This window comes from Mercenaria mercenaria, chromosome 9 (assembly GCF_021730395.1).
Source record: "Mercenaria mercenaria strain notata chromosome 9, MADL_Memer_1, whole genome shotgun sequence".
NCBI lineage: Eukaryota > Metazoa > Mollusca > Bivalvia > Venerida > Veneridae > Mercenaria > Mercenaria mercenaria.
The window spans coordinates 64,357,782-64,429,870 of NC_069369.1; the positions used below are offsets into that span (position 1 = coordinate 64,357,782).

Genomic DNA, 72,089 nt, shown 5'->3' on the forward strand with positions numbered 1-72,089 from the left:
TGTCATGATCTCCGTTTAGATATACATAGAAAGTTGTCATATATAATGCGACACATTTTGTTGTTGTTGCTATTGTTTTTTTTTCGTTGTTTTTGAGGCCGGGAGGGTTAGTTCAAATCTATATTTCATGAATGAAAGTGGCCTTTCGTATATACATATTGAGGTTAAGTATGTACCCCTATATTTTCAATGCATAAAACACCGTTTCAAGCCTTGAAGTGAAGAACAAATTTGCTTTAAATAACATAGTTTTCACATCATAGAATATTCAAGCGTTTTCGTTTTAATTTAAATAGTTTGGATCACGTGTGACTGAAAAGTATATTTGATATGAAAATTGCATGTTCCTTTCAAGACCGTATTCAAAACATCCTATACGTTTGATTGTGTGACAAGGGATGAATGAGTGAATTTAGATCGTTTTTTACCATTTAATTGAAAGGTAAATTTTACAGTTTTAATTTTTAATTAATGTTAACTTGTTTTATAAAGATGAAGTTATTGACTGTTTTCGTTTGTAATCTGTAGTTTGTTGAAAACTTTGCGTTTATTAAATACATATATACACACATGTCCACTTTCTTCACCAAAGATCTGGAAAGTTCCGACAAACTGGTTCATAGCACCGCACGCATTATGTAGCCTAGTTTTACATTCTAGCAATCTCTCTCGTGCATTCGCTTAATTTGTGAAACAGTTCGAAACTCACACTTTTTGAGACTCTGCAAATGTTATTGGGCATACTCCAAAGAAAAAATATTTGATTAAAAGATAATTTTGGACCTACTGCGTACATTTTTGAAATCACTGCGTGTATATGAAATAGATGACCAAGTGAGTAAATACTGTTTTCCAATATGTGATAATTTGACTAAACAGTATAGAATTAGTATACTAGTAGTATTGATATAGAATTAGTTGTTTGTGAAATTATTTTTTGTTGCATGGTAAGTTCTATGCGAAAATGTGAGGCGAAAATGAGGAAAACATCTTAAGGAAAACACTTTTCATTTAACAGGTAAAGATCTTTTGAATGGTACATTCTTTTTTCACGGGATATATAATTTCGTTAATTTCGTATGTAACAAGAATGTTATTTACTTTGATGATTGAAAACATCAAACAATTTGATCATTAAAGTTGTATTTTTTATGTTTTTGCGTATAAATTTGCTATAAAATAATGTGCAGCATATCACATTAATTTGAAATCATGTCATGCATGTTATGCAATATATTCGAATAGTTTCAACGTGCATATATAACGTGCAGAACGGTCCGGTATCACTTCTCTTTCTTTGCTGTATAGTAACACAAGCATTTTTGGACACGAACTGTGAATTTCACAACAAAATTACAGCAATGGCAGCTCTGTATTTCTAAAGTTTAACACAATTCAAGTCATTTATCACTAATTAAGAAGCAACCGGTGGCATCAACAATAAACCTTTTTTTGCTACATTTCAATGTTTACAATCCATAAGCATCTGTCAAGGTCGTCTGGTCCGGATTACTTTAATGTTTTAATCCTTCCGCGCAGAAATGTGGTCCTGCTTCGGAAAACAGACAAAACAACTGTCAAAGACATCAGAAATGACACAAAATTTACACAATGTCAGTTAATACATTTGAAACGTAACCAGTCAAAATAGGGATGGCTTCAAAATGGAGACTATAACTACTTTTTAGGATACAACGATACGGAAGTACTTCAATAACGGGGTGACACCCTTTATACAAAAATCCTATCGAAATACCGTCCCGTCGAGACAGGCCGGAAAATACACTATATATGCAATACAGCTAATATAGAAAATTCTTCCAAAACTAAATAGTTAATTAAATAAATGAATAAATAAAAACGCTAATTTCGCTTCTGTATCTCAAATCATACGTTACTGGCACGATTTCTAAAAGTAACATTGCTGTTCTGATTTTATTTTGCGCATAATAATATATAAATGCCATTCATACCAACCTATCGAACTGAATTCCACCGTGCACTCGATTGGAATTCAATTCGTTCTACCTGCTGGAGTTCTCAGATGAGCAACCCGTTACTAGTTTCCACATAAAAATTGTTTTGAAAGATCCGCTTTCCGCTGAGACATGATGGATATGAATGCCCATCTTTCAGTTCATCTTTCAATTTTTCTTTCAGTACGTCGATTTGACAAAATTATAAAGAATGAAGAGATTGACAGTACCACAATAACCTCGTTTTATCACAAGGAGCTGTTTTAAGATTTTTATTTTCTTCATTAAATATTTTAAAGTACGCTGTCCTACCCTATGGATGTTGTTCTCTATAAACAGGCTAGACTAAACATAAATTGTAATTTAAGAAGTGGAGATTAATTAAAGATAAACCGACTCGTCTGCAGATCTACCCGGATTATACACCTCAAAATGTTGAACCAAACCACTGGCACCAGATCAGAAAGAAAATGCCTCCGTACGTGTTATACCCTACCCCTAGGTATTCTATAAGAACCATGGTCGTGAACGGGAAATTATACTAACCCGTTTCAATCGTACATTTCTCAACTTAAACGCGCAGTTCGGTGAATGGGTATGTAGCATATTGAACAAGCGATAATTTATCTTCCATCGTGCACCAGTCACATTGTCTCAATATTCCATATTGCTGAGATTATCAACATATTTTATGCTTTCGTCAACGTTACAGAAAAAACTTGCTTGACCTTCCCTAATGAACATCCGGTCTAGAGGTCACGACAGTGTGCACATGTTTGGCGAAACGTAAACAAACAAAAACAGAATTTAAAAAATCACAATTTTACACTAAAACTCGAAATGATGAATGAAATTCATCTTGTATACGATATTTAATTTGAAATCGTACATTGGTCTGCATCTGTTCTGTTTATTTTATTCATTTTGCACATTAATGCTGCATTTTCACATTTTAGCGAACACGTGTAGTAAAGTGACGATTGACATACATTTTCACAACAGCCAATCAGAATGGTTTTTTAATCTAGAACGGAACTTCACCAGGGAAGTTCAAGCAAGTTTTTTGTGTTACGTTGAAATTACTATAAACTACGCGTTGTTTTTCTAAGATAAGATGTATTAAAGAAATGCGACCGGTACTCAATGGAAGATAAATTACCACTTGTTTGATATCCATAGTACACATTTACCGCACTGCGTGTTTTAGGTATGAAATGCGCGATTGAAACGGGTTAGTATATTTTCCCGTTCATGACCATGGTTCTTATAGAATACCTAGGGGTAGGGTATAACACGTACGGAGGCATTTTCTTTCTGATCTGGTGCCAGTGCAACATATAGTTAATACGTTGTACACCGTTTTTCATCACAATTTTACAGCGTAACTAGCAAGATAAATAATTTGATGGATAAATGCGCTATACATCTAACAACTTTTCTCTTTGTGTCAAGCTCATCGGCATCCACTAAATGATATCTTATATTTTGTTTGGTTCACAGATCAGAAAGAAAATGCCTCCGTACGTGTTATACCCTACCCCTAGGTATTCTATAAGAACCATGGTCATGAACGGGAAAATATACTAACCCGTTTCAATCGCGCATTTCATACCTAAAACACGCAGTGCGGTAAATGTGTACTATGGATATCAAACAAGTGGTAATTTATCTTCCATTGAGTACCGGTCGCATTTCTTTAATACATCTTATCTTAGAAAAACAACGCGTAGTTTATAGTAATTTCAACGTAACACAAAAAACTTGCTTGAACTTCCCTGGTGAAGTTCCGTTCTAGATTAAAAAACCATTCTGATTGGCTGTTGTGAAAATGTATGTCAATCGTCACTTTACTACACGTGTTCGCTAAATGTGAAAATGCAGCATTAATGTGCAAAATGAATAAAATAAACAGAACAGATGCAGACCAATGTACGATTTCAAATTAAATATCGTATACAAGATGAATTTCATTCATCATTTCGAGTTTTAGTGTAAAATTGTGATTTTTTAAATTCTGTTTTTGTTTGTTTACGTTTCGCCAAACATGTGCACACTGTCGTGACCTCTAGACCGGATGTTCATTAGGGAAGGTCAAGCAAGTTTTTTCTGTAACGTTGACGAAAGCATAAAATATGTTGATAATCTCAGCAATATGGAATATTGAGACAATGTGACTGGTGCACGATGGAAGATAAATTATCGCTTGTTCAATATGCTACATACCCATTCACCGAACTGCGCGTTTAAGTTGAGAAATGTACGATTGAAACGGGTTAGTATAATTTCCCGTTCACGACCATGGTTCTTATAGAATACCTAGGGGTAGGGTATAACACGTACGGAGGCATTTTCTTTCTGATCTGTGAACCAAACAAAATATAAGATATCATTTAGTGGATGCCGATGAGCTTGACACAAAGAGAAAAGTTGTTAGATGTATAGCGCATTTATCCATCAAATTATTTATCTTGCTAGTTACGCTGTAAAATTGTGATGAAAAACGGTGTACAACGTATTAACTATATGTTGCACTGGCACCAGATCAGAAAGAAAATGCCTCCGTACGTGTTATACCCTACCCCTAGGTATTCTATAAGAACCATGGTCATGAACGGGAAAATATACTAACCCGTTTCAATCGCGCATTTCATACCTAAAACACGCAGTGCGGTAAATGTGTACTATGGATATCAAACAAGTGGTAATTTATCTTCCATTGAGTACCGGTCGCATTTCTTTAATACATCTTATCTTAGAAAAACAACGCGTAGTTTATAGTAATTTCAACGTAACACAAAAAACTTGCTTGAACTTCCCTGGTGAAGTTCCGTTCTAGATTAAAAAACCATTCTGATTGGCTGTTGTGAAAATGTATGTCAATCGTCACTTTACTACACGTGTTCGCTAAAATGTGAAAATGCAGCATTAATGTGCAAAATGAATAAATAAACAGAACAGATGCAGACCAATGTACGATTTCAAATTAAATATCGTATACAAGATGAATTTCATTCATCATTTCGAGTTTTAGTGTAAAATTGTGATTTTTTAAATTCTGTTTTTGTTTGTTTACGTTTCGCCAAACATGTGCACACTGTCGTGACCTCTAGACCGGATGTTCATTAGGGAAGGTCAAGCAAGTTTTTTCTGTAACGTTGACGAAAGCATAAAATATGTTGATAATCTCAGCAATATGGAATATTGAGACAATGTGACTGGTGCACGATGGAAGATAAATTATCGCTTGTTCAATATGCTACATACCCATTCACCGAACTGCGCGTTTAAGTTGAGAAATGTACGATTGAAACGGGTTAGTATAATTTCCCGTTCACGACCATGGTTCTTATAGAATACCTAGGGGTAGGGTATAACACGTACGGAGGCATTTTCTTTCTGATCTGGTGCCAGTGATATGTTGTAGCGTATGTAGATTTCATCTTCAATCTTATTCATTTGAAGGTTTTTCGGCGACGCCGTCTAAATTCGTTTTCGTTACCTATGCCACGTGACTTCAGTATGCAAATCAAACTACTTGATCACGCATTATAGATAATTTATCAAAATGGAAGATTTATGCAACACTCTGCCTGATTGGACGAGAGTGTCAATTTCTTTCACTCTGTTGATTGTGCTACGCTGAGTGAAATGTAGACAAAGCGTTTAACCTAAACGACGTTGTTCACAGTTTTAAAGCTAACTTTGGCTCAGCATATTTAGCAAGAATATTGATATATCTCAAAATGATAAGTAAGTTTAATAAATATGATAAAAACCTGTTCAAATACCAACATATATCAAATTAAAGAAAGAGCTGAATACGGTCTGCGTATCACATGAATAAGGGTGTGATAAGAGTCTTTTATGTAGAGAAGTGCTTTTTAAAAGATTTCCCTTGTTACGTCTATGTCTATGTCTAACAATATCGTACGGTCTCCTGCTATTTTGTTACAAATGGGGATAGGGACCAATTTAGCTAAAAATATAAACACGTTTAATGACCACTTCTCATGAACCGCTTCATGAATATTCATCAAACTACTGCTGTAATTATTCGTCTAAGGATAAACGAAACAAAATTGCAACCCTACGAAACCTTTGCGAAAAATTAAAAGAGAACCATTTAAATTGTTAAAGTGCGGTGTTTAGTTTTGCAATTTGAAAAATGTTAGATGAAAGATGAATGTTAGATGAAAAATTCATAAACTTCTTTCCTTATTACAATTCGCCGACCATCATTTTTAAAGATATTTCTTGTTGTATATTTATTTTTATTTGGATGTATTCAAAGATGAAGAGGATTTTATAAATTTATATTTTACAGGCTTAAACATGGACTCTGCGATATCAAAGGACAATTTGAATGGAAATGGCCACACGAACGTCGCATTTGAGACTGCCGGTGTAGTGGACCTGCACAGCACACATGAAGGCGGAAAAGGCGTAAATATGTACCTGTCGGTGAGTGTATTACCTTTAAGAGCTTGATGTTGCCCTTGTAGCATTTAATAATAAAAATGCCTCCCTTATACAGTGCGCACAGGGATATAATTTTCATTTCAGTAAGCGTGTTAAGTTGCACATTTGTCAAATACTGTAGTCTTCACGTTCAATTAGTACACAAACAACTGTATATATATAGTTTATTCAATTACAGCCTGTCACGTTGTCTCGGGTAAGAATATACGATTCAGGAGGACGCAAACTCGGCCCGCCGCGGTCCGTGTAAGGCGGATTTTCTCCGCGATGACGCAACAGCGGACAGTACTGCAATATGGTACTAACGCATCTTGGTACTCGGAACCAAAAATGCGGCCAAAGTTTGGTTTGACAATGTACCAAAAAGCGTTGAAAAAATGCAGTCTATTATTAGACAATTTCTTTTTAACAAATTTACATATGTTTTAGCACATCTAGGCTCATAATGTTTACTAGATGCTGTTGCAGTCATTTGCTGTCCGTTGTCTGTCTTATTTCTTCACATAATCATTATAGAACGTGTACGCTGAGAGTCCATCTTGGTCGTGCCGGACATGAGTTTAACATGAAGAGCCACGTTTTACCATGTACAGTGTATACATATTATGGCGACAAAAGATGATTATTATATCGACGACGACGATGATGATGATGATGATGCTGATGAAGATATTATGTGTGGAAGAAACTGTGATGCTTTGTTTGTTGAACAATCGAACTGCTGGTTTACTGCGATGTTGTTTTGCCGGCACAAGTAGAGGGCACCGTCACGACTTTGCGCTCGAGATAAGATGTCGTTTGATCGAAATAAGATGTCTTGCGCTAAAGATAAAATGTCGTGCTCTCGATATAAGATGTCAAGCGCGCGGGAGAATTTCATATTTTCAAGAGGATTATGATAGTCCTAGATCGATCACGAGTTAAACAGCTTAAAGTTTATTCCAAGAGCGGCAATGGTTTTTGTACAAATCAAAACGTGTGGACGTTCATAGTTTTAATGTTCCCATGACATATTTTTTGCCTAGACAGACTGTAAGAAAGTAAGGCGATACATGGCGACCATGCTTTTTAACATATCAACATGGCATCAACACATTTCAACTAATTAACGATTGCGATTAATAATTTATTCTGAAATCGAACAAACTATTAAGTCAAGAATATTCTAAAAGGTCCACTGTAAACATTTAGTAAAATTAAGCCCGTGCGTGGCTAGACGATTTAAACAATTTTGGTATGAACGTACGAACAGCAGCAATGCTACATGACCCATACATAAATGTGGGGACATGAAAAGCTGAGTTTAGTAACATAACATTACTGATGCTCGCTGGTACGGAATTTTATCTCGAGCGTAAGCCATCTTATCTCGAGGGCACGACATCTTGAGTGCACGACATCTTATCTTGAATCTCGAATATCTTATCTCAAACACACGATATATTATATCAAACCGCTTCGATAGCCTATTGGTAGAGCGTCCGCTTCGAGTGCCGGAGGTCGTGGGTTCAATCCCCGGCCGCATCATACCAAAAATGTGAAAAATGGTACCAGTAGCTCCCTTGCTTGGCGCTCAGCATTGAATCGACCTAAAATAAGTTAGTATTAACGCTTTACAGAATATGATCTAATAGAAAAAGTGCATGTCCTAATCAAATGAAAAGCTGTAAGGTACGGGAGATAACTGTGTGTTAATCAACATATTTGAATGTAGGCATAGAGTCCCTTTATATGCAACATACAGAAGATTATTTTACTGGCCATTCCATGATTTCCATATTTGCCATTTGCATTAAATCAGTGTGTTTAAACACTACATCTTCATGTTTCTATACGCAAATGCTTAACGACACGGAAGTAACTTTATCATTATTTAAAGTATTTGCAATAATGCCGAAAACATTTTCATTTTTTTTTTGGTCGATTTTGTCATTGTGTATTCCCAAAAAGACGAAATAGTGTTCCCGTTTGAAATTTAAACATGTTTTACAAATCCTTTGAAACCTTCTTTTTTAATTAGCATACGACCAATGCAAAACAAAACAAAAAAAAACATTTAAAAACTGTGTTAAGTCTGGACTAACCCCATTCACAGAACACTTTCTTATACATGTAGTTGAACACGATTATTTTCTGGGTTTGACACGGAGTACAAAATTATCAATATTAAATCAATTAAAACATGATCATAATATGAAATCGATCATAGTAAGTAGTCTGTAGAAAGAATAAATTATATAAGTTTAATTATATTTCCTACCATGTTTTTGTAGACCCACAGTAATATTTGCGGGCAACAATTTTGCACATACTTTAAACCAGTGGTTTTCTTCTCAAAAAAAAAAGCTGTGAAAAACACTCTATCTGTCAATGAGATTGAAATTATAGCTAACACATATAGAAGGTCAAGATAAGTCATGACACAATATTTGATAACACTACACATTTTGATAGCAGTTATTTATAGCATGTCAAAGACATTTCGAACCTCTATCTACAGGTCAGAATAGATAATAATAAGAGATACTGTTTTCTGCTGGACTGTTAGGCGTAAAAAAAAATTTTTGTTTCCGGTATCCCGACCTACCCTAAATTTCTGGCCCGACCCTAAATGTTGGAGAATATTTTTTTTCAACTTTTTGACAAAAGTTGCAAAACTGCACTTGTTAAGCTTTAAACATGGCCAGTGATGTTAGAAATCAACTTACAGATGCTCTAAAGGCATAACCTCCTTATTTGTAGTCATTTCTTTGACACAAAAACAATTTCCGAAAAGTCTCCCTTATTAAAAAAAAAAAAAAAAAATCCGACCTACCTATCCTAATTTTTTTAGCATGTTACCGGAAACAAAGAATTTTTTTTAGGCCTTATCACATTACCAGTTAAAATTAAATTTTAAGGAGATAACCTTATGTGCTCTATATACACTGGATCAAACGTGATTTATTAAAGATATGCTTTAACATTAAGATGCGTTATCATGCATTAGAATAGATATACTTTTCTTATTCAAACAATATTTGCACAATAACATTATGGTATCACGTGACAGCACTATGCCATTGGTTTACGATACGAACGGACAAAATGGTGCCAAGGTTAGTGCCTTTTCCTTTTCATGTGGCTCAATTTTACATTTTCGGCATATTTAGTAAAAATTTCAGGTTTCATTTAAATCATGCAGTTTATGCCATGTGTCGATTCCCTCAATTAAGGTAGTATAAACCATCTATACTCTCCAAACATACTCTTATCAACCTGTGTTCATTTCACTTAAAACAGCATACAAAACACAACATTTAGGAGGGCATCTCGTTAATCTGTCCCATTTATCAGGTTTAACATTTACAAAACACTTTCTCAAAATGTCAAGTTCCAACAAGAAAGGCAACTCTTCTGCAACCGTATAGTTCCAGTTGAGACATATCTTATGTCACAGAATCATTCCATTCTTAAGTCACGGTTATTTTTTGTCATGTAAACTAAAGTATGCTATGGCATATCAAACGCTTCTGTAATGTACAACCCGTATTCTTGTTCAAAGATAACATTATACATATACAGGTTATTCGCATTAAGGAACACAGATGGACAATTTAAGGCTCTTCTTGAATAAATGTGTTTTCTCAACTTTATCTGTTAGCGCTTTTCAGCTTTTTTATTTAGTCAGTCTCTTTTCAGTAATCATGTTGTAGCTAAATAACTATTTTACACTGCGGAAACAAAGTGTGGTCTAACCTTAATATCAAGCACTGTGCATACTGCTACATGTACATCAATTCAACAGAATTGTTAGACATTAAACACATTGTCTTTGCCTCCTGTATAGCACCGTCAGTAACTGCAGAACAGGCACGTGTCCAGGTGGGGGGCCAGGGGGCCCGCCCCCCCCCTCCCAGCTGGCTGGCTAGTTACGATTTTTATTACTATGGGCCCCTCAATTAACAAATTTATACACCAGCGCAACTGGCTTGATTTGACAGCAATACACTGGCTAAAGAGCCATAAAACCATGTCCAGTAGTGGAAATTAGCCCCAGGCATGTCACAGGTAAAAGTTTATCTGTGCATGCTTTATTTATCGCTTGATCGGTACTTGACTGGGTATTGGAGAAACTATTATGTTTTTTACTCTTTGGAAGTGTTATAAAATGATCATTACATTGTTGGTTTTGTTAAGTAAATCATAAAATGAATTTGAAAATTGAAACATTATGATGGTTGTATTTTGTTTTTACATTAAGGCACATTCCCCAAATTTATTAAATTGATACATATTTATCCTATCTTTTTATTTTACAACAATTATGAATTTGAAACTACTGTATCAATTTTACTCTTTTGGGTCCAATAACCTTACTTAAAAACTCTCATAGTTTTAAAAATAGTTTCTCAGTAAATCTTACAAAACATATCTAAAACTCGTTACTTATGAGAGGTTTTATACATACAGATATTTAATATGTGCTGTGATGTTATAGTTTGTACAGTCAAAGAAGTATAAAATACACATCTATTTATTTTTATAGATCTTTGGTACAGTTAAGAGTTCATTGTCATTTGAAATCTATGATGTAAATAGTAATTGTCATAATACTTCGTTTGTTTTGTTGGAAATCTAAAAACATTTGGCCATTTTGCAAATAGGATACCCTTAATAATTAGACTAGCCACCAGACTGATCATTACGATATTTCTATGATTTTTTTTCTTTTTTATGTTCATAGAGACAAAAGCCAGTCTATTCTAGAGATTTTCTAAGAGGACTGATGTTAAAATTGTAATATTGGACATAGTATATAGACTGGCTCAGTTCACTACATGAAATCATAAAAATGTGAAAAAAATCATCATAGTCTAGGAGCTAGTCTACTTAATAATCATCTTAAAACTTCAACATTTTTTTTCAACTGGGTATCATACAGAAAAATAAGTCCATACACTGTGACTGTACAATCATACATACATTGAAAAGGCTTGATGAAATGATTAAAAAGTAGACTTTTCCTTAAATATATAATACATTCATGCATCCTTAAAGGTGTTTCAGGTAGCAGGAAAATGCATCTATTCATGTGCCATATTAAAAAAATTTCACAATCGGAGGGGGTACCCCTCCTGAACCCACCCCAGGTCGGGCCCCCAGCAATCAAATCCTGCACACGGGCCTGGCAGAAACAAAGTAGATATTTGTATTTCTCAGGACCCAACACAAATTAACTGTATTCTATTGCATTTCCACGATGTTAATCACACGTGAAAAAAAAACACACTGTGACAAAAACTCAAAAAGGGCCTTAAATCATCCACCTGTCGTATTGTAGTATAACTGTATTATAACTGTTCTGTCAGAATTTTTCATGAACTTCATGTGTGTATATGTTGGGTGGGGGGGGGGGGGGGGGGGGGGGGGGTAGGGAGAGACACTAGGTTGTGGTGGGTCTTTAAAATATCCAAAATTGACAAGACGCTTTTTCAAACGGCATGTGAATATTTTTAGTCAACCCACATGATATTTAACAAATTGCTTACAAAAGAGTCAAACAAGGTCTTATAAAAAATAAGATTTGTTGCAAGCCCCTATTTTGATATCCTTCAAAGGGTTGTATGAAGAATATGATTTGTGAAAACTATGGTATCACATAACTCACATTATATTATCCACAACGTATGTACGTACTTTTTGTTAAGGGGTCATTCCTCAAACAATATTTATAATGATATAGTTCACATTCATGTTATCTCCCTTCCTCATGACAGATCAGTAAAAGTAATCTAGACAATTCTTTCATTATCACAGGACGTCGTGTTTGATGGAAGGCCAAGCGGAGACAAAGTAGATGATGGAATTACCACAGAGGGCAAGGGAGAAGATGTAATGATCTACAATGTATCCGAATCGCCTCCTATATACCTCACCGTATTCTTTGGTCTGCAGGTACAACATTTTTTTTTTGCTTGTGTCTACCATTATATATCGTGCTATGCCATACGCAGAAGAAAATACAACCACGATAATAATTTATGAACAACAAAATTCATTTAAAATTTGCCTCGCAAAATTGATCGTAACACAACAACATGTGTACGTATCGAACATCAAAGTGCACTAGGCACTTTCTTCGTAAGTATTCAAACAAGATTGTTTTTATCTGTACCAGAGTGTCTCTATGCAAGAATATTACTTACAATTGTTTTAATCGCAAAAATAGCTTTAAATTTTGTTTAATGGAGGTAATGTCTTAACTCAAAAATGTGATAAAAAATCTCGATACAAGTTTCTTTAATATGTGTTGAATGAATCAGCTTTGAGATGGTGTATTTCTGCCATAACGTGTCATTTCAAATACAGATATAGACAGTCACTAACCCTCAATTCTGAAAACAGTATATGAGCCGCGCCGTGAGAAAACCAACATAGCGGCTTTGCATCCGCGCAGTCTAGTCAGGATCCATGTTGTTCGCTAAGGGTTTTTCTCATTGCAATAGGCTTTGAAAGCGAACAGTATGGATCCTGACCAGACTGCACGGATGCTCAGGCTGGTCTGGATCCATGCTGCTCACAAAGCCATTATCTTGGTTTTCTCATGGCGCGGCTCATATATTTACTTCCTTATGTGTCCGTTTCTGGGAGACTGTGTTCCCCGATCTCGATTGTTCTTGTTAACTATTCGTCCTTTTCAGGACCTGCCTGTATCAGTATGCTTAAATTGTGTTTAATGTCTGTTCCAGCAAGCTCTCCTGTCCCTGTCCGGAAACCTATCGGTGTCATTGCTGGTTGCAGAAACAGTTTGCGCTGAAAATGACGAAGAATTCAAAGCCAAATTGCTCGGGACTACTTTATTTGTTAGCGGTATTACTACACTGTTGATGACGTTTGTGGGAATGAGGCTTCCGCTCTTTCAGGGTGCAGCCCCGGATTATGTCATACCACTACTTGCCATGGCGGCCATTAATAAAGAAAGATGTGAACTGGACCCTGCTGAAAGTAAGCAGCTTTCTAATTATTAAACCCTTACCCTGCTATTTTTTTAAATGAACTTGCCCATCTTCCAATTTGGACAGTACCATTAACTGTTAAAATGAGTGCTTACCAAAAAGATACCGACTGAATAGCCAACAGTGCAGATCATAATCAGACTGCGCATCTTCAGAAAATGATGAGATTTTAGTTTTAGCAAGGTCTAAACTTTATTTCATATATCAAACTAGTCTCGACACCGGTAATCGAATGTTTGATTTGCGCTTAAGTTTGTTGAAAGTTCAAAATATATAAAAGCTAACCAAATGGTTGTGAGACTTACTGACCAGGGTCCAAGATTAATAATTTGAATATGGAGACCAGCGTGTGATTGGTTGTTTTTAAACCACAAATTTTGAAATGGGCCAATAGCGAGCTCGAATTTTGAAATGGGCCAATAGCGAGCACAAATTTTGAAATGGGCCAATAGCGAGCTCAAATTAAATATCTCAAGTTTTATAAGATTGAAGCCAGAAGTTATCAGTGATCTTCATATGAACCTAGCTGAATGATTAGAAGGGGCAATATTGGGGTCAAGTAGGATTAAAGGTATAACATCGTTCTCGTTTCCGGGGTCATGAATGAGATTATTATATTATTACAGTTTATTATATGATTACAATGCTCATATTCCCGTTGGACTAGTTTGCAATTGATATTTCGGAACTTTTATCAACAAGGTCTTCGTCATGTACACTTATTTTATACTGCGTTTCAAACTCCAGGATTTTTCGACCACTGACACAAACACTTAAGAGTACATTATGTATAGAACAGTCTTACGTATATATAAACATGTGGGACAATGTGTGCTTTTGCGTTAATATTTGCCCAGCCAAGATTATCCAAACTGCATGGTTATAATCCTCATTAATTATGCATCCTTTCAATTCCGCTATTAAATGGACAGATCTGTTACATATCAGATTGTGTAAATATTTAGTTTCAGCTGTTGTTAATTTCAGAAATCTCGAGTAAATGTAACATTTTTTCAGCCTATACGTTGACAAGAGAAACTTTCATTCAATCAGAATAGCATGTGGACTTATCTTTTGTTTTCAGTTGCACTAGCAAGGAATGAATCTCTTCTTCAAAACACAACTCTGAATCTGATAGCTCTAAACAGACCAACCGTGTTACATAATACTCAGCTGGTATAAAGAATTATTTTGTTATATTTTTAACTGCCTTATTGTAGATTGTCATCAACCAGTAGTTACACTATAGTTCCTCCATTGACCTTAGACCGACTCCCGTCCCTGTTTTTCTCCTGCCATATTTCTCATATGTAAGTTTTCTTCATTACAGTGGAAGAAACTCCAGCAGGTTCTTTTTATATTGACATTGCCCGTGGCTCCGAACATAGCCAGCCATCATATAAAAATGTGTGCTATTTTAGAGGCTTAAATTCTATCATAAAATGTTTGCAGTATTTATAAAAAAACAACCATGCAGTCAGGGAGCCAGGCTGCATTGACATGTAAAGTAACATCTTAAAGTTCCATCACACTAATAAAAGGAGCATTTATAATATGTGAAATCATAGATTAAAAGTTGCTCAATAATTCACTGTACTTCTACTCCTTTGATTTTCAGCTTCAAGGGAGTCTCATATTAGCGGGAGGTATCCACTGTCTAATTGGGGTGACAGGTTTGGTTGGCTTTCTATTGAAGTTCGTTGGCCCTGTCACCATCGTTCCCGCTATTTTTCTGATTGGAATCTACCTCATGAAAGCAACGGCAAAGTTTGCGAAGGCCCATTGGGGAATCTCCTTCATGTAAGTACATGTGTACCGTACTGCACGCTCGAATGCTTATGCGGAACTTAAGATAACATTTCAAGTACAGTTGTACTTAATTTAATGCGCCCATAATTTTCACTCCCGAAATGTTTACTAGATATAGATACATGTCGTCTCTTAGTGTTTGTCTTATGCTAGCACTAAAGCGATTCGGAAGATGGTTAACCTATCGGCGGTGTATGTGCAATTACACGGTATTCGTTGGTACTCGGACTTTTTCTTTGCCAGAATGTTTGAACGCAAAAAAATAAATGTGCCTCAAGAAACGATATATTAAAAGAGATTGATGCATTGAATGAGAAAATGTTCTACTCTGGCATTTAAGGTAGTGGACCTGTAATGACAATCGGAAAATTAAGTTTTCTCCGTATACTATTTCGGCATTCTCCGCTTTTTACGGAAGCTAGCTATGTGCGCTTGGAGCATGTATGAGCCGCGCCATGAGAAAACCAACATAGTGGCTTTGCGACCAGCATGGATCCAGACCAGCCTGCGCATCTGCGCAGTCTGGTCAGGATCCATGCTCTTCGCTAACAGTTTCTCTAATTGCAATAGGCTTTGAAAGCGAACAGCATGGATCCTGACCAGACTGCGCAGATGCGCAGGCTGGTTTGGATCCATGCTGGTCGCAAAGCCACTATATTGGATTTCTCATGGCGCGGCTCATATATGTATCACGTCCGGAGAATGCCGAAGAGCCCTAAGAGAACACGTAATACCACGGAAATTGCCGAGTGTCACTACGCGTCTACTACCTGCCAAATCTCGCTCTACATTAGACTCTATGGTGTGTATTGGTCCCTTTACATTTTCTGCTCCAGGACCTGCGCTATATCACTGATTCTAGCTTTGTATATGTCGAAGATCAAACTACCCGTGCCAGTATGGACAAGGAAGAGGAAATGTCACATGACACGTTACCCGTACCATCAAGTGTTTGCAGTAAGTTTTCTAAACATGAACATGACAAGTATCCTATTCAAATTTTGAAACATTACATATTAAATGTAGATTTTGATATTGCAACATAACTACCGCCTTAAGCTAGGTTCAAGTCTGTCGTTTTTTTCATGTACTTCAAGGTGGCAAATCGGCCGGATGCTTTAAGAAACTAAATATAACTAGGTATTTATAGGAAAAGTATTGCTAACGACGTGTTCTTATTATATACGAATATAAGTTATTTTATGTTTACAAGTGAGAAAAAATATCAACGTCTGGATCATACTTTGCTACTGCCAATATCTGGAAACGTCTTTGTATCCGAGCATTTTTAACCTTTGCTGTACTGAAAAGGAGACGAATGAAATACAACGGGTGTGATTTTTTTTTACTTTGATCAACGTTCACTCAGTGATGAAAACACACTATTTTTTCAATTTTTATTTTCATTTACAGATTCTAATAGCAATACTGATAGGCTGGGCAGTGTGTGGTATTATGACAGCGACGGATGTGATTCCGAACAATAAAAATGATACAAGATTCTACACGCGTACCGACGCACGTAGTTATATAATTGAAACTTCAAGTTGGTTCTACTTTCCTTATCCAGGTAATATAAATTTCTGTCAACAATTACATTTTGCTAGCTATACGCATGCGCATCCTTCTAAGTCATACCAGTAACTTCCTACAGGTGTTTTAGTTACGTGATCAGATATGCTAAGATAAAGTACATCTAAGATAAAGTAGATCTACCACAGATACGTGCAATCTGCAGCAAATATAGTTATGAAATCCAAAGCATGCATTCGAACTCTTCATAATCGAGTGTGTCTACACAACGTTTTAAACAAATATAATCGACCTCCTGTTTCTACATGCGCAAACAAAGTTAACGATAGAAGACATCATGGTCATTTTTTGTGTCCAGGTATACACGCATGTGACTTTGTTGTGAGTTTATGCGTAGGTGAAAATATGGTAGCGTTATGGCCAACATGCTGTCAAACAAACGATACCAAGATATGATTCCAGCCTTTCAGTTATTCTTGCTGTCGAGTTAGATAGCGGCCTTAGGCGGAAATTCGACATTTTGTAAATAAATGGACCTATACGAATCATTACACTATTGTACTTTGTTATGTCACCAGGTCAATTCGGTCCAATAGACTTCAGCGTTAGTGTCTTCATAGGCTTCATGATAGCGACCTTCACCTCTATCCTCGATTCCATTGGAGATTACTACGCATGCGCAGCGATGTGTCGAACACCGCCCCCGCCAGCACATGCAGTAAACAGAGGTATAGCCCTTGAGGGCTTCTGTAGTACACTGGCTGGGCTACTAGGGTGTGGTCATGCTACCACTACATACGGCGGAAATATTGGAGCAATAGGTGTGACAAGAGTAAGGTCTATATTCCTTTTTGTTCACATGTTTTATATACATGTTCACGTCGTGGATATATTTTCTGACGTTTTGTCTCTAAAATACATCAACCTGAAGCATAAACAAATTGGCGTTGTTCGAACTAATCATACAGAAGCGGCAACAAACAGCAAAACTGATTGACAATGCGAAGTGACGTCGCGATAATTCGAAACGACGCACGTCATCGCGAAGTGACATTGCGATATATCGTGATAGTGACACGCGGCAATACAATATGATATCGCGACATTATCCCGTCACATTGTTGTCCGTCGTATCGCATTGCCGACTGTGCCGAGTGTCGTTTCTTATTGTCGTGTGTCGTATCGCATTGTCGCGTTGTCGTATCACATTGTCGTGTGTCGTCGCCCTCCAAGCGCAACGGATGACATTACAGATTCTAACGGGACGACTTAAATATTGTTAATATCTTTTGTCGTACCATTTGACATTTTGCTTTCCGCGTATATTTTGTTTTGTATGATTGATTTAAATTCTATTTAGTTTATTTTTTGATTCAGTATATACAGTTTACGAAACAAATACCTTTGACTGGTTTACCCCTTGCACATATTGAAAACTATGACTGAAATAATAACCATTCTGTTTTCAGGTGTCCAGCAGAAGTGTGTTCTTTGTATGCGGTGTTATATATATTATTTTTGGAATCATTGGAAAATTTTCCGCCGTCTTTATCTGTATTCCTTACCCAGTTCTAGGTAAGTTTGGACAAATTTTCAGTAATAAAAAGGCTTTAGGACATAATAAAATATAGTAAAATGGCAATAACCAGACACGACTTTAGTGTGTGTTAAAACAAGGACATGTAAAAATGTCCCAAAACATGATAAAACGAAAACAACAACAACAATTGCACAATTGATCGTTAGAACAAATGAAAAGGAGAAAGTTTTACGTAAATATTGAAATTTAGGCAAAAATTAGTCAGACAAGTAAAACATATATCGCGATGAGTCACTGTTGGATGTCTCAGTTTGCAGTAGAATTATACAAATAAATATACTCTTCAGTGTTACATTTTCCAAAGTCATCTCTGTTCAGTCTAATCTTTACCAGTTTCTTTAAATCTTCTGTTGAATTTACTTGTATTTCGTTAGGTGGTGCCCTTATTACAATGTACGGCATGTTTACTGGTGTCGTCCTGTCCAACCTGCATGCAGTCGACCTGAGTTCGAGCCGCAACTTAGCCATCATCGGCACATCAATCTTTACAGGTCTTATGGTTCCCTACTGGATTGAACAGTACCCTGATGAACTAGCTACAGGTTCAGTTTATTTTGCTACCATCGATGATTTACGCGAAAAGCAAACAACTTCCGTTCAGAGTCTCTTTGAGTTTATATATAATATGGCAGTAGCCAGTTCTTAGATTGCCGGTGCATTTACAACAGCTTACACAGAAGGCAAAGCAAGAAAAACCTCGATGATTGACATTTGCACGAAAATCCACAAGTTAAACAATTAGAAAATAAGGAAAAAGCAATGAAATAATGGAACAACGTAGGGTACCGTCTTGGACGGTCCGTCACAAAAACACCACTGGTCAACCCTAATCATGCTGGACACAATTGATTCTGCCTTTGTGACCAGTGTAGATCATGATCAGCCTGCACATACGTGCAGTCTGATCATGATCTGCACTGTTCGCCATTCAGTTAGTATCTTTTTTGTATGCACCCCTTTTAACAGTTAATGGTACTGTCCAAATTGAAAGATCGACAAGTTCTTTAAAGAAATTTAGCAGGGTAAAGGTTGACTCTTATCATGTTCCAAAGTAGCAGGAAAACATACACACTAATTTTCTTAAAATACGCACTGACTTAATTTTAAGTGTGTACGTCAGTCAAAACAAAATGAAACGCTGTATCTGATTTGTTATTATCAGGAAAAAAAATCTTGGCAACAAATGTTACCAAGTTAGGTCAATATCTTGACTCCTCTTTCTGGGATCTGACCCGTTGCTGGGACATACTTTTAACTATAAAGAACTTCTTATAAAATAATTTCTTGTAGGCAGCGACAGCGCTGATGAAATACTGAAAATCTTACTGGGAAATCCAAATATGTTTGGCGGAGTTCTTGCGTGTATCCTGGACAACACAGTTCCGGGTAAGTGCATCATTGTTGCGTAACATAGTTACAAGTTACATAAGGTACAGACTTCACATACTCGTATACGTGTTTCTGTACTTCTTATCAATTTAAAATGTTCTATACAGTTGATGAGAAATTCCTGAAATAAAACAGATCCTAGAAATAAATGCCTTAAGGTATCCGATCCACAAATAAGCAAGTTCTATATAACAGTGCTATATAAATATATCAAATATTGATGCCTGGTAACCTCATATACTTTTGGTATCATTTTAAAGTATATCATCTACTGAAAAAGAAAATATAAATTACATGATAAAAATATGTTATAGAATTTTTATTTTTTTACTTTATAGTCTTCAATGACACTTCAATAGAAATCCAGTTGTTACAGTGTAAGATTTATCATTTTGCGGTTATAAAAAAGGACTGTAATTATTCTTGCATATTATTTATGGTCATCTTATTTATTAAATCTTGTTCATCAGACACAACTCTTTCAAATGATACCAAAAAATCATGGGGTCACCAGGCATCGAAATTTACCTATTTGTGGATCGGATACCTTAAAGGCACTGACCTCCAGATTTGGCTAAAAATAATCTTTATTTCAAAGAAGTTTGAAGTTGAAGTTGAGTCATATTATGAACATTATAATATGAGTTTTTGTTTCTAAAATATTTTTGAAATTCCAAATCAAGATAAAAAGATGACCGCGTCGGGAATCGAACCCCGGACCGCCGCGGTAATAAAGACATTTCCCATCGTCGTAACCAATAGCGATATAGCGGAAGTAGTGAATTATGACTTCAAAATATAGATTTTTATAATCGAGACAGTTTACCTGGAGTAAAAGCCTTACAAAAGCTTTTCGATTTTCATCGTAAAAAGTAGTAAAACAACAAATTCTCATGTGTGTGTGTGTGTGTGTGTTCGGGTTTAACGTCTTTTTATTCTCATGTGTTTCCGTAACATATAGTGTGTCAGTAATTAAGTTTTAAAGCCTTTAGCATTTATTTCCAGATATCTAAAACAAATAGGTTTGTTTGTTGTCGAACGATCCAGAGGCCAGTCCCTTTAAAAGCAGTTGGCATTAACCTCGTTCGGACTACGACGACCATATTGACAACGTTGATTTTTAAGGAGATACGCGTCACGTGGTGTTTTATTTAAAGTCCTTTTTATAGACATGGAATACTGAGTTAAGGAAAGTAGAGACGAAGTCGGTATTTGGTATAACTGTAAATTGATTGTCTTCCTTGTTCAAAAACATTGTCCAAAAAGCTGTTACCTGTTTTTTGTTGACTTGCAGGTACGATTAAAGAACGGGGTATTGCAACTTGGCAGAACGTGGAAGACCCTAACTCTAAACAGAAAGTATATGTAGAGGGATACGACATTTATAATCCTTGGTTACCAAAGAAAATAAGAGATTCGAGATTTATTAAGTATATACCATTTCTACCAAATCCTGGAGAAGGCAAACTTCCTCACACACTCACAGATGAAATCTTCAAAGAAAATTCAGAGTCATGTAATTATGTCTTCCTTCTCTCTTATTATTTTATTGTACCAAAATATTACATACATTTTATAGTGCTAAGTTGTTTCTTATTCACAAGTGCATATTACAATCATTTGGGTGGTTCTGTTGTTTTAGTTTAGTGTAGTGACACACCCACACAATACAGGTTATATGTAGACTTTTCCAGCTTGTGGAGGAAGAACCAATGGCTTCCTCACACGACGAATTCTACATCCAAGCTGAGGTTTCGAACCTATATTTGTGGGGGGCAAGTGATTAGAAGTCAATGGCCTGAACCAATCGGCTACGGAGGCCCTTTCGTTTAGTCAGATTTATATTATATTCACCATTTCTGATAACTAACGAGTATGCTATAAGACCTTATCTTTTGGCAAACTGAAGTAAAAGGTGGTTTGTTTAACATGTAAGCACTCTATGTTTCGTTGCATATTCGTGTGTTTGTTATTTTACGGAAACAAGTTAACATCATAATCCATACCATCTTTTTACATCCATATTTAGATTCAAGTTCAACACGTATGTAGCTGGGGAAACGGCGACGATGCTTCGAATGATATCTTCATAAAAGACCCATTGACAGCACATAATATGGTCCGGGGGTCAGAGTGCACTATTTCCAGAAATACAGAAAACATTTGCATTCAAAACGCATCTACGCTGCACATGGCATAGATCTTATGCAGTTGTTTAAGCGGGATTGTAACGCTTTTTAAAATTTGATTCGCTAAAAGAAGATATAGGTCATTAAAGAGAACAAAATGTCTGTAACCATCAGCACGTTCTTTACTAAGGCTTTCAGCTAAGGGTAACCCCCTATACCCAAACGTTTTGATGCTTTTTGTACAGAACTTCCTGTTTGGGGTAAAACCATGCCACTGAATTTTAACATAAGTCACGGCATCATCATCAGCATCATCATCATCATCATCATCATCATCAGTATCCTGAGAGGCAGACGTATAATCATTACTGTTTTGACTACAACCATTCTTTATTCACTGATTATGGATTTTGACACTGCAACAGGTAGCTTGGTCCCTGTTGGTAAATATACGTTTATAGGACAAACTATTTAACTATTTCCTTTGTTTTCGACAAGTTTCATCATGGATGTGTTCAAGGTAGGGTTGGATTCAAACCTTTGACCCTCCGATGGCAAATTCGATGCCCTAACCAAACCGCATTTAACCTTGGGAAAACATGACTCTGCAGGAATTACCCCTTGTTGTAAGCCTTCATCAAAAAATATGTTAAATTCCATTTATTGAAATATCTGTTTGCGGTCATAAACTCTTAGCTCAGTTTTGTATTATCCTTTTATAGATTTAAAAGGCCTTTCCAAAATGTATACGTTTATATTTCTATATAGTGAATATGTTTTTTAAACATTTTAGAGATTTACAATTACATAGATGTTATACACCAGCTGAAAGCAACCTGCAATTTTAAGTTACTGTATCCAATACTGTTATGCGTTTTTATTATATTGTATACAAGTGTTTCTCGCACAAGTCTTTACCATCAAATAAAATGGTCGGAAACCATTCCAAAAGTACATTTGAATGTCTTTATATCTTATTCTATATTGATAAATTGCATTCTATAGATTTATCCCACATTTGCTCAATGTTTCAAAATCTATGTTGTAAAATACTTTCAGATGCGTTTAAAGTAAGTAAAATAAATATATGAGCCGCGCCATGAGAAAACCAACATTGTGGCTTTGCGACCAGCATGGATCCAGACCAGCCTGCGCATCCGTGCAGTCTGGTCAGGATCCATGCTGTTCGCTAAACGTTTCTCTAATTCCAAAAGGCTTTGAAAGTGAACAGCATGGAACCTGACCAGACTGCGCGGATGCGCAGGCTGGTCTTGATCCATGCTGGTCGAAAACGCACTATGTTGGTTTTCTCATGGCACGGCTCATATATGTGAAAAGACTGTCTTCGATACAGTGTTTCTTTATGTAGTTTAACTGTTATCATGCTGGACACGATTGATTCTGCCTTTGCGACCAGTGTAGGTCATGATCAGCCTGCACACCCGTGCAGTCTGATCACGATCTGCATTATTTGCTATTCAGCTAGTATCTTTTTGGTAAGCAACTCTTTTAACAGTTAATAGAGCTGTACAAATCTGAAGATGAACAAGTCCTTTATAAAATTTAGCAGGGTGAAAGTTAAAATGGCTTGTATTCTAAGGAAGTTGTCTAATTTTGGTATAGCCAGCTTGATATAACCCGTTGTTATCCAGTCTTTTGTTTTGTCAGTTCATATGGCAGACACAAAGTGATTTATTCATGACTTTCTTTGCTGATGTAAGCTGTGCAATTATATAAACAAAAATACAGATTTCATAAAAACATTTATTGCAGTTATTTATTTTGTCAATGTAATAGGTCAAGTCCAATCATAGTGTTTACATTTGTTTATATATTATACCAAAACCCTCTCACATGTAAGCGAGTATGATCAGCAGCTACATGCGCTATACTATAAAATATTATCGAATCATACTAGATTAAAAGAAATACAAATAAGGTAACGACACATACAAGGGTAACACAAAAACGTAGAATGATGATTAAGCAATTAAACTAGATACACATTGACCTTTTGAAAGGCCGTCCTTGTACACTGTTACATAGCTGAAAGTAAAAGATTCCTGTAAATATTTCTGAACCTCAACGAGACTATTTTACCCCCTTGTTATATTTCGTGTTCTCTAATTCTTGAAAATTTAATGAACTACTTCTAACTTCTCTGCTCTCATTAGCGCTCATATTGTTGTTCCAGAAACATGATTTTTTGATATACTAGACTACATTCCCATAGATATTATATTTAAAGCTTCACTGTACTTTTGCGAAACAATTATTTACCTGTCCATATTAGTAGAAGAACTCTATAAGAATTGTCTTTCGTTCTAATCCTTCTCATCTACTGTACATGTTATGTTTGTATTTCAATATAATTTTAAATATTTTTTGAAATAAAATATGTTTAAACCAAAGACCGTCCTCCTTGTGTCCAACAGTCTATGAACAAGACTAGACTGCATATGAAAGCTACGGCCCTTGGCAACTATTCATCCCTCAAATGCGGGCCTTTTGGACGAAACGCCGTCTCACTGAAGCAAACATTTCTGCCAATTTGAATTAAAACTGATACCTTCATGCATGGCAATATCACTGCATGGACATTCTCTAACCTTAGCCTTTGCAGGGTATGAGCAGCAAAAATTTCTGCAAACAAATTGCACAACAGCCTGATACAACCTTTGATTCCCAAATCATGACTATGGGACAAAGCGGACTCTTTTAAATTGAATAAATACAACATTACATGTCTGTTTGACTTTTAAACAATGGAATGTATAGTAAAAATACATAAAAATAATAAAATTATATCGTTGCGCGTTTCGCAAATTAGTCTGGAGGTCAATTCGTCCTCCTTGCTAAATAGTGCAAGAAGAACGAACAGACGCGCACTCGCACGCAATAACGTACATTGGACTGCCATTTTGAAGTTCATTTCGAGTTCGCCACAAAAACTGATAAATGAGCCGCGCCATGAGAAAACCAACATGGTGGCTTTGCGACCAGCATGGATCCAGACCGGCCTGCGCATCCGCGCAGTCTGATCAGGATCCATGCTGTTCGCTAATGGTTTCTCTAATTGCAATAGGCTTTGAAAGCGAACAGAATGGATCCTGCTCAGACTGCGCGGATGCGCATGCTGATTTGGATCCATGCTGGTCGCAAAGCCACTATGTTGGTTTTCTCATGGTGCGGCTCAAATATGGACATAACGTAGTAACAGAGAGATCCACGGGTGATGTCTAACCTGCATCTGTTCCTAAACGCATAAAACAAATACACAGTCAAGTGAACTAATTGCATACATTGTTTGAAAGGTAAATGGGCCGTACAAAACCCCTGTTCCCGTCTGAAGCGGATCTCTGTTATATTTAATTTCTTGCATACCAGACGGGGATTTCCGGTATCTTTACCGGTGCTGGAAAAATCCATCTTACACCCCGGGGTGTAAGATGACTCTCGTGCTGTAAATGACGTATAAGAACTACATATATGTAGAAGATTTGTGTAGTAATTTATATTCTATTTAAAAAACGGAATAAAAATTCAATACCTTGACAGTTCCTATTGGTTCCTGATAGTATATTTCTCGATTCAAATCACGTTATTTTATCAAAAATTGATAACGTTTCGCTGCAACTGATAAAACAAAACCGGAACTAAACATTGTTGTTTGTTTTGAAACGTCATGACGTTATTCCTGTTTACGGAAGTTGGTTTCCGGTGCTTTGTTTAAATACACTGCCATAAGAAATAGTCCTAAAAAGAAAGCCGTTCAATTGATTTTATTATATTTCTATTTCTTGAAATCGGTATGCAAGAAAAAGATTCTGCCACTGGTTATAGGTGCAGATGGAAATATCCGACTCCCGGGTAACTGTTTAGGCGGTAACTCGGCAAGGAGCCTCGTTACCGCCTAAACAGTTACCCTCGAGTCATCTTACACACCAGGGTGTAAGATGGATTTTTCCAGCACCGTAAAGATACTGGAAATCCCCGTCTGGGCCCAGGATGACAAGTTGTTAAATGTTCATTATCTAACTTCTTAGTGTTTCTTTAAGGACACGTAGATTTACTTAAAATTACTTGCTCCTCACAACTTACGATTCGCGTCCAGTTTGGGATGTATAGATATTTTACATAAAGACGTTACTTATGCCTTCTCTTCATCTCCCCACCCAAACGTGCCTAAAATAATGTCTGATTGCACCTGAAGTCTTTCAAGACACTGCTAGAATGTCACCATATGATATAAAATGTCAGTGTGGCATAAAACCCTTTACCAACAGTTGATCAAAATGTATCTTGTTTTGTAGTTACACAGACCCCATTTAGGCATACTATAATTGTGTTACATACATGCTATTTCATCAGACTTTAAAATGAACGACACTAGTGTACACTGGAATGAACAGGTTACAACTAAATTTGTCTGCCAGAAAAAGCAAATGCGCAGTGGTACATAAACTCCGCGTTTCATTACTTACAAAGATATTGTTGACCATTGTTTAAACGCAGTCCTTTCGTGTGTCAAAAATGTACAATGTTTTGTCCGATATTGACCAATTTTAGAGATAAACGGGAGTACATTAACAGATAATGCAGAACATATTTGAGAAAATAGGGTCAAAAAGTGATAATTTCAAGTTCTTCACTGAGTTCAAGTACATTATCAGTTTAGCTCAAAATAACAAAAACTTTTATCTCTATTTATCAGACATTGTCCTCTCTGAGGAATACACATACCTCCAAAAAATGAGCTACACACAAAAAGAGATTTATTTTGTTTATCTATTTTTATCTTTAAGAAAACATTCAATTAAGTTTGACGGCAGCAAAATCCGAACAGTGTTCAATCACTTTTTTTTTTACTCGCAGCTGTAAAACCCTTTTTCCTGCTACATCGTTTATAGCAGAATCATTAAGCCAAAATCTGTTGCACAGAAATTTTCCGAAAATAGATTTAAACAAATTTTATCTTGTTTAAACTTTCAATTTGTTATTTCGAAACTATTGCTACAGTGAAGGAGGAAATGTTGCTCGTATTTCATAATGAAAATGTCTCTGCAAACAGAATTCTCCATTCCAAAAGAAAGGGAACCAATTTGTTCGTGGTAGTTATAGAACTACGATGAACGATCCTCTACAACGAAACTGAACCGGCACAGATTTCCTCCTTGATTTCGTAACATTATAACAGAAAAGGGAACTATTGCTTGCGGTACATTCACGATTAACGATTCTCTGGAACGAAATTAAACTTAAACGGACTTTTACTTTGATTTCGAAAATTCCAACAGAAAGGGGAACAAGTGCTCCTAGTATTTTCATAATGGACTATTCTCGTCATCGAAATAAAAACATAGACATCCTCCAACAAACCGTGTCACTATTCAACTTCGCTACGGCTTCATGGGTTTTTTTTTTTAGCGTACGAAGTAAAGTAGAAATCTGGCCAACACCAGCAGGTCTCTACATGATCCTGCTCCTTCCAAAATTTAGGACATGACAGAAGTTTTTAGACCGTTTTAGAATATAAGACCAAAAGAAACTGTATTATTGGTTACACAAACAATAGTGATGCAATGGTAACCGGAGCATACACTGTTTCCCAAACTCCACATAAATATTAGAGAGAATATACCTGTTAAACGTCAGTTAAAAACGATGACCCAGTTGTTCGAAATTTTTACAGATGATTAAAGAAACGATCGATCGGCTTTTAGAGTTATGTTTCGATTAAAACAAATGCATGAGTTATGGATTATAAAAAGTCTTTGCAGTAAAATCATATTCCCACCAAGAACGATTGTTAAGGCATTTAACAATTATCAAATTTTAACCATTATTAGCCAAAGACGCGTGTCTCCCATTTATAAACGAATAATAATAATAATAATAATAATAATAATGATAATGATAATAATGATAATAATCATTATTATTATTATTTTTACCATTCAAATTGTTGCCTTTTAAATAGGGAGGTCGATGTAAGGATTTATCGACTCGGAAAAGTGTTATTATCAATAATTTGAATATAACATTGTTTCCAATTTCACTTGCTACAGTGGTCAACGCTATTTTTGGATGGAAGTGTATTCCAGTGTAAACTGAAAAAGATTTTTACGTTTGAGCACTAACGTTTATTATATAAAGTCAGTCAGAAAGTGTCAGTCAATTTTTTTGTCTAGCTTTTTAATCTAAGTATCGAAATGAGTGCGGATGCTTCTAAAATATCAATGGACGACCCCTCAGAGTTTCGTCCGGAATTCAAGAATAAAACGGAATTTAGAGATTTCAACATACACACAGTGCCTGGATAGAGTTAAGAAGGTAAACATATTCCGCTTTTTATCTTTGTCAAATTCTTATATCCTATTTCTTTAATAACTGTGCACCTTTTATATCTTGTACATGATATAAATTTAAAGCTACTTACATAGGAAATAGCTGGGGAAATGTTTGTAAAATATCAATTTGTGATAATTCTATTTTCAATTCACAAAAATGCCCATTCTTAACAATATGAAAAATCTCTCGGCCTGAGCCCTCGTGATATAATTCCTTCGCATCTGAGCTGCAAACAATGACTGTTTCTGAAATAAATTCGGGTCATCTTATCAGGCTATTAGTGTTTTTATTTGTTTGCTCGGTTTGTTAGACTACATAATGTTTATCTTCGATTTATAATGTTATTATCTGTTTAAAAGGTTTGTGTTTCTATTTATTTAATATCGTTTAAAAGGTTTATCAGGCTATGCACAAGAATCAGACGCTGCAGTTTGTAAAAGATAAGATGGAAAAGTGGTGTAAATTCGACCACGCAGAGATGTCGGTTTTGGAGGCCTTAGAAACACTTAGCACTTTTCTCGATGAATGTGACCCAGATGTGGATATTCCGAACGCGATGCACGGGTTTCAAACAGCTGAAGGTTGGTACTTAAATCAGACATTCCCGCCACTCCATGCGTTGGATAAATGGACAACCAAATTAAGCCTCTCACATTCAGATGTGATATGAAATGGTTCTATAAAGAACCTGTGTGATTCAGATTCTCTGAAACTATTTAGTTCGTTTAGATAACGTTTCAGAATTTTTCCTATTTCCTAAGCTGACAGACAACGTTAATCTAAACCTTTTGACAATAGCAGCATCGATGTAAAAGGGCACATTGAAATATAGACCACTTTGCTACTGCATATTATTATATGTTCTGAAAATAGCCTAAATTTCATTGGCCGAGACCGCTCAAAATCTTTCAAAATATATTTCATGTTTAATGTTTAGTGGGTTTTCCCCATTAAACATGACTTTCTTAAAACAGAATGGAAGTTTCACACAGTTATTTTTACTTTCAAACGTTAAATATGTTACAAAAATATTTGTTGCTTATTCATAAGCCTGAACCCATATAATAAAACAGTTATTGACTCTTCAGCCATTGGATATCTAGATGTGATACTAGTATTCACCGGAAGAAGGCAATATTGACCACGTCTGGTGAATATCACATCAAATTCAATCGCAGTCATTGAGTTTGTTAGCATACTGTTTACACAGGTGCGTATTTCACATGTGTTATACGGAGCAATGAAGAAAGCATTGTTTTCAACAGGTATTCGCAAGGCTCACCCTGACAAAGAGTGGTTTCAAGTTGCCGGTTTGATTCATGATATCGGCAAGCTGATGGCAGTGTGGGGAGAGCCACAATGGTGCGTTGTTGGCGACACCTTCCCTGTTGGTTGTGCCCCGAGCAAACATATCGTGTTTGACGCACAGTTTTTTGCAGGTAGATGCACGTAATGGTTGCCCGTCTACTAAATAACGTGTATATCCCTTATGATACAGCAAATCTAACAAAATGTATGGTTTTGTCAACTAATAAATTGTTTACATATATTTCGCACTGAATCTAACAAGCTCAGAATCAAGTGGTCCGGGATTTAAAATCAATACTTTTTTATAATCAATGATTAACCTGAAATATACGCATCTCTGGAACTGTTTTATTTAAAAATAGACATTAAGCGTATGGCTCAACAAAAGTTTCAGCAGTCTAATTTTATACTTATGCTTTAAGAGAATCCAGATATGAAGGATGCCAAGTTAAACACCAAACTTGGAATCTACACTGAGAACTGTGGTCTTGAGAACGTGATTATGAGTTGGGGGCATGATGAGTATTTGTACAAGGTTCTCAAGGCAAACACGTGTCATCTCCCTGACGAGGCTTTATACGCCATCAGGTATGTATGGCTCATGTGGGAATAGAATGTATATTTGTAAACGGCTCTCAAAGCAAGCAAGTACGTATCATCTAGCCAATGAGGCATTTAACGCTCTTAGGTAAGTATAAATTACATGGTCATAATGAGTATTTGCATAGGATTCACAAGCCAAACACGTATCATATACCTTCTTGGCGGTGCCTTCTACGTCATTATGTAAGCATGACTCATAGAGTATAATAATTAGTAGAGGAGCCTCAAGCCAAACATCTGTTATCTACCTAACAATACCTTTTACGCCATCAGATGAGTATGACATAGGAAGAGGATGTGCAGTTTGTAAATGGTTTTCAAGGGGAAAAGCTTGTAATCTACCGTATGAGATCCTATAAGCCATCAGGTAAGTATGCCTTACATGCACACAATGAATATTGGTACAGGGTTCGCAAGGCAAATACGTATCATCTACTTTGTGAATTTGCACGCCATTAGGTATAACTAATGGTGGTACGATGAGTATCTGCACAACGTTCATTAGACAAACTCTTTTATCTATTCAGCAAGGCGTTACACGCTATCAGGCGAACATGCCTCATTGTGACATGATGTATATTTATACAAGGTTCGCCAGGAAAATACGTATTATCTACTTAATATTGCCTTGCATGCCATCAGGTATGACTGACGGTGACACTATATGTATCTGTACAAGGTTCATAGGCGTTACAGGCAATCAGGCGAACATGCCTCATTGTTTCATGATTAGTATTTGTACAGGGCTTCTTCCTAAGGCTAGTACTTTTCATCTTTGCTAATATGGCGTCCGAGCTAAGCATAACTAACATGGGCCCGATTAGTATTTGTTTAGCTTTCATAAGGCAGATTTTTGTCGTCTACCAAACGAGGCCTAATGAGCCAGTAATGGAGTTTGGCTTCTGCAAACATGGTGAATATTTATATCCGGATCTCAAGGCAAACACTTGTCATTTACATGATAAGACCCAATACGCCACAATGTAAATATGACTAACTGTAGCACGATTACTTCTTTTGCACGGATCTCAAGGCAAACACTTGTCATTTACATGATAAGACCTAATACGCCACAATATAAATATGACTAACTGTAGAACGATTACATCTTTTGCACGGATCTCAAGGCAAACACTTGTCATTTACATGATAAGACCTAATACGCCACAATATAAATATGACTAACTGTAGAACGATTACATCTTTTGCACGGATCTCAAGGCAAACACTTGTCATTTACATGATAAGACCTAATACGCCACAATATAAATATGACTAACTGTAGAACGATTACATCTTTTGCACGGATCTCAAGGCAAACACTTGTCATTTACATGATAAGACCTAATACGCCACAATATAAATATGACTAACTGTAGAACGATTACATCTTTTGCACGGATCTCAAGGCAAACACTTGTCATTTACATGATAAGACCTAATACGCCACAATATAAATATGACTAACTGTAGAACGATTACATCTTTTGCACGGATCTCAAGGCAAACACTTGTCATTTACATGATAAGACCTAATACGCCACAATATAAATATGACTAACTGTAGAACGATTACATCTTTTGCACGGATCTCAAGGCAAACACTTGTCATTTACATGATAAGACCTAATACGCCACAATGTAAATATGACTAACTGTAGCACGATTACTTCTTTTGCACGGATCTCAAGGCAAACACTTGTCATTTACATGATAAGACCTAATACGCCACAATATAAATATGACTAACTGTAGAACGATTACATCTTTTGCACGGATCTCAAGGCAAACACTTGTCATTTACATGATAAGACCTAATACGCCACAATATAAATATGACTAACTGTAGCACGATTACTTCTTTTGCACGGATCTCAAGGCAAACACTTGTCATTTACATGATAAGACCTAATACGCCACAATGTAAATATGACTAACTGTAGAACGATTACTTCTTTTGCACGGATCTCAAGGCAAACACTTGTCATTTACATGATAAGACCTAATACGCCACAATATAAATATGACTAACTGTAGAACGATTACATCTTTTGCACGGATCTCAAGGCAAACACTTGTCATTTACATGATAAGACCTAATACGCCACAATATAAATATGACTAACTGTAGAACGATTACATCTTTTGCACGGATCTCAAGGCAAACACATGTCATGGGAACATGACAAGTATTTGTGCTTAAATTTGTTCACAAGGCAAACACGTAACTTCTACTTTACGAGGTCTTATACCCATCAGGTAAGTATAACTTATTGGGACACGATGAAATTTGTTACACGGATCTCAAGGTGGCAAACGCTTGTACTTGTCATCTACATGACAAGGCCTTACAGACCTTTGCGAATCAGCACGAGGTTGAGGTTGAGCACCTAGCATGGTCATTTCAAGGAGGCATCTTGATATAATTTAACTGTATTATGTGCAGTATGAAAACAAACCTATAACGGTGATAAGGTCTGCCTTATTATGCCACAACTTTGCGATGAGAACATAGATACTCTAACGTCCGTCCGTCCGTCTTCCCGTCAGAGAAAATGTCAGAGAAATTTTGTGTTACACATATCGCCAGAAGTATCTAAAAACCGTCATGAAATTATACAGGAATGTTTTTGAATTATGAGTTGCGCAACCGAGGTTTTGTCTTTAGCTCATCTGAGCACAAAATGCAAATGGTGAGTTATTGTGGTAGCACTGTGTCTGTCGCCCATCTTCGTCCGGTGCTCACATTTTTAGCACCCCCCTAGAGGTCACAGTTTATCCCAAATGTAATGAAACATAGAAAAAATGTTTTTATGAACAAATTCTTGGCAGAGTTTGAAATATCTGTTCGTGCACAATATCGTGTCAGGCCTATAACTGTGTTGTGCTAGGTCGAATGTTGAACTAACTTGTCACAAATGTCTATCAGAAAAAAACAGGACAGCGTGACGCGTTTAAGACTCATACCCCTATCTTAAAGGACAGGTCTTATATTTAAGATAATTTTTCTTGGCCACTCTATTACATTTTTATGCATTAATCGATTTACAAATAATTTGGCATAAACTTTCACGATAAAAAGACAGCGTGTCGCGTAAAATTCCCTAATAGTATCATTATCTTTGAAGTCAAGAGCACACTTTTAGGTCAAATACTTGTAACAAAATTCTCTTTCAGTCTAAAATTTTTCGTAGGATGGACGTGTATCTAAACTCTTGGCACAAAACAATTTCCCCATAAGACGATATGATGTATTTAAGACTGATACCCCTACCTTAAAGTTCAGGGTCATACTTTGAGGTCAAAGATTAATTGCATAATTTTTGTCCAGTCTATATTTACATGTATAACTGGATTATCGTAGGTGAAATATGAATGTGACTGGGTCAAATAATAAAATCATGTGAAAACACGAGAGGCAATAATTTCTTTTCAAATTGTATGAAAGAGTGTGAATGTTTGACTTGATAAATCTAGATCTTATTTGAAACTGACTTTATCTTGGATTTAAAAATAGGTCATGACGTTGCATCATAGGAAGTACATTGTTAACAATATAGAGGCAGTGTTTTCTTCTAGATCTTCTGAAACTAGGTGAAATGTTTGCTTTTATCAACGACAAGGTCAATATATTATAAGCCACATAATGAAAAAAAAATCTGTAGCCTTTAAAAGCTTGGTCAAATTTGAAACTTGGTTATCTGATGTTCAACAATGTTAACACCAGGCCTAAGCACTGAAAAACCTTGTTCACATTCTAGAGGCTATCACATGACAAAGTGACTTATTCTTAGAACCCAGATAATCCGCTTTCTTACTTTCCCTAGATTTCATAACACAAGCACTCTGACCAGATTTCGTATAGATTTACTAGAAAATATGGCCTGTAGTCTATAGTGTACCGAATACTTTCGTCGATATTAGTTATAAACATTTTCTGAGGGACAGACGAAAAGACAAAGCCAATTATATATCCACGGCCGCAAAGCTGTGGCATAAAATGCCAGAAATTATCACCATTATAGGCTTGTTTGAACTACCGCACATCCTTTTGAAATATCGATCGTCTATGGTGGCTGACTTCTGTCATTTCGTTCTGGCTTGTAGCTGTTTTCGAGAGTGTATATCTCTTATTGTTTTCAAGATGATACATTCTACTGTTTTAGGTTTCACTCATTCTATCCGTGGCATATGAGCGGGGACTACAACTATTTGTGCAACAACAAAGATTTGGAGATGCTTCAATGGGTCAAGGAGTTCAACAAGTTTGACCTTTACACCAAGTGCCCGGATATTCCAGATATAGATTCCCTCATTCCGTATTATAGCAAACTTATCGAGAAATACGTGCCCGGAAAATTGAAGTGGTAGAATTCGTTTGTATCATGAACATTGTGCATGTACTAACGATCTGTACATATTATATGTCGTAGTTATGTTTCTTTTGTTTTACGTATCATATATATACGAGGGGTGATCCAAAAGGAATATCACTGGAGCCATCAAAATGTGTATGATGATAAGAAAACAATACAAATTCCTACCCAAGTTCCTTGATCAATTTGCGACATTTTTTGAAAATATCAGAAAATGTTTTGCTTACTTCTCGAAATATCGACATGCACAGAAAGCATGGTAACGAAGACCGCCGCACGTCAACGACGTTTTTGACGTCAGAAATTGATAGATAAGCAATAACAAGTCTAAGCACTACATAACAAACTTGAATCCGCGAGGATGCCACTATAGATCTCACGGCTGACTGCTAAAAGACGTAACTACACACCGTTATAATTTCATATGAGTAGGTGTCTTGTTCTGGTGTAAATTGGTGAGTGTCCTTGTTTTTTGTTTTGATTGTTTATGAAAGATATGCTATTTTTATAGTAGTCGCAACTTGACCGCGATGGTTGACCTTAGGCTGATTATTCATATCATATAAGTTATTTCACTATAGAAATCAAGGGTGCTTAGGGTAGCCATGTATATTTATATGGAATTAGTTTGTATACAGTGCAGTATCAAAGTATATATACTTACATTTGATCAATTAAAACTTTCCAATACACTAATTTATATTTACACAAAATTATATTTCCTTTTTCTCGTGCAGCTCGTGTTTTACGTATACTCCTTTTCAGTAATAGGTTGTGCCTCATTATGTATTATAATGCAAAGGTCAACCATCGGGGTAAAGAGTTGCGTCCACTATACGTGCGGCAAAATGTCGTCAAGGGTGAACCTTGAGGTTTTGTATACCTAAAACGAAACAATCCAAGAAAATAATATTTATCCATGTGATTAAAATGGCAAAAGCTTACATCTTGATCTAATTTTTATAATAATACAACGATGAATAAATCCATATTGGACGAAGTTACATTAATACTGGATCAACCCTCGTATAACCTGTAATATCCTATTGTCTTTGTTGTAATAATTGTTGCTTTGGGGATGGATAAACTGTGTCACTTTAGTGTGTAATGCTTTGAAAAGACAACAGAAATAAAAACTTTAAATCAGTCTGGATAGATCTTTTCTTGTATCTCTATATGAGCCGTGCCATGGGAAAACCAACATAGTGGGTGTGCGACCAGCATGGATCCAGACCAGCCTGCGCATCCGCGCAGTCTGGTCAGGCTCCATGCTGTTCGCTTTTAAAGCCTATTGGAATCGGAGAAACTGTTAGCGAACAGCATGGATCCTGACCAGACTGCGCGGATGCGCAGGCTGGTCTGGATCCATGCTGGTCGCACACCCACTATGTTGGTTTTCACATGGCACGGCTTATATGTATTTCCTTATATTCATTGATTCCTACAGGAGTTTGTTGACTGTAACAACAGCTAAAATCACTTAAACTGAGCATTTATCGTTAATGGCGTCAAGTGCTTTAACAAAATGGTTAGAAGTAGTGTTTACCGTACTTTTTCAATATAAAAGTAGCAATATAGTACCAACTTTCATTTTCAGTAGTCTGTTGTGTTGATGGTCTGTTTACATGAAATCAGAAAATAGAAAAATCAGAGCTTTGAGAAAACAAGAAAACAAGCGAGACTTAGAGGGAAGATTTACTGATCACTCCTGTGGCACGTGCATAACTTTATTTTTTTTTATGATTTCTTCTTAAAATTTAGTTTTATAGCGTCATTTGATGTTTCTGCTATTTTTTAAATGGAAAACATAGCCATTGTACTACAACGTTAGGTATTTTACTGTAGCGTTCTGAAATTTCAAATTAACTCTTTTTTATATATAAAACAAGGATGAATATCAGCACGTACAGCCAAAACTGCATAATATTATCATAAGTTTGAAATTCCAGTTCTTGTTCAGCGAGAACGGCTTGTTAACATTAATAATTTATATTCAACCCTAAATCTGTGCTGAAAGTATATTTTCATTTAATTATCAGATTAAATTTAAATTGTTATGGCTTTTGAAAATGTCAATGGCCGCTCAACCCGGGGATCGTGGGTTCGAGCCCTACTGGGCCTTCTCATATGACACCAGTACTGTTGTTTTTTTTTCTAGAAAGCGGACTCGACAGTGGTTCAAATAAGCTTTAAGCTTTCATCACAGTCGAATTGAAATAAATTAGTATAAACTAAAATGTCAATAGATTTGTAAATGCGTTTGCACATTGAAAACTACTGAAAAGGGCACTTTCATCAAATGCTCTTTCGGCACCAACCAAAGTGTCTGAACGTGTAATTCGATTCAGTTTGGTTGTGAAATGTCTACTTTCGTTCAGTTTGGTGGGATACGTGCACATGTACATGTTGTAAACGATTGCAAAGAATGAACAATCAAATTTGCTAAATAATAATAATGCTTTGCGTTAATTTTTACTGCGGTGGTGGGCCACTTTTTGTTACTCTGTTGATATCTCGTATTATGCAATCCACTCTCAGGAGATAGCATCACCATTGGTATGTTACCAAGTATACCTCATAGTTTCTATACAGCCCGAATGGGGAAATCAAAGGGATATAAGCTGTTCTTGATAAAATAAAAGTAAAGAGTATATATGTCTTTATTATATACCTATATAAATTCTATAAAAAATCGGCGTGTATTTCACAATTAAATATGAACAGACAGACAAAAATTCCGTATTGTACCTTTTAAATTCCGTATTGTACCTTCCGTATTGTATGCTGCCGGACCATTTTCATTAATATGCATGACCCGACACATTTCTATAAATAGCGCACATAAAAACTTCACTAAGTTCCATTTAATATCGATTAACATTGAAGATTTCGTTCAAGAACAAAACTAGAATCAAAATGGTAAAGGTATTTAATAAAAGGGTCATTATAACAGTAGCTAGATCTGGGACTTTGTATTCGGCCCTCGTGGATTTTGCAAGGTCGGATCACACTCGGCGCTTACGCGCCTCGTGAGATCCGATCTGGCAAAATCCACTCGAGTCGAATACTGCATCCCAGATCGAGCTACTGTTATAATAACCCTATTGTATTTACAACTTTTCTGATATGTCTTTCATATAGTAGCAGTTTCATCCACTGCATGAGGATACGAAGAAAATATCTATATGTTAATGTACGTGTTTATGCATGGTCACAATAAACGGGTTAGTTTGCAAAAGGATGGTCAGAAAATTTTATCTTTATAAGTTTTTATTCCATCTCCGTTACTTCAATAATTCGAAATTTTTATGTATTCTTATATACAAAACACATTATTTAGACAAAATTTAAAAAAAGAAAATTAATCCAAATGATCTTTTCACCACGATGACTTACATTCTAAACATTGAAAAACACATATATACCATAATCTCGTTTTAAGAAGCAAACAGAAAGTTAGTTTAGGACTACGTGTAATGGCGAATTCCCAGTGTTAACGAATAACTCCGGGTACCCAAACCCCGGACAACTCCCCACCCCCCTTACTCAATTTGAGCAACTTGAAGAAAGCCTAGACGTCTCAGTGCTAGAATCAATTCTTTATTGCAACTTAGTACGCCCGCTCCGGTACTTATCAATATGCACTCTTTACAATCAATATGCTTCGAGAAAAAATACCGAAAAAGGTACAAGATATGAATGACGAGAGAGTTATTAAACCCTTAGCTTCCTTCGCTCTGTGACTATGTCTGATGGTTGAGTTGCGAAAACAGTTGGCGACAGTTACACCACACGAACTGTTGGCTGGCTCCAAACCTGCAAACACAGGCAATTTGCATGGTTTCTTTGGTAGTTACAAGTACACAGCAGAATCCGAGTATATATACTGCTTCAGTGCAGAACCCTGGGCAGGAACCGCCTACGGATTCACAAGGTTATAACCTTTCTTTTCAATCAATTTGTTCAAATATGCTCATCCATGTACCACTCAAAGTTAAAGAACACATTTGGAATGGTGAATTTATTCCCCTAGAAAATCTTTTAGAAAGAAAAGGCATACTCGATCAAAATTGTAGATGGTAACAAACTTCGTTGTCAATATCAGTATTTTTGTACGATTTGCAGGGGTCCACAGTCATTCACCTCATACAGGCGTTCTTTTTAAAATTCAGTGAATCATTTCAGACCAAGACCTGCCATCCGCCCGGGACTGTGATTCTCTCCTCCAGGACAATCTCTTAGATTTAGGCCGAACATCCATTAAACCAGATCGCTTAGAAAATTGGTTAAAGGATTATGACGATCTTGAAAATTCTTACTTGCTGTCCGGTATTAAATATGGATTTTCACTGCAATATTCTGGTCACAGAAATTACATGTTTTGTAAAAATTTGAAATCGGCTAGTCTGCATCCCGATATCTTAAAAGCCAAATTGGACAAAGAAGTCGGACTAGGTCGTATTTTAGGTCCATTTGAATCTTTGCCGTTTTCATATCTGCAAATCCAGTGGGTCTCGTCCCAAAGAAATCAGGAGGTTGGCGTTTAATAACCAATTTATCTCATCCATTCGGTGACAGTATAAATGAATTTATCAACCCGTCACTTTGTTCAGTCCAGTACTCAAAACTTGATAATGTTATTATTATGATTCAGGAGCTTGGTGAAGGAACTCAGATGGGAAAGCTTGATATTCAATCGGCTTTCAATTTATGCCCTATTTGGCCAGAAGATTTTTCTTTACTAGGAATTCAAGTCGAGAATAAATTTTGGATTCAAAAAATGTTACCTATGGGCGCTTCTATCAGTTGTGCCCTATTTGAGCGCTTTTCGACAGCGCTGCAGTGGGCAGTGGCAAAAAATGCCCAGTCTTAGTATTTAGATCATTACTTAGATGACTTCATTTTTCTAGGCAAGAAAGGAACATCAGCATGTCTCAATTCCAATACATTTGTAATGATATAAACATTCCGTTAAGTACCGAAAAAACAGAAGACCTACCACGAAACTTACCTATTTAGGTTTTGAACTCGACTCGATTACCATGGAAATCCGAATTCCGGAGGAAAAAATATTAAAAGCTAAACAATATTTATAAGATACGATACTCTCAAAAAAGGTGAGACTATCTTCATTTCAGTCACTGGTCGGCCTCCTGAATTTCTTTACTAAAGCGATTCCGCCTGGACGAGCTTTTAACTGTGAACTATATCTTGCGATGTCTAAAGCTAAAAAACCTCACCATTTCATCAGAATCACAGCCCAACTTCGGAAAAATCTACAAACTTGGCTATTATTCTTAGAAAAATATAACGGAGTCTCAGTGTTTAGCAATTTAGACTGGGTTTCTACCTCTGGGACTCGAAATTGAAGGGTTCAAAAATCATTATCCACAGGGACAATTTAAGTCTGGTTCAGGTCTTCTCGTAATAACATAGTAATGGTTCTGGCCAGATCTCTTAACTCCAAAATATACAAATTAAGGCAGTTCATATACCGTCTAAGCAGAATGAAATTTGCGACGCTCTGAGTCGTTTACAATTTACCCGATTGGATAATATTTTACCACCATTTGCTTCTAAAATGCCTCTTTCAATCCCACAGAAATTCGTTCAGCAATTGCTAGAGGCATCTCTGTCGGCAAATACTCACCGAAGTTACCAGTCGGGAATCAAATCATTTGACAATTTTAGAAAAGCTAATTACTCTAACATTAGTTGGCCACCATCTTTGCAGGAAATTCTCGAATACATTGCATATATGTCCATGCAGGGGTATGCACACCGAACAATAAACAGTCATATTTCTGCCATCAATTTTATCAATAAATTGACTAACTTTCGTGATGAACCTCAGTCTTTATTGTCCGCAAACTCCTTGATGGCATGCAAAGAACTCAAAGTCGAAAGGACATTCGAAAAACCAATCGATGCCAAACTGCTGCAAAGAATAATTGAAAGCCTCCGTTTTGTGTGCAGAACCCCGTATGAGCAAACCATTTTCTCAGTAGCCTTTGGGTAAGCATTTTACGCTTTGCTGCGAATAAGTGAAATTAATTTTCCTATTGGCGGAGCCGGGCTTACAGAAACAAAGTTTAAAGTATTTTTGCCTCAGTCTAAAACGGACCAACTCGGTGAAGGTTGTTTCCTTGAAATCCCATTTTCACATGATTACGCAAGTACATCGCAATGCGCCCAAAGTGCGGAGATAATTTCCTTTGCCATATTGATACTTCGCCTCTCATCCCTTATCAATTTCGATCTGTCCTAATGCTTAAAAAATCACTTAAATTTTTAGAAATTCCACAATCAACATTTCAAAGTCATTCTTTTAGAATTGGAGGTGCAAGTTATTTGTTTAGTAGGGGTTTTCATGAAAATACAATAAAACACTTGGCGGTAGGAGGCATCCGCATACAAAACATATGATACATCAGACCTATGTAGGACCCCCAAATGTAAAAATGGTCAGATATGTAAAAATGGTAACAAATGTAAAATAATTTTACCGTATATGTAAAAACTTTCTACAAATGTAAAACCGAGTTGTTCCAAATGTAAAAACGTTGCTGGTGACATATGTAATAAAAAAGCGTCACAAATGTAAGAACAAAATTATGGTCACATATGTAAAACCAGTTTCCTGCAAATGTAAAACCCAATTTTTGCAGTCACCCTGTGATGTCTTCTGTATGAAAAAAATACGCTTTTTATTTTCTAAAACAATAAATTTAGTAATATTTCTATTATCTGAAAATATATATATATATATAACATGAAATGTTAACGATTCTGAGGTGAGGCTTACCCTGAAAGAGAAACAGGAAAATAGAAAAAAGACAAAAAAAAAAGAAGCATTTGAGTTCAACATTTCAAGATATCGATGCTTACCACTGAGCTATCAGGACTGACAAAATCATTGTTATGTATTTACATGATTTATAGTACTTCTTATATGTCGAGAAAAGATTAAAAAATATGTGCATCACTACGAAGTTAAGAGACTTTGGCAGTAATCCCTAGGTGAAATGACAGGCACCGTGCCGCTCATTGTTTTAAAGCGAAAATCTGTTATATGTCACATATTTGATATAAGTCAAAACTAAGACAAGACTGCCTAAGATATTTCTATTTTTATTTGATGAACATGCAAAGACAGAAACTTAAGTCGGTTAAGTCGGGTCCTAAGTCCAAGACTAAGTCAAAACTAAGATTTGTTGACGAATACGGCCAGAAAATGTATATATGAGGATTGTCAAAATACGCTAGCGATTGCTTTGAATACCATCATAATAATGTCTTATTTTCACTGTTTTTCAACAGATTTCCTCACTATATCATACAGGTTGTTGTCAACTGTACCTTAAAGCAATTGTATGTTAATCTGATACCCCATAACCCATTAGATCTTCATGTACATTTTACGGATGTCTTTAACTCAATCTACTGTGCCTAAATTATGAAGACTTGGCGTTGGCGTCACAATTATTTTGTTTATACCTTTGCTTGTTTGCCTTTTTTCAGCAGTATTTCAGTCATGTAACGGCGGGCAGTTAACCTAACCAGTGTTCCTGGATTCTTACCAGTACAAACCTGTTCTCCGCAGGTAACTACCATCTTCCCCAAATGAATCAGAGGTAGAGGACGAATGGTTTCAGTTAAAATGTCTTTTATCAAATCGTCACGGAGAACATACGCCACGCCCTACATATCGCACCTGTTTCCACGTTGGAATACCACGCCCTACATATCGCACCTGTCTCCACGTTGGAATAATAGTCATTTACCGATTCCCTAGATCGGTTTTCTCACTTGTGAAGAATAGGGTCTTGCTCAGAACTGACAATTTCATATGAAAGATATAGCCAGGACAATGTCTATTTTGACCTTCAGTGTGATATTGACCTCTGACCTGCCTCTTGCGCACGACACACCTACTCATCATTGTGAACATCTGTTTTTTTTAATCTTTCAAAGAAGCTATGTCCCGGACAAGTCAGACGAACAGACACTTGCGCGGATGGGTGCACATACTAAAACCGAACCGCCATTATGGCAACTAAGTTGAGCTACCGCAAGCAGGCTCGACAAAAATGTAAATACGTTTTGTCCGCCTATAATACATAACAACTATTAAGTGATACAATACAAGTTATGACTGTAAAGAATAATGAAGGGAGACGTCCGCATAGCTATATTTTTGACGTCTCACGAAGTTCTAGTTGCCCATGATCATTGCGTAACATCTAACGAAAACTAAATTCATAATTATGCAAAGGGCCTGCCCCATGATCGAAAAGACATACATACCTTTAATATACACTTTCCAACTGCATGTGCATGAATATGACGCGAAAATTGCTTTTCGCTTCCTTTCAAGTGCTTCCTAAAGGGAAACGGTGTACACAGATCCATAACAAACACAGGCTCAATGTAAACATAAGCTGTATTTCACACCAAAGAAGTAGCATGATCCTTGTGGTGCTATTTTTCGAAAAAAAAAAAAACAAACAAAAAACACATCTATAACCACCCCCACCCCCACCCCACCACCTTCCCCCGTCTATGCAATTTACCTGTATTCGCCGCTAGGAGCATTGTCTTCTATATTTTATGCAGAATGAACATACAAACTGAGGAACGGGCAAGCCCGTTACTAACCGACACGCGCGCACACTACACATATCACTACGTAGACCACTCCGGCTATATAGTTTTTGTTATATAAAATAAAAGGCGTGCTTTTTCATACAGAAGAAATCACAGGGTGACTGCAAAAATTGGGTTTTACATTTTAAGGAAACTGATTTTACATATGTGACCATAATTTTGTTTTTACATTTGTGACGCTTTTTTATTACATATGTCACCAGCAACGTTTTTACATTTGGAACAACTCGGTTTTACATTTGTAGGAAGTTTTTACATATACGGCAAAATTATTTTACATTTGTTACTATTTTTACATATGTGACAATTTTTACATTTGGGGGTCCTACAGACCTATTTAACAAAACATGCTTATAAGCAACACATGTAAGCCGGTTGCGTCAAAAAGAAATAGTACATGAATCATTTAGTTCTATTTTTTTTTCAAGTGAGCGCAATCTAAATATTTTACCTGTTTGTATACTCCCAATTAGCTCTATAAATTTTACTTATACATTCTAATCACTTAAAATTCCAGTTCATTTTACAGTATGGCTAACCCATTATTTTAATTTGGGACCATACGCCGCTTTTCATGGTATTACATGCAAGTGTATCATTGCAGGTTCTATCTGCACCGCCGTATGAACACATCTGCGGATGTCTCTAAATTATTTTTGTACTTGTAGCATGTGTAAATGTTGAGTTCTGCTCAACCCGGGGCTAGAGGGCGTGGACGGTAGCATGCATTTCCACTACCGTCCATGAACAGGCTTAATCAAACCGAGCGACCTGTGGAGTTTCCACTTTTTCTATTTTATAGGTTCGTCAATAATCAGAGACTTGTTCCATTTTGTCCGTGACAAAAACCTTGAGCTGAATGAACTCGGAGGAATGTTGGTATGGAATTTTCAGCCCGGAATGCGCGGGCATCAGTTGCTTGGCCATGTACATAAGATGCTCTCCCTATATGATCATTATCCACTGTGGTGGAAACGATCTTGGCCAAGTTAGTTTTTGTTTTAAAATCAGCTTTGAAAGATATTGCAATTTTGATGCCTTATACAAGATTGGTTTGGTCTCAAATACTGCCAAGGTTGTATTATAGAAATGAAATTGGCCATAAAACGTTAAATAAATGCAGGCGAAGACTAAACAGTACCATCTCGACTCTTTGTATTAATAGTATGCTACCCCCAGATAATTGAGCATGAAGAATATTTTAGGGATTTCGTACATCCTTCAGATACTGGTTTGAACATTATGCGGGAAAATATCCAGAATGCATTATACACCTTTATTCAGTCGGATACAAGATGTTATCCTCAATGAATATTCATGTTACATGGCTGTTTACGCGCTAGTCGCCACAAGTTATCAGTGTGGACATCTTTAAATACTTATATAATACTTATTTTTATGTATATGTCCTTATGGATACATGTTATATGTGGCGGTGCTTAGGCAGTGTGCATCTTGGTATTGTGATTTGACTGCCACGCCTTGGTATACTAGCGCGTCTTTGCAATGCAGCTACAATGTGCATGGCTTTGAAGTTCAAAGAATCATACAACAAATTTCTTCTTTTTTTTGGGTTGAATACAAGCCAAACGTATGTTTGCCAAATGTTCGATCTTCCGACGTTTGACTTTATTATGGCGTCTGATTTTCCCATGCGTCTGTTTTTACATCCGAATATCCGGGCCCATGAATTCAATAATGCGTCCGATTTTCCGGCGCAGCAGTTTTACGTCCGAAGATCCGGCGTATTTGATTGATACACGACCGAAGTTCCGGCGTTAGGTATACTTTATTGGGCGCCAGATTGTCCTGCGCACAAATTAATGATTTCGTCCGATTGTCCGGCGACCGCCCGATTATCTGGCGGGGTTTAGTTTATCATCTAAAACTTTCAGCCATTTTAAAACTGTTCACTGCCATATAGCCCCGGCTTACGCCATACTTGGGGATCAGCGCATGAACACAAAAATTTATCTAAATTCTTAACAATAAGTTTTCTTAAACATCTCGTAGCCATGCGCATTGTGGTTGTAAATGACAGCCATGACAATATAATGCCAAACTTAAACTGTTTTAATCTATATAATACTCACTTTCTTGAACCAAAGCTACAATGGTTTAGATTATTAATATATCAATAAATTTCCATTATCTGTTACAATTTATATGGTTGAGTTTCTTATCTTTCCCGATAATGAACTTTATCTTTTCAACTAATTAATGTAACTTTTACTCATTTAAAAATATAATGTTCTACCAGTCTGACTTGAAGCAATAACATGTTGTACCTGGGGAAGTGGAACAGTGACTTTTTGCTGTAAAATGTTTACTTTATTGCAATAAACACTAAGCAATAAGCATCTGGTTTTTATTGTTTTAACAATTAGCATTTATCATTGACAATTACCGTTTGGCAGTCAATATTTGACATTAAGCATTTGGTAAATAGCATTTTGCATTAACGATTTGCCATTTAACATTTGGCAATTAACATGGCGCACCGGCATTCCATAGGCATGTAGCATTTGGTATGTTGCATTTAGTATTAAGTATTTGGCATTTTTGCATCAAGTTATTGGCATTTAGAATTAAGTGACTGGCATTTAGCATTAAAATATTGGCCGTTCAATGATATATATGTCATTTCGTTATCAAAACATTTTGCATAAGGTATTTGGCATTTGGGATTAATATATGGTATTTAGCAATTGGCATTTAGCATGGCGCACTGAGCTTCCATAGATATATGTATATGAACATTAGTACCACTTTGGTTGAACCACGGTCACGGCGTACACACTCTGGAAGTCATAACTTCCATTATGGTACCACTGAATTATGGAGAAAAGTCCAGTCATATACAACGTAATTAATTATCAAAGTGATAGATCTGTCAGTCCTAAAAGACTTGATTTCGTAAACAAGAAACTGTAACAGTAAAATAAATTAACAAAAAGGGAAAAATCTAATGCATGCGTATCTATACAATACTGACAGCTAACAAAAGACAGTGTCACAGAAAAACAATTTATCCACATTTTTTCCAATGATCTATTTAACTAAGTAAACATTGTTTGTTTTTTAGCTCACCTGTCACATAGTGACAAGGTGAGCTTTTGTGATCACCCTTCGTCCGTCGTCTGTGCGTGCGTGCGTGCGGTTGTGCGTCCGTTCGTCCGTCAACAATTTCTTGTCTGCACGATAGTGATTTCATTTATGACTTTATTTTAACCAAACTTGCACACAACTTGTATCACCATAAGATCTCGGTTCCTTTCTTGAACTGGCCAGATTCCTTTATGGATTCCAGAGTTATGGACCCTGAAAGGGCCAAAATTAGCTATTTTGAGCTTGTCTGCACAATAGCAGCTTTATTTATGATTTTATTTTTACAAAACTTGCACACAACTTGTATCACCACAAGATCTTTGTTCCTTTTTTGAACTTGCCAGATTCCGTCATGGGTTCCAGAGTTATAGCCCCTTAAATGTCCGAAATTGGCTATTTTGGCTTTTGCAGCCATATAGAGACTTCATTTATAGTTTGATTTGATACAAACTTCCAAAATATCTTCAACAGCAATAAATCTTGGATTCCATGACGAACCTGTCAGATCCAATCGTAGGTTCCGGAGTTATTTTATATCTTATTACTTCCCCTGATTGTAATCAAAATGGATTTATATCAGTAAGTACTTATAGGACTGATTTGAAATTTCATTATTTTTATTATTTGGACTGAGACAATCAGGGTAGATAACTATGAACTGATTTTATGTCAAATTACCTCCCTTTAAAATGGGTATATCTCCGTAACTAATGAAGATACTGATCTGAAATTTCATTTATATCAACAGATGGACTTGGACAATCAGTGAAGATACATATTGACTGGAATTTATGACAGATTACCTCCTTTATTATTTATCTAAATGAATACACTTTAGCAGCTTCTAATGAGATTGGTTTGAAACGATCATATCATTTTGAGCAATAGTACTCACTCAGGTGAGCGACACAGGGCCATCATGGCCCTCTTGTTTCATCATATTATAGACGTTAAATATTCCAAGCCGAGAGTTAACGAGTTATCTCTTAACTACATTGTCCATATGTATTGAAAAGGGAAGCGAATTAAGAACCTAGATGATAAACTGATGTATCCAAAATTTTAGAATTTTAATTGTATGCGTATTAATTATAAAACATTTTCCAGCCAAAAAACATCCATAATTGTAATTAAGTCTAAAAATATTTTCTGATTAAAAATGGGCACCTTTTTGGTTCACTATTGAATGCACGTGCTAATTACTAAAATGCACGAGCTGACGATAATTAAGAAATTAAGTAAACTATTTAGAATATAATCACTACAAACAATAGGTAGTAATAACTTAATGAAAATAGGGCAAAAATCAAGTTTCTAACCGCTAAATTTCTACGACCTCATTTAAAACCTCAATTTATTGCCGTACTGTATTTTTATCATAGGTGAAAAAGTTTTGTATGTTGGGTAAATTAAAATCCTTACGAAGGGCCCGTACACACGAAAGCTACTTCCGTTAATGTCTACATTCTGTATACAAGAGGTAAATTCAATGTAAAACTTGTTCGTCCATTTATATTGTTTTGCTCAACTGAAATAGATCAACACCTTAGACTTAAGTTGGACCCACATGAAGCAGGGAAGAGCTTATATTGTTAATCAGCTAGGGTGCAGTCAGTGGTGTTACCGTTGGCTCGACTACTTTATCATAATAACAACAGAGAATCTTTGTAAGGACAAATACTGGAAAATAACATTTTTTGGATGTAACCAGTCAAATACAGGTATGATAATGAAATGTTTCTAGAGAACAATTAGTACTTTTTATTCAAACTGAAGCGAATTACATTGCAAAACAGTTATGCCGATAGGTATGCAGTACGAGTTCCTTAAGCTATAATCTGAATTTGAAGTCAAACGTAATACTAGGGTTATTATAATGGTAGCTTGATCTGTAATGTTGTATTCCTCCCGAAGGGACTTTGCCAGGCTTGGATCCCACGAGGCGCGTCCGGTCAGACAAAATCCACGAGTCTCAGAGCCGAATGCATCACTGCAGATCAAGGTACGGTTTTAATTACCGTTTTATTATATACGAGGGCTGTTAAAACATAACGTAGACTTTTGATGTCAAAAGCCGCATATTGTGTAAAGAGCAATGTGAAATATAGCAATTGATAAATAACAAATAATCCGTGATTCGACGTTAACGTAAATGCGTGAGACCTTGGATAAAGATCAAGTACTCACGATGAGCACCCTGTCTGAGATGCTTGGCATAAGTCTTCACACTTTTTTTTCAGTTTTCTCTAACCAAACAACTTATTATTACTTTGGAATTGTTCATCGATTTTAATAAAATATATTTACAAATATAGGTTAATGCAAGCTTAATGAAAGCATCCCGATGAAGGCATAGCGTTGTTACAACTCGTTTTGTAATAAAGTTGCAAATTGTAATAATTATTACATAGCGTCGTTAACGTCGTTGAAATATGATCACCGTGCGCCGAGTTGGAGTAAGTGACTGTTTTCGAGGAGGCGTAATTCCTGACTTTATTATCATAATCACGTCAAATTTGCAGTGCAGTTAGTAAAAAGATTGCGAGTTATGGTGTTATATTTTGAATTTTGCTTCATTAAACTATAGAAGTCTACTTTTTTTAACAGCCCTCGTACATAAACCAGTTTAGTTTTTAAAACGATGAACGTTTTGACGCATGGAACGTCGAAACTACAACAGGTAGTCCCACCGTTGAATATTTTCCGTATCCTATGGGAGTTGAATACAGGATTTTGTATTCATTAGTGAAATACAGGCTGTATTTCAGATAGAACGTTCGTAGTTATGTGATAATTGTTTGTTTCGTTTTATTCGGTTTAACGTCGCACCGACACAATTATAGGTCATATGGCGACTTTCCAGCTTTTGTTGGTGGAAGAAGACCCAGGTGCCCCTCCATGCATTATAACATCACGATCGGGCACCCGAGTAGAACCATTGACCCTCCGTAAGCCGGCTGGATGGCTTCTTCACATGAAGAATTGAAAGACTCGAACCCACACCGGTGAGGGGCAAGTGCTTTGAAGTCAGCAACCTTAATCACTCGGCCACGGAGGCCCCATGTATATGATAATAAGTATTATTTGACTGACTGTTGTAGATCAACTCTTTTTAATAAATAATTTGTTTGATATGTCTTTTTACAACAGCCATATAATAAAACCTCAATGACGGTAAAATGACTTTTGTGTGCCGAATATTACATATCTGTCCCCTATAAACATAGAATGTATTAATCTTAACATGATTCATACATAATTATTGTACACGTTCTTTCTTTCTCAGGAAAATGAATATCTCGGATCATTCAAATGGAAACAACGTAACGACCATCTCATTGCCATCACACTTCAATGTTTTATCGACTATTTGGATGGTTTTTGTGTTTTTCATTGGGCTTATCGTGAACGGATTCATATTGACTGTATATGCAAAGAACAAACACTTTATAACACCGTTCACTATAAACATCATTTGCATGGTCTTCAACAACATAGGCATGTGCTGTTTTGGTGTAGGAATGACACTGGTTGTTAAAGTCAGGCTTCTTTATCATAACGAGGTCAATATGGACCTTTGTGTTGCAGAAGCATTTTCAACCTACCTCTGTGGACTAGCGAACTTATTCATTCAAGTCTCCATTGCAGTTTCACGTTTTTTCATTGTTACAAAGAAAACAAAACAGTTTGGAAAGCAAACATCCGTAATTTTGGTATGTTCGTGCGAAAGCGTTGCATTCATGTTTGCGGTTGCGCCGTTATCTGGATGGGGAGCATACGGTCTGACAGCTGATGGTGCAACATGTGATCTTACCTGGAGGGGAAAAGATTCTGCCATTTCGTATTTGATTTCAGTTACAATAATGGGGTTTGTGATACCGATGGCTGTTATTGTTTTCTGTCATATTATGATCTACAGGACGGTAAGTTTACAATTTTAGTTTAAACTCGCGTTTAATTAGCTTTTACTTTATGCTCTTCAGTGAAATACTGAAATTTGTCAGTGAAATAAAAATTTTATTTTTCACTGGTACGGAACTACACTTGAATGCGAAATAATATGAATTATAAATGATAGAAAATTCCTTGCAAAATATTCTTCAGTAAAGGTAGAGTATCTATAAATGTATAAAAATAATAACAGGATATTCATAAATATTTACATTTTAATATAAATAAATGTAAAAAGAAATCAGGATACATTATAGAATTATTTACATTTTTTTCTACAAAGGTATTCTGATGTCACGATATTATGAAGTCATGATGCGATGCACGTGACGTTGCGCGGACAAAATGGAATGTATAAAATAAATAGAAAATTTGTTTGTTTCAGTGTTGTAAGATCGAAATATATTTCACTCGTGAACACCATTATTTACATTTACACTCGTGGCTGTGCCACTCGTGAAAATATTGCATTATAATGTTCACTCGGTGAAATATGAAATATCTTTCGATCTTCCACTAAAACAAAAAAGTATCCTCTATTTATCAACGCATGAAAATAGAAATGATACCATGTTAATAATATTTTTCCATGATAGACTGGTCAGTTTAAAATGATGTATCGTATGTTGGGATGTTATTTTTTTGTGCTGAGAATTTTTTTCTATTGGGATTGTATGTTATGTGCTGAGAAGCATCGTCTGTTTGGATGATATGATGATAATGTACACCTCACATTTTACCGATGCCTGTTTCCCAGATTAGGGTCAGCTAAAAACTTACCATTAAAGCATCCGTAATTTTTAATAGGTTAATTTCGGTAATTTAGATTCTGCGTTTGGTCTTTTCTTCTGGAAATGAATAATTTTCAGCTCAGATATTGTATGCCAAACGGAATATACTCGAAATCCAAGTCATCTATTACTAAAAGGACTATTCAACTTTTAAATGTAGGCTGAACACCACTAAATCATGATGTTCTTTATTTCATATAAAATCCACTTACTTAATAACGTTATTTTGACATTTTCTAAAATATCAGATTTTCACAGACTTACATTCCCCTAATGTGCTTTATCTCTACTACAGAAAAAGAAAAAAAGGCTGTTAACTTTTACGTAAGAAAGTTACAGTTCATTGAATGCAACCTGTTGAATTTACTTCTTTCGTTTCTTTTCAAGACTATAAGATTCTTTCACTGGTGGTATGTGCAGATGGGAATATCCGGCTCGAGGGTAATTGTTTATGGCGGTAACGAGGCTCTTGCCGAGTTACCACTTAAACAGTTACCCGGGATCCGGATATTTCCATCTGCACCTACCACCTGTGATTGAATCTTTTTCTTGCATGCCATATTCAACAAATAATAGTAAAAATAAATTCAAACAAATGAATTTTTATAGGACTTTTTTTCTGGAAGTAGCGTATTAACAAAGCGCGGGAACTTTACGTCCGTAAACAGGAAGTACGTCATGACGTTACAAAGACGGAAACAACGTAATAATTTCGGTTTTGTTTTATCATTTGCAGTGAAACGTTATGTTTTTTTTCCGTAAAATGACGTTTTTTTAATCGAGAAATATGTTATAAGGCAGAAAGAGAAACTAAGGTATTTGATGTTTATTCTGTTTTACGTAAAACATTATTACTAAACAAATCTACTGTACAGATGCAGTTCGTTATACGTCATTTACAGCACGAGAGTCGTAAGATGGAGTTTTCCAGCACCGGTGAAATCTCCAGAAATCCCAGTCTGGTATGCAAGAAATAAAATTCTTACGCCGCCATTCCTACCTAGCATGCAACAGGATTGTGCCTATTTCGATAAAATGATACACATAGGTACTGAAAGAAAACAAGATGTTATTGAGAAAGGGCACGAGGAAAGGAAGAAAGACTAGGACAATTTATATTTAGACCAATTTTGACTAGACTTGCGTATGCTTCCATCTGATTTGGTAATGATCAACCTGTACAAATTAAGTAGTCGTCATTCTCGTTTATTTAAGAATCGAGCGGCATATCATTCTCTGAACAAAACTTGGTAGATTTGATTAATGATAGTAACAATCGTGATTTCATGTTTTTTTCGAGTGTCGTTGTATATCATTATCTATGTAAAACTAGATAGATTTGATTAACAATTGTAACAATCGTGCTATTAAAATTTTACAGTGCCGTTATATTCCTTATACGAGCCAATGTATCACCCATTTTCTGTTCAGCGAAATATGCAATATTTCTCGTAATTCAAAGGGAATGCTAAGTAGAACATGCATATTGTAGACTATTTTGATGTTTTACAAAATATGATATGGAGCCAGGACAAGAATTGAAAATGATAACGTGTCTTTTTGAATAGAAATTGTATCAAGCGACTGGGCTAACTGGCAAGGTATTGATTACTTAGGACGTATTCGGCAAATATATACGTAACAGTCATTAAAACAATAGTTTTAAAACAGATTATAATAATAAAAGTGTGTAAATGTCCTTGACAAACATAGAGGCAAATATTTAGAATATCTTTAATTTGTTGCAGGTAATAGCGTCACGTAGGCTGGCACAAAGCGGAAGTTACGACCAACGGCTACATCACAAGAAAGAGACGAAACTGTTCAAACTCAGTATTGTTATTGTAGGTGAGTATGCATACGAATTCATACAAAATGTTTCGTTTCTAGTTACGTTTAGATAAGAAAGCGTCAATCATAACTATATTTTGTTCTTTTGTACGTATTAGCTTTCATTTTCGAATCTGTATTCTTGCATGTGTGCATAGTTAACCGGTTTAAACTTCACAGTGATGTTTTCTTATACGGACCGTTCCAAGGCGGTGCCCTACTATATTCCTTTATTCGTGTGTTTTGCTCTCGTTGTGTATATTTCTTTGGGTATATTTTCATTATATACATATTCATACGTACAGTGCTGCGAACCTTTCACGCAGCCTACTTAAGACAAAGTTAGAAGTTAGATGTAAGATGTTTCACGAAAATCATTTTAAGCAGATTCTTTTTTTACTATTCGGCTATTCCTAGAAACTTACTAGGACGAAATACGATACTTGTATCATAACGATGAATTAAAGACGTCATTTTGCTATGATATTAGTAATATCCTATGAAAGAGGTATATTTCAAAGGTACATACTTAGTTGAGAACTTAGGACAGAAATAAAAATGCAAGTCAAATTGAGTTTAGACATGGGATTTTCGTAACTGGTTTTATACGGCAATATACAGATCACTCAAATGTATTAAGAAGGTTATTACTTTACATATCTTAATTCCACTTTCAGCGGCCTTTCTAACAGCATGGACCCCCTATGCCGTTGTTTCATTCTATGAAGCCTTTGGAAAACCAAAGAATTTAAATCCACTGTTGTCTCTAAGTGCTGCACTGTTTGCGAAGTCGGGGGTTATATGGAGTTGCGTCATATACATTTCGGTGATGGATGAATTCAGGAAACAGGCAACTGCTATGGTAACATGCATACGACAGAAACGTGAAGAGGTGGTAACTTGTAGGGCGCAGATTTGTTTACTGCGAAGTATAAATACTGAGGAGGAAAATTGATTCATGGACATGGTTATCATAGTATACATAGGATTAGGGTATAATATGTACAATGGCATTTTTTTTCTTGTATGGTGCCAGTGGACAAAAAGACCTGGGTACATCTTTAGTAAGCCTAAGAGACGCGGGTAGATTTTTGGTAAGAGGAAAAAGGCACGGATGGTTTAGTTAAAACATATTTATTCCCAAACTAAAGTACACATATTAATAGATATATATCATATCTTGATAAAAGCAACAAAGGAATGGATTAGAATGGAAGACAAGTCTTATATAATTCTTCTCTTTAATTCACGGATATATCTTTAGTCAGACTACAAGGCCCGGAAAGATCTTTAATCAGACTATAAGACGCGGGAAGTACAAGAGCCGGGAAGGTCTTTAATCAGACTAAAAGACGCCAGTAGAAAGTAATATTTTCTGTACTCAAATACTGTCCTCTGGACATTGATAAAAACTTTGTACTTTGGCATGTTTAGCCTTAATTTGAGTCTTTTTCATGATTTAATATGGATCAGAACGGAGCGACAATATTCTGTTTTACTGCCGCACTGTGCAGACATTATCTGTAGACAATAATAGGCTCTCCAAATCATACATTTTTCGAGGCAGAAGCCGAAGATATATGAATTGTAATTATTTGTTTATTTAATCCTCATCCTCGTAAACGATCACTCAAATACAATGTGGTTCACTTTACAGTTAGTATGTATTATAGCTATACAATACAGAATTATAAGATTTGTTTGTTTGTTTTGGGTTTAACGCCGTTTTTCAACAGTATTTCAGTCATGTAACGGCGGGCAGTTAACCTAACCAGTGTTCCAGGATTCTGTACCAGTACAAACCTGTTCTCCGCAAGTAACTGCCAACTTCCCCACATGAATCAGAGGTGGAGGACTAATGATTTCAGACACAATGTCGTTTATCAAATAGTCACGGAGAACATACGCCCCGCCCGAGGATCGAACTCGCGACCCCGCGATCCGTAGACCAACGCTCTTACCTACTGAGCTAAGCGGGCGGGCTAAGAGACTATGTACATATATAGTAAAACAATAGACAATTGAATTCATGCACACACAAAAATTGACATAATCATGCTAAAGGACAGTAAATGTTGCTGTAACAAAAAAAAAATGGACACTAATGCGCTGAATAAAAATTGCGCTAGACAATTTATTGTGTGTGTGTGTGTGTGGGTTTAACGTCTTTTTCAACAATTTTTCAGTCATATAAACGACGGGGACAATTTATTATCACCTCGGCTAGATCATATGTGTGGAGGCTAGCTACTCCTTGGATGATTAATAATCAAAACAAGGAGCTGCGATTTCAAACCCTGGTGTCCGACAATAAGTGATTATCGCCCCGACACAACATTATCACATTTATCACGTTAGGATACGTAAAATTTACAAATTTCCAAAAGATTCCATTCTTTCCTGACTAACATTTAATAAACACTTCGTAATTGCGATATACGTGTACGTTATCGTACGTATATCGGCTAATTTCAGCTAAAAGTTATAAGGAATAACTTCACAAATTAAAAAATGCTATAAAACAGAACTAAATATTCCCTGTATATCCTATGTAAAATGGACAAAGAGTTGAAACACTTAGCTAGACCTACTTAAGCGTATTCCATTCCTCACTTTGAAGATTTATCCTAGTCTAAGAGCTAACATAAAACAAAGAGAAATGTCTGGGTCATGTAACACAATATTTTCTGTGCCATATTTGCATACGGCTGTATACCCAAATATTTCTAAGAAAATGTATTTTTTGTTTATTTCCTTTTGTAAGCTCTGAAGATAAAACTTAGTACTTTAGAAAGACACTGTCGGTTATATCAATGGCGTTTCTTACGTAGAGACAAATGAGGCGTAGAAACTCTGACGTTTCAGGATAAGATAAAATTTGACGGAAGTTATTCACGGTGTCTGTACTATATAACGCGAGAGGTTTGTTGTCGATAAATGTCTCGGGTTTTTACTTTCTGTAACGATTGTGAAGACTGAAGATGATTCTATCAGTTCGGCAGTTTGTTAGAATGAAAAGACTGTCATCAACTAAACCTCACAGTCATATCTGGTAAAGCTGTCTTTGAACAAAGCCTGATTTTACTTAACCCTTAGCCTGCTAGTGGCAAGTGATTCTGCCTTTGCGACCAGTACAGACCAAGATCATCCTGCACATCCTTGCAGTCTGATCATGGTCTGCACTGTTCGCCATTCAGTCAGTATCTTTTTTTGGTAAGCACCCCTTTTAACAGTTAATGGTACTGTCCAAATTGACAGATGGACAATTTCATTATAGAAATTTAGCATGGTACGGGTTAACTATAACAAGTTTATATACAGATATGTACATTCGTAAATAATTCAAGACTTTTACTAAGACATTTGACTGATGTATGATACGCCAGTCATTGCATCAGTATGCTCTCTTTTCGCTTAAATACATTTTTGTCTAGAAATGAATTTTGTCATATTGCGTCAGTTGAGTAGATGATCCTGTTTTTCATGTCTCAGTTGTAGGCCGAGACATACCAGTTTTGGAACGGAAAGTTCTAGACTGTAGGATTTAAAGACTAATCTGTAGATAACGAACCTATATTGCGTTCAACGGATCAAACAATGATAATATAGATTAACACATGAAGAACAATGACTAAAATGCTGGGGAAAATATAAAGACTGTTGAGGCGCTCAGTAAATAATTATGTTTATCATGAAATTTATGCATTTCATAATCATGAAATTTATGCATTTCATAAGCATGAATTCAAAGTGGATTCGATGTTTTTTTCAATGTGTAACACCCCTAACACTTCTCCGCAATCCTACCGACTAGAGCGGCACTCTGTTAAACAGATACATTGATTAATAATATGATCCCAAAATAACAGAAAATATAAACATACTCTTTAAAAGTAATTATCATTATAAAGATAAACATTACCAAAGAATGACGAAAATAAGATATACAAACAGGATTTTAATATGCATAGCTCGGACGAATGTCTTTATTTTCTTTAGCAAAAGCTAAGACATAAGGTTGAAAGGGTTGCCATGGTGTTTCTAGCATGACAATATTTTATTGAGCATTATACGCGCACTATGATTACCATATACGGATATGATACTTAACCCTATTAAATGTACTAATGAATGAGTGACACTTGGTGTTTTTTGAGTTTCTTACTTGACTCTGAAGCCGAAGTGAAACGATACACAACTTATTGTTTTTATTATATAATTAAAAGTCCAAAAAATAAAAGATAATATTATAGTGTACATGTCACTTTCGCTTAAAAGTAGACTGAAAAACATTATTGTACGAACAGTTCTGTAATCGTCGTTGTTTTTTTTTTTTTTCAAATTAAAACTTTTATGCATTTCTTTATATCACCATTCAGTTGAATTTTACAACCTATTTAACGGACAAAAATCCTGTCTGAAAATGAGCACATACAGTTTCAAGCATCCCAAAGCACCACCAAGTTTGTGCTACACATATATTTGATGTACTTTACTTTCTGGGTTGTGCTTGAACGTTTAAGCTATCTTGTTTGACGCTATATATGATGTGTAACATTGTTGGTACTTTTATAATATTTGATGTACTTTACTTTTTGGGTTGTGCTTGAACGTTTTAGCTATCTTGTTTGACGCTATATATGATGTGTAACATTGTTGGTACTTTTATAATGGTATTGATGTAATTCTCAATATGTTTCAGTCCATGTAAGGATGTCATAAAGTGATTCATGATCATAGTACTACAGAATAAATCGTACAAAAATGTTAAAAAATGTTTATATTATGTAAGCATCAATGACACATGACAAATTATACTTCAGTCATATATTGTACATTGGTGTTATATAGAGTGTCTGCTGGCTGTAATATTGCTAAAACATATGTTACCGTAATTAGACAGAAGTAAATGTAGTTACTAAATTTAATGTTTTAAATACAATGTCAAGTCGATCTGAATTATATGTAATGTGGGTTCGAGCCTCACTCGGGGCGTTGAATTCTTCATGTGAGGAAGCCATCCAGCTGGCTTACGGAAGGTCGGTGGTTCTACCCAGGTGCCCGCTCTTAATGAAATACCGGTAATGCATGGAGGGGCACCTGGGGTCTTCCTCCACCATTAAAGCTGGAAAGTCGCCATATGACCTATCATGTGTCGGTGCGACGTTAAATCCTACAAAAAAAAAATTAAATACATCTTTTCTTTTGAATGAATTAGTTCGGTTTTTCCTTTATGAACCTGTTCTAAAAACTTAAAATTTACAACAGTGATACCATTGCCAAAATGTGAACAACGAAATAAATAATGATTACACTTCCATCCAACAATCTTATTCAAAAATCATTATAGTCACAGAAACGGATCTATTTGATGAAAGATGTTACCAAAGAGTACCATATGCTTCTGGTCAGGATCCATGCTGTTTGCTAACAGTATCTCTAATACCAATAGGCTTTTAAAGCGAAAAGCATGGATCCTGACCAGACTGCGCGGATGCGCAGGCTGGTCTGGATCCATGCTGGTCGCAAAGCCACTATGTTGGTTTTCTCATGGCACGGCTAAAATATTAGTGCATCAATCTTTTCTGACTACGTGTTATTGTTTGGAACATTATCTCGCTCCATTTATTGAGAAACAACATGTACTAGTAGTTGATACATACTACACTTCTATGCACGTTGTCTATAATCTAGACTGAATGCATGTTATAAATGCATATAGTTTCTCATGAAAATATATAAAACTGATAATCTAAACACAATGTTTTGATGATATCTTTTAAGTTATTAAAATTTCCAGTTAATACTTCAGTTATTTTTAGTTAAAACTGGCGAAAATACAGCTGTGGTATATGTGGGGGTGTATTTTAACCCCTAAATTTAATTTAGGACACGTAAAAAAGTGAAATAACATTTTACACCAAGACTTTGATAGCTTTAAAACATTTACATAGAAAAAAAAATGAAAGCCAGTACTGAAACAGCCTTGTAAGATTTTATTTATAAACGAAAATAGTTTCAAGGAGAGAATTCCACATTGTTCGTATAACAGGTTAATTATGTTTGACATACGATAGAAAGACAGAAACTGGCCGACTGACCACGTATCCAGACGCATTGTGTATTTTAAAAAACAAATGAAAATGTCACCGCTTCTTTGGCGACCTATGGTTCGAGCCTCGATTTGAACAATGTGTATAGACGTACTACAGAGCACAACAAAGTGTTGTTTTCTTACACACAAATATGTCTCGAAGTACTTGAACATCCCTTTTATTGATGTGACAATAAAACAGTTATTATTAATGTAGTGTATTGTTTCGCACCTTGCGCTTGCCCAATACTCCACCCTTTATTCATCACAATAGTTTTCATTAATAATGATTATCCATTTCGTGCAAATATCAGTGAGAGTGACATGACAGTGCTTCATTTGAAAGAAACGATAGAAAAAATATATGTGAAATGTGTGTTGATAAACACATTTAAACTTATACAAATGATGTGATTGTGGATTGAAAAAAAAAAACAGCGGAAAAACGGCTTACAAGTTCAAATACACTAGCTATGAATACGTCCGGATTACAAGTATCGGGCTTTGCCAATGCTACTGCAATGGTTACTCCTAGATGGGTAGAAATTTTGTCAGCAAGTTGGTTGTGCATTATTCTTGTTGGAGGAATTTTACTAAATGGGGGAACGCTACTCGTATTTGTTAAGCACAAACGCCTTGTCACAACAAATAATGTGTACGTTATTTCATTAATAATCAACAATTTATTGATATGTATTCTAGCGACCGGAATGCCAATCGTAGCTGAGATCGGCGGTCACTGGTTACAACTGATGGATATGAAGTCTTGCATTTTCGAAGCATTCATAGTATATTTATTCGGATTAGCGTCAATGTTTGTGCTGGTTGCTACAGCAGTTTCGCGATTCATCGCCATCACTCGGCCATTCCTTGCTGCGAGAATAAACAAAAGACAAGCTGTTTTTGCAGTGTGCATTTGTAAATTATTTGCACTTTGTTTCGCCGTGGCACCGCTGGTAGGTTGGGGATCATACGGACTCGAGGCACATGGCACATCATGTGGCTTGGACTGGAGGGACCGAAGTAATGGGTTCTTATCATATTTGATCGTCATTACGGCAGTCTGTTTTGTCATTCCCATGGCAACGATGACGTTTAGCTACATCAGGATTTACATTACTGTAAGTATTGACATTTTAATTACCACATTCGTTACATGATGGACACATTTCACGGGTTTCGTGTGTGTTTATATGGAAATATACCAAACAGATCGTAAGATAAAATGTACATTTAGTCCATACCGGTATTAGAATGTAAAATGAATGTAAATACGAACTTTGTACAAATGTTTATTATTGTATCTTTTGTTCTTGCCGAAACCAATCATTGAGATCCAAACAATGTTTTGTATTCATCTTATTCTTTCGTGACAAAACTACTTTTTGCGCAACTATTTCGATGACTAACAGGTGACATACGAACAACTGGGCAAAGCTACATATTGTACATCAATAATATCAGGTAAATGCTCCGGTAAGATGGTACGAGAAAAACAGAATAATATAAAAAGTCATGTAAATGCTCAGGTTACAGAGTATAAGAAAAACAGGATAAAGTACATGTAAAAGCTCAGGTATCAAAGTGTGAGAAAAGAAGGATGAAATATATGTAGATACTCGGGTAAGAGTGCATAGGGAAAAAAACAGGATAATATACATGTAAATGCACAGGAAAGCGAGTATGAGAAAAAAAAAGAATAATATACATGTAAATGATAAGGTAAGAGAGAATGAGAACAACAGAATGATATACATGTAAATATTCAGGTTAGAGAGTATGCGAAATACAGAAAAATATACATGTAAACGTTCAGGTTAGAGAGTATGCGAAATACAGAAAAATATACATGTAAATGTTCAGGTTAGAGGGTAGGCGAACAACAGAAAAATATACATTTAAATGCTCAGTTCAAAGAGTATGAGGAAAAACAATATAAATTAGAGAGAATGAAAATAAATAGGATAAAATACTTGTAAATGCTCAGGTAAGAGTGTATGAGAAGAAAGTAGGATAAGTACATGTAAATGCTATGGCAAGAGAGTATGAGAAGAAAGAAGGATAATATACATGTAGATGCTAAGGTTAGATAACATGAATAGAAAGTATGAGAAGAAAGTAGGATAAAATACATGTAAGTGCTCAAGTTAGAGAGTATGAGAAGAAAGTAAAATAAAATGCATGTAAATGATAAGAGTAGAGAGTATGGTAAGCAAGTTTAAGGAGACAGTAGGATAAAATACATGTAAGTGCACAGGTTAGAGAGTATGAGAAGAAAGTAAAATAAAATACATGTAAATGCTTTGATTAGAGTGTATGAGAAGAACGTAGGATGAAATACATGTAAATGCTAAGATTAGAGAGTGTGAGAAGAAAGTTTAAGGTCACACACCAGTAAATATTATTCCCGATATATTCTACATAAAACTGAAATTTTGTAAACAGCTACCAAACATAGCTAGACCCATTTCAGAGAACAAATCCTTACCTCAATTTAAAGAGTTATGATCAAACTGATATAAAATAAACAGAAAAGTAGGGGTCATGTATCTTCTAAGAGAGATTTCTCTTGTCACATTTGCTTACTGTAAAATCACATCAAAATCACACAAAATGACTGCTGTGATCTAGAAGTACTACTCATAGTAAAATTGAGTTTCACTCTACCAAATACAACCTCCTCTCCCATTTTTCCTACCAAAATGTCAAAGATACATCCACAATGAAATTTAAACAGAAACCAGCTTTAATTTAGACCTCTGTGGCCATGCTAAGTGACAAATTAGTGTTCAAAAACATGTCCGCCATTACGCGACTAGACCAGATGGCCCCCACGCTGGTTCCTTTACTATTGTTAGGCCTTAAGAAGAAAGTAGGATAAAATACATGAAAATGCCCAGGTTAGAGAGTATGAGAAGAAAGTAGGATAAAATACATGTAAATGCTATGATACGAGAGTATGAGAAGAAAGTATAAGAAGACAGTAGGATAAAATACAATGTAAATGCTCAGGTTAAAGAGTATTAGGAGAAATTTGGATAAAATGTATACATGTAAATTCTAAGGTTAAAGAATATGAGAAGAAATTATAAGAAGAAAGTAGGATAAAATAAAATTATGTAAATGCTCAGGTTAGAGAGTATTAGAAGAAAATTGGATAAAATACATGTAAATGATATGGTTGAAGAGTATGAGAAGAAAATATAAGAAGAAAGTAGGATAAAATACATGTAAGTGCTCAGGTTAGAGAGTAATATGAAATAAGGCACTGCCTCAATCGGGAATCGATCCGACTTCAACTCATCTCATAAGATTTGAAAAGAACTGTCTAATGACAGCACGGAAGTTCACCTTTTTTTTATAAATTTGATAGTAAATATATTAAATATCTCATTCGGTATATCGCATGTTACCGTAGAGGGATCGATTCCCTAGGTAAAAACAACACTGCTCATATTTGTACTAATGTGCAAGACGTTGCGGTTTCGGACAAGTTATGTGGACGCTTATTAGGTGCAAGGAAAGAGCGAAAATCCGAAGTTAGACGCTCTGTGCACGTGCCGGAAGGACACATTTTTTAATTCAATAGTATATATCTCATTCGGTGTATCGTATGTTATCGTAGATGTCTCGATCCCGATCGATTCCCTTTAAGAAGAAAGTTGGATAAAATACATGTAAATGCTAAGGTTAAAGAGTATGAGAAAAAGTATAAGAAGAATGTAGGATAAATAATATGTAAATGTTAAGATTTTAGAATATTAGAAGAAGGTAGGATAAATACATGTAAATGCTAAGGTCAGAGAGGATGAGAAGAAAGTAGTATAAAATACATGTAAATGCTAATGTTAGAGAAAATGAGAAGAAAGTAGGATAAAATACATGTAGGATAAAGTTGAGAAGTATGTGCTGATGCATCATCAGCTTCTGTGACTGAGGTACAATCTTTTTCCTTAAGATTGACTATAATCAATAACCGTTCTTGCGGACTGCAGATTTATTTATAATATATGTTATAACATTAGAACACTACAGTTTGGATTAAATATATCAGCTTTGAAAGCAAATTTTAGATTAGAAAATGTTGATTTGAAACCCTAAAATCCCTATGAAGGTCGAAAAGCAGTTTAGATACTGCTGCAAAATAAGTACAATGTATTTGTATAATTGTAAACAATCGGTGTCTATATTGCCAACGCTGATTACACTTAAGCATATTACGGATAATCAAAAATTGCGTGACACAACTTTGGAAGTCTAATAGAAAAAAAACAACTGCTTTTTCGAGCTTCATAGGGATTTTAACTAATAAGTGACGGATATTTTCAGTCGTATTGCACCAAAATATAGCTAAATCTAACGAATTTATTATATTTTCAGGTCAAACAAGCTGGTGTATATAGAAACTGTACACGAACACGCAAAGAGATGCTTCTACTCAAACTCAGCATTGCTTTTGTTTGTATGTATAGGGCCTCTTGAGCCTATTGATTAAACTACCTCATGTTATTGCTAATGAAGTTCCTAGTTGAATGCGGATTTGAAAATATGAGCAAATTGTCATTATCATTTATTTCAACTCGCCTTTCTTCTGTTTAATTCTTATACCATGCGTTACAGCTTATGGAATTAGAGACTTATATGCAAACCTGAGTGTATTTGTCACTCGGATTTTATTTATCAAAAGGAAAAAAAACATCCGTACTTAATTTCTTTAAGGGATGGTCAATGCATATCATATGATGTCACTTGAAAACGTAACTTTCCTGTCTAATTGTTTTACAATTATCACATAACAAGTTAAAATATGCGGAACGAAACAACTACACTATATTTAGTACATAGTCTGGCATGCCTGCTTTAGCTCGACTATATGAAGGATAGTTTGAGCTATGTTACTCGCCCTTTCGTCGGCGTCGGCATCGGCATCGGCGTTACACCTTGGTTAAAGTTTTTCATGCAAGTTTGTATTGCTGTAATTTAAAGGCATATAGCTTTGAAATTTCTTTTTTTCTTTTTCTAGGTCAATAACCAACTTCACTAGGTCAGGTCCCATTACTGTGACATGTACTTTGGCCAAATTATGCCCACTTTGGACACAGAAAGTCCTGGTTAAAGTTTTACATTCAAGTTACTATCTCCAAATCTAATATAGATATTGAAATATTGAATTGAAACTTCATATGTGACTTTGGGGTTGTAAAACTAGGTGATGGCATCAAGTCCCATAACTCTTACATGCATTTTGGGCAAACTATGCCCACTTTTGGACTTAGAATATCTTGGCTAAAGTTTTGCATGTAAATACGTATAGCTGTTATTTAAAAGCATATAGCTTTGAAACTTAGTTTTACCTTTTCTCTGTCAATACTCAACCTCACAGGATCAAGTCGCATAAGTCTGACATGTATTCTGGGTAAATTATGCCCCCTTTTGGACTAAAAAAAATCCTGGTTAATGTTTTGCATGCAAGTTACTACCTCCAAAACGAATGTAGTTTTTATTTGAAATTTCACATGTGTCTTTAGGGTTATACACTAGATGATAACATCATGTCCAGTAACTTTTAGTTTGGCCAAAATATGTCCCCTTTTGGACTTATAACAATTTCCCGGTAAAGTTTTGCATGCATGTTACTATGTCAAAAACTACTGATAATACCGGAAAATACTGAAATTATTGAATTGAAACTTCACAACTTCTCACGTTTCTTCGGGTTTATAAAACTAGGTCATGCCATCAGGTCCCATAACTCTGACATGTATTTTGCAAACATTTTTCCCATTTTGAACCTAAAAATCATCTGGTTAAAGCTTTGCAAGTTACTATCTCCAAAACTTATGCAGATACTGGATTGAAACTCTATAGATATTTTAACGTTTAGGGTATATTCCTGCTTCTAGGACAACAGTTCGAATATTCGAGTATTGGCTGTCTTTGGCTGTTATTCTTTCTATCAATTCACAAAGATAATTAATTTGTATATGGTGTAGATAATTCAGTCTTGCTGCAAACTATGCTATTTTTGATACTACTTGGCCCAGATTACCAACACCTTGGAAAAATGGACATGATTTCCTGGAAATATGTTTAGCGTCAGGGGTTATCTCACTTGAACAAAACATAGGATCTTAATACAAATTATGTTCAAACGAGTGCCTTTAATTCCACCATTTTATCAATACAATGAAAATTCATAGCAGTATCCTCATATATGTTCATCTGGTATTTGAATCAGAGCCTGTGCACTTATATTCACAATGAAAAGTTTTGTTGATAAAAACGTTATTTTTCAGCGGCATTCGTAATTTCATGGACACCCTACACTATCGTTTCATTTTACGTGGCTTATGCTAGACCAGAACATCTTGACCCTTTGCTCTCGAGAAGCGCCGCTCTCGTCGCTAAATCCCAGGTTTTGTGGAATCCAGTTCTATACATAATCATTGTTGACGGTTTTAGGAGAAAGATCTTTGACATGCTTCCCTGCAAAAAACGAAATCGAGCGGCGACAACTTTAACAACAATTGCTTTTAACAATCTGGATGAATATACGGGTAGAAATGTACAGACACTGGCATTACGACAGGAAAATCATAAGATTTCTACAACACTGAGGAAGCCTACTGATTTATCAATAAACCAGAATCAACATATGAAAATATCAGATTCATCGAAAAGTGCAGAAAATATTCATGACATTCGAAACGTTTCTTTTACCGCAGAAAAGGTCAAAGAAAACATCAGCATGACAGATGGGCAAGTAAAGAACCCACGTGTTCAGGAAATTGCTACGAACAAGACAGAAAATATACAAATTGTTGCCGCTGAGGCGTCTAGTATACCATATGAAGAAGGAACGTCAAATATACCTAAAACTGCGAAAGATAAAACGGTAGCACTAGATTCTGCAAAAGGAAATCTAAATACGTTTGAAAGTTCGAAAGGGACATTAAATGAACATGTGTCTAATAATTGGGAAGGCATATCACAGAAATACGATGTAATGGAAGTGCCATCAAATATAACTCTCGTAAAAGGCGCATCCATGAAGAGTGTAAGTGACAGAAAGAATACTAATTGCTGTGATCCAGATAAACGTCTTACGAAAGAAATTGTAAATGACCATAAAGTTGGTATTTTGCCACCATTGAAGTCACCTGTCAATCGTACAGCCATCGTTAACGTAATAACCGAGGACAAGGACCTGATACCCATTGTCAGTCTGTGAAAAAGTAAACGTAACAGATAAGAAAATCAAACATTTCTGGGGACGCTCAGTCAGTACGCCTAAAATATTATTAACTTAAGCATTTCTAAGTATCACAGTTCGAGCAATTCGATAGAGTTGAAACACGATATCTCGAACTCATTTACTTCACATTCGGTTTTCAAGCCCTGTCCCAAAAACACGTGCACAAAATATCATTTTACGTCGAATTTTGGTTATCTCAAAGTAAAACCTTAGATCCCGTGAAATTTGAGATACCGAGATTCAACTATATTTTATTTTTACGTGCTATTTAAAAAATGTACAATGTTTACTTATCTTTATTAAATTTAGTCAACTAGCCAGTGTGTAGATGAATTAAGGCTTTACCATTACATTGCAAGCGCTAAATGCATTTTGAATGTCTTGAAACACAGATGTCACATTCACAAATGTTAATAAACTTTAATTATTTAACGGACACTGTTAATTTGTCATTTAAATTTCTACGTACAGTTGACAAGTCTAGGAAAAGGAAATGGTACACTGATTACTTAAGAGTCAGATAATTGTTTTGATCGAAAGTTTCAGAAGACGAATCCTTTGGGTATCGGACTAAAGGTTAATTAAGTCACGCCAATTTTAGACAGGAAACAACATCAGATCAATGACATGAAGTGTCCCATTCATTAGGTATAGTGCCTAAAATTTTAAATTATGAAATACTTAAAAATCTACGTCGAGTGTTTATTAATAACATTTAAGACAGAGTTTAATATTAAAGTCCTGATTTGATCAGTTTAAGTATGTTGTTTAAATACATATAAGAACTTGTTTTATTTCAGTGCAGTACCACATGCAAAAAGGCAAAAAGTTCTACCTATCAAGCAATAGATATTCCATGCCCAGTTGTGAAATATTTGTCAAATGAATTATTTTTGTACGAGTTCAGAGATGCATTAACTCAAACAGAATAAATGTAGACCTGTTGTCAAAGCTGAAATTTAGATATTGTGTTATATATACCATATCACATACAATATATACATAACTCCTAGAATTTTTTCTTGAAATTTGATATTTGAATAAAATGAGTTATCACCAAGTTTTGAACGATACAGTTAGTTCATTGGTCTTTTTAGCGGTGTCGTACAGGTGCACAGATACGTATCAGGTTGAATTACTAACTGTGTCATTGATTGACCTTTAGTACTATATTAACTTTCATTGGAATACCATGAAATAAACGCTTGTTGAAGTACAGAAGAATGTTCTCTAGTTAGAGAGCACTATACAAGTAAATAATCTACATCAACTGGTTCGTTTCGTAATTGCTATATACCATATATCAGCTAACTAAAAGTAGGACTAATAGTAATAAGAAATGACTTCACATATCAAAAATGCTTAACACGCTAAGATTCATCAAAACTAAGTAATCCCTATATATCCTTTATAATATAAACGATGTTCACAGAGCTGAAACGCATAGATAGATCTTCTTCAGAGTATAAACCTTTACCTTACTTTGAAGAAACATAAAATAAAGAGAAAAGCTGTGGTAACGTATCATATAAGATAGATTTTCCCTGCCATATTTACACACTGCTGTGACTTGGTAATATTACTGATAGCAAAAATGAGTTTTACTTCATCAGCTACATTTTGTCTCATATTTTCTACCAAAATGTCAAAGATACAAAAATACATCACCATTAAAGTTTGAACAAACACTAGCCTTAATTAAGACCTCTATGACCACCCCAGGTGAAGAATTAATGTTCAATAACCTGTCTGCAAATACGCGACTAGACCAGATTGCTCCCGCATTTGGTACTTTAGTACCTTTAGGCCTATTTTAGTACTCTGGCAATTTCCTATATATTGCTAATAAAACTATTTTGTTGTGTAAGCTCTAAGGATGAAACATGGCACATTAGAAAGTCATAATTGCCTAGATAAAATAATTACCTGTCATAATGCAAAGAAACTCTGACGTTTCAGGATAGGATAAAATTTGACGAAAGTTCACAGGGTCTATACTATGTAACACGAGAATGGTAAGAAAGCGACTAAAGTACCGGCTCGATGTCGATAAAATTAATGTCACGGTTTTGTACTTTTAGTTGCGACGGCTGACGACGATTTTATTAATTCGCCAGTTAGTTTAATGATATTGTTTGGAAGGAATGAAAAATGGTCATTAATTAGATCTAAATATCACAATCATATCTGGTACTGTCGTCTTTGAATAAAACCTGATTTTATTTCACTATAACGTGTTTAGATACAGATATGCACATTCGCAAATAATTCAAAATAACATTTTTGTCCAGAAATGAATTTTGTCATATTGTGTCAGTTGAGTAGATGATCCTATTTTACATGTCTAAGTTGTAGGCCGAGAGCGTACCAGTTTCTGAACAGGATCTTTGAGGTTTATGGGGTATGGGGTAGTCTGCGTTCAATGGCTCAAACAATGATAAAAACAAAAACAGCGATGAGAAAAATGGAAAACGAAAACGCTGATAAAAAAGCATTAAGACTGTTGAGGCTCTAAATAAGCATCAAATTTATGTGTTTCATAAGCAATGAATTTATGCATTTCAGAAGTATGATTTCAAAGTGGACACGATGTTTTGTTTCTCATTTGTTTTTCTTTCATAGATGCATGTTCAACATTATAGTATAATACCATTAACATTAAAGGGATTTACCCAAACATTTAGGTGAAAAATAATTTCTCCTTAAAGTTCATGAAAAGTGAGTAGTCTGAAAGTGACTGGTGTTACAAACTTAGAAAAAATAAACTACATTACATGAGTTACATAATATTTGACTACCGGTTTCGTTTATTACTAATCAGGGCAAATAATACTATATAATAATAATTGTATTATTTGCCCTGATAAGTAATAAACGAAACCGGTAGGCAAATATTATGTAACTCATGTTGTTTATTTTTTCTTCATAATTTACTTGATCCGGTACAGACATTTTGCATTTACATGTATATATATTCATTGCTTTAGAACAACTACATAGTAAAAATAACATTTGAAAGTCAGTGTTGAAACAGCCTTGTAAGATTTCATTTGTAAAGGGTAAAGGAAAGTAGTTTCAAAGAGAGAGAATTCCACATTTTACATAATATCAGGTTAATATAAATATGCATAATTGTTTGACATGTGGTAGAAACGACAAACCAGACGCTCTGTGCATTTAAAGAAACAAATGAAAATTATTCCACCGCTTCTTCGGCGACCAATGGTCCGAGCCTCGGTTTGAACAATGTTTATAGACACAGAATACAACAAAATGTTGTTTTCTTACACACAAACATTTCTTAAAATACTTCAACACACCTTTTATTGATTTGACGATAAGATAGCTATTGTTAGTGTATAGTCACGCACCTTTCACGTGACCGATACGTCATTCCATATTTAAAAGGAAACTTTTCTTACAACATTATTATCTATTTCGTGCTGACATTATTTCAGAAATATCGGTCAGAACGACATGACAGTGCTACATTTGAAAGAAATAACAGAAAAATACCTATGAAATTGGTGTTGATAACACATTCAAACTAAAACAAATGATGTGATTATGGACTGAAAAAAAGAAAACAGTGGAGGAACGGCTTACAAGTTCAAATACACTAAATATGAGTAAGCCCGGATTAAAAGTATCTGGCTTTGCCAGTACGACTGCAATGTTTACTCCTAGATGGATAGAAATTTTATCAGCAAGTTGGTTGTGCTTTATTCTTGTTGGAGGAACTTTGCTAAATGGAGGGACACTATTCATATTTATGAAGAACAAGCACCTTGTCACAACAAATAACGTGTACGTTATTGCATTAATAATCAACAATTTATTGATATGTATTCTAGCGACTGGAATGCCAATCGTAGCTGAGATCGGCGGTCACTGGTTACAGCTGATGAGTATGAAGTCTTGCATTTTCGAAGCATTCATAGTATATTTATTCGGATTAGCGTCAATGTTTGTGTTGGTTGCTATAGCAGTTTCTCGATTCATCGCCATCACTCGGCCATTTCTTGCTGCGAGAATAAGCAAAATACAAGCTGTTTTTGCAGTGTGCATTTGTGAATTGTTTGCGCTTTGTTTCGCCGTGGCACCGCTGTTAGGTTGGGGATCATACGGACTCGAGGCACATGGCACATCATGTGGCTTGGACTGGAGGGACCGAAGTGACGGGTTCTTATCATATTTGATCGTCATTACGGCAGTCTGCTTTATCATTCCCATGGCGACAATGATGTTTAGCTACATCGTGATTTACAAAACTGTAAGTATTGACATTTTAATTACCACATTCGTTACATGATGGACACAATTCATGGGTTTCGTGTTTTTTGATATGGAAAGAAATCGAACATATCGTTAGATAAAATGTGCCATTTAGTTCGATTTAGAATGTAAAATGAATGTAAATATTAACTTTGTACAATTGATTATTATTATATCTTGTTTCCCTGCCGAAACAAATAATTAAGATCCAAACAATGCAGGTATAAGAAAACAGAATAATATATATGTAAATGCTCAAGTTAGACAGTATGAGAAAAATAGGATAATGTACATGTAAATGCTCAGGTAAGAATGCTCGAGAAAAACAGGGTAATATGCAAGTAAATGCTCAGGTAAGCGAGTACGAGAAAAACAGAATGATATACATGTAAATGATAAGGTAAGAGAGTCTGAGAAAAACAGACTGATATACATGTTAATGCTAAGGTTAGAGAGTATAATAGGAAAGTAGGATACAATACATGTAAATGCTAAGGTTAGGGAGTATGATAAAAAAGTAGGATAAAATACATATAAATTCTAATGTTATAGGGTATGAGAAGAAAGTAGGATAAATACATGTAAATGCTAATGTTAGAGAGTATGAGAAGAAAGTCGGATAAAATGCATGTAAATGCTAATGTTAGAGAGTATGAGAAGAAAGTAGGATAAAATACATGTAGGATAAAACTGTTTATCTCGAGCTTCATATGGATTTTATCTAAATGACAGACTAAGTGACAGAGATATTCAGTCGTAATGCACCAAAATATAGCTAAATCTAACAAATTTGTTATATTTTCAGGTCAAACAAGCTGGCGAAAATTCCTTTATGATGCACAGACACTCCATACAAACACGCAAAGAGATGCTTCTACTTAAACTCAGCATTGCTTTTGTTTGTATGTATCAAACATCTTGAGCCTACTGTTTAAACTACCTCATGTTATTCCCCATGAATTTTCTAGCTAAATGCGGATTTGAAAACTAGAAAATGGTCATTATTATTAAAGTCAGTCTGTCTTTCAGCTGTTTAATTCTAATACTATACCTTTGAGCTTATGGAATTGACGACTTTTATGCAAACCTGAGTCTATTTGTCACTCAAACTTTATTCATTTAAAAGAACATTCGTACTTACATAACCTTAAAAGATGGTCAAGGCATATCAAGAGCTATATGATGTCACTTGAAAACATAGCTGTCTGATTGTTTTACAATTATTACACAGCATGTTAAAATTTGTGGAACAAAACGACTGCAGTTTTTTTTATAAAGTATATATATTGTACATATTCTTTAGCTCGACTATTCTAAGAATAGTCGCAGCTATTGTATTCACATTGACCTCGGCGTCGGCGTCATACCTTGGTTAAAGTTTTGCATGCAAGTTACTATTTCCAAAACTAATGCAGATATTGATTTGAAACTTCCAATGTGTCTTTGGGATTATAGACTAGGTAATAGCATCAAGAGACATTACTCTGACATGCCTTTTCGAAAACTTATGCCCACTTTTGGACTAACAAAATCCTGGTTAATGTTTTGCATATAAGTAGATATAGCT

General features: G+C 35.6%; 4 protein-coding genes across 6 annotated transcripts in view; all 4 read left to right on the top strand.

Moving 5' to 3' along the window:
• Window positions 1-333: 333 nt before the first annotated feature.
• Window positions 334-23,040, top strand: LOC123547303 (solute carrier family 23 member 1-like). 3 transcript variants are annotated; one of them, XM_045334284.2, is made up of 14 exons: window positions 334-442; window positions 6,301-6,437; window positions 12,255-12,392; window positions 13,187-13,442; window positions 14,538-14,629; window positions 15,072-15,253; window positions 16,099-16,219; window positions 16,676-16,832; window positions 17,374-17,627; window positions 18,265-18,370; window positions 18,770-18,937; window positions 19,686-19,781; window positions 21,079-21,300; window positions 21,814-23,040. In XM_045334284.2, exons 2-14 carry the CDS (start codon window positions 6,309-6,311, stop codon window positions 21,834-21,836), a joined length of 1,944 nt encoding a protein of 647 aa, XP_045190219.2. In that variant the 5' UTR covers window positions 334-442; window positions 6,301-6,308; the 3' UTR covers window positions 21,837-23,040. The 3 variants fall into 3 exon arrangements, 2 of the variants coding, with proteins under 2 accessions (XP_045190219.2, XP_045190220.2); XR_006685622.2 differs by lacking the exon at window positions 21,814-23,040 and having other exon boundaries at window positions 17,374-17,616; window positions 21,079-21,121; XM_045334285.2 differs by lacking the exons at window positions 334-442; window positions 6,301-6,437 and adding an exon at window positions 9,422-9,553 and having other exon boundaries at window positions 21,814-23,039.
• A 4,997-nt stretch (window positions 23,041-28,037) lies between these two features.
• LOC123547305 (inositol oxygenase-like) lies at window positions 28,038-35,698 on the top strand. The gene is made up of 5 exons (XM_053551579.1): window positions 28,038-28,246; window positions 28,659-28,845; window positions 29,530-29,703; window positions 29,995-30,160; window positions 34,342-35,698. Exons 1-5 carry the CDS (start codon window positions 28,136-28,138, stop codon window positions 34,544-34,546), a joined length of 843 nt encoding a protein of 280 aa, XP_053407554.1. The 5' UTR covers window positions 28,038-28,135; the 3' UTR covers window positions 34,547-35,698.
• Window positions 35,699-50,189: 14,491 nt separating this feature from the next.
• Window positions 50,190-66,223, top strand: LOC123546261 (melanopsin-like). Its single transcript, XM_045332456.2, has 5 exons — window positions 50,190-50,249; window positions 52,817-52,916; window positions 53,576-53,793; window positions 63,373-63,454; window positions 65,289-66,223. The coding sequence occupies exons 1-5, from the start codon at window positions 50,190-50,192 to the stop codon at window positions 66,221-66,223; spliced, it is 1,395 nt and encodes a 464-aa protein (XP_045188391.2).
• A 3,506-nt stretch (window positions 66,224-69,729) lies between these two features.
• Window positions 69,730-72,089, top strand: part of LOC123546262 (visual pigment-like receptor peropsin) — a 3,942-nt gene continuing 1,582 nt past the window's right edge. The window contains exons 1-2 of the mRNA XM_045332457.2: window positions 69,730-70,520; window positions 71,328-71,424. Coding sequence (XP_045188392.2) covers window positions 69,873-70,520; window positions 71,328-71,424 — 745 coding nt within the window. The 5' untranslated portion in view covers window positions 69,730-69,872. The remainder of the gene's footprint in view (window positions 70,521-71,327; window positions 71,425-72,089) is intronic.

Excerpts from the sequence above, each read along its gene's own strand:
- LOC123547303 (XM_045334284.2), top strand. The coding sequence starts at position 6,309 with ATGGACTCTGCGATATCAAAGGACAATTTGAATGGAAATGGCCACACG. Across the intron at positions 6,438-12,254 it reads GCGTAAATATGTACCTGTCG|GACGTCGTGTTTGATGGAAG; the intron begins GTGAGTGTATTA and ends TCATTATCACAG. Across the intron at positions 15,254-16,098 it reads CATTGGGGAATCTCCTTCAT|GACCTGCGCTATATCACTGA; the intron begins GTAAGTACATGT and ends TTTCTGCTCCAG.
- LOC123547305 (XM_053551579.1), top strand. The coding sequence starts at position 28,136 with ATGCTTCTAAAATATCAATGGACGACCCCTCAGAGTTTCGTCCGGAAT. Across the intron at positions 28,247-28,658 it reads GCCTGGATAGAGTTAAGAAG|GTTTATCAGGCTATGCACAA; the intron begins GTAAACATATTC and ends ATCGTTTAAAAG. Across the intron at positions 28,846-29,529 it reads CGGGTTTCAAACAGCTGAAG|GTATTCGCAAGGCTCACCCT; the intron begins GTTGGTACTTAA and ends TGTTTTCAACAG.
- LOC123546261 (XM_045332456.2), top strand. The coding sequence starts at position 50,190 with ATGGGGTTTGTGATACCGATGGCTGTTATTGTTTTCTGTCATATTATG. Across the intron at positions 50,250-52,816 it reads ATATTATGATCTACAGGACG|GTAATAGCGTCACGTAGGCT; the intron begins GTAAGTTTACAA and ends AATTTGTTGCAG. Across the intron at positions 63,455-65,288 it reads ACTCAGCATTGCTTTTGTTT|CGGCATTCGTAATTTCATGG; the intron begins GTATGTATAGGG and ends GTTATTTTTCAG.